The sequence below is a fragment of the Eucalyptus grandis genome, chromosome 7 (assembly GCF_016545825.1).
Source record: "Eucalyptus grandis isolate ANBG69807.140 chromosome 7, ASM1654582v1, whole genome shotgun sequence".
In the NCBI taxonomy this organism is placed as follows: domain Eukaryota; kingdom Viridiplantae; phylum Streptophyta; class Magnoliopsida; order Myrtales; family Myrtaceae; genus Eucalyptus; species Eucalyptus grandis.
This window is the reverse complement of record NC_052618.1, coordinates 42,714,058-42,784,828: the sequence shown is the minus strand read 5'-3', so window position 1 is coordinate 42,784,828 and position 70,771 is coordinate 42,714,058. Positions and strand designations below refer to the sequence as shown.

Sequence of the window (70,771 nt, the reverse complement as noted above, 5' to 3'; positions counted from 1 at the left end):
TACTATAAATTACTGAACATGTATGTTTGATCAGAATCTTCTTCTTTCATTTTTTTTTTAATTTTCTTTCGAAAGAATATACAGCCATATTTACAATTGTTATCTAGTATTTTCATTTGAGACTTTATTGTATCATTGAAGAAAAATTAATATCACGCCTCAAAATCTAACTTGATTGTTTTAAAGATCCAATTTCATTGTTTTACTCAATTCAAAACTATATTTTCCCAACAGTATCTATCTATCCTCATGCCGATGACATAGTACACGTGAATAAATTCCCAAATCTATTACATCTCCTTAGCTTTCCGTACGAAATTAGTTGAATCTGTGAGCTTGTTAACCACTTTTTAAAGGCTTTATTGACCTTTTATTAAAGTGAGATTCCTATCGCATTTCGTTTTCCATATGGATTTATGTAATGACGGCCCACGCATCTCGCACAATAACGCATCTCGCACAATAACAATTATATATTTCAACATTTTATATAAGAATATATTAACCCGGCCGAATGTTCTAAATGCACTTATTGCATATGATCGTGCAAGGAGAGCTTGAAACAATGTTCGTGCACAATTTTTAACCCATATTGTAGTACGAAATCAATCAAAATGTAGAAAATGATTTGTGACTGTATAATTAATCGCAATAGAACTTAAAAGCAAAGTGAGAAAACCACACTCAACCGCGTAACGTGTGGATTAAATTTACTTTCCTAAAACACACTATGAATAGAATTTTGAAAGTCCATAAATACTATAACTTGTTATGGAGAATAATTAAGAGACAACAAGAGTTACTCAATCAATTCTCTTTTTACCAACAATATTTACGCCATCAAACAAGTAGGTTGGGTCGGATTAAAAATGGTTCAATTCATATTGACCCATTTAACTCATTTTGACTTATTTCCAAATAATACAATTCTAAAGACTCATACCCAATCCAACTCATACCTGGCCTAATCCATATTGTTAAAAGACTCAATATTAAACCCAATTTAGAAAAACTTGTTTCTTATAAAAAAAAAAATTAAAATATATATTACTAAAAACCATGGACAATTTTTTTAATTTTTTTTAAATTTTTTTGCTTCTACATTTGGCAACTAGCGACTAGCAATTGGCAACAGTTTGTGATCGACGACCGGCTACCTGGTGGCAACCATTGACCTGGAGATTGACGACCGGTAGTGGCAAAACGTCTCGATTGTTTAGTTGGTGTCTAGGAGCATGAATGATAACCATTCTAGCCACAAAAATAGATTTTTCTATTTTTATACTTAGATGAGTTTCCGAGCGAAAATACGCATTTGATAACAACACAAAAATTGTCTCCCTTCCAAGCGATGGCAGGGACCGATGGCAATGGTGAACAACGGTTGGTGGATGTGGACGATGACTGTTGGGGGATGGATAGCGGTGATTGGCTAGGGGGACTGGTGACAACTAATGTTAGGCAGTCATGGCGGGTGGGCGGCCGTTTAGTAGCAAGGACGAACGATGATAATAGTTTTTATTGCTCATTTTTGTTCTAGAAATAGAGAAGTATAAATTTTTACTTCTCATTTTTGTTCCAAATCAATTTTTAGACTAAAAATTTACCTTGAAATAAAAAATAAAATTGCATTGCCAAATGATTTTCTATTTCAAACACAAGTTTGGAATTGAAAATAGTTCTAGAATAGAAATAGAATAGTTATTATGCATGCTTTAGATAGCAACCCACTTTGTTGAGAATTTGGCAAATGAGGAGAAAGCGTCTCTAACTATGCACAATTTTAAGTGTTGAGATTTCAGATGATCCTTTAAATGAGTTTTCAATGATGTATCAATACAGATGCTTGACTAATTTTACGCTCCGTTTGTTTGGCGAAAAATAAATGATTTGAAAATATTTTTCTAAAAATAATCATTTGAAATAATTGATTAATGAAAAATATTTTCATTATCAACAACAATTTATATTTAAATATTTTCGCTAACGACGAAAAATGTTTTCCATTCATCCATTTTTGTTAGTGATATAAATAATTATTTTAAAATATATATTTTTTCGAAAAACATCCACATTTTACGTAATACACCAAGCCTTAGTATCTAGGGGTGAGCAGTTCCCGATTCCTTACAGGTTCCACTTGGAACCTGAAACCTACTCTCAGGTACAAGTTCCTCATTTTTTGGAACCTAGAACCTACCCTATTAGAGGTTCCGGGGTCGGTTCCAAGTTCTAATAGGTTCCAACAATTTTTTTTTTTCATTTTTAGTTTAGAAAAATGAAAATGAATGTAGCAATAATAAACAAACTTGTCATTCATCAAAGAGAATATAACACAAACATCAAACAGCATTTTAGAAGCAATAATAAACAAATTGTTTTTACACTCATGAACAATCTAGTAGTTCGAGCACATGATGGATGAAACGTGCTCTGATAGTGACCATAGTTGCACTGCAGGCATGAGAGCCAGACTTAGCTTCATCTGCTTATAATGAACACAGAGTTCATAAAATCATAAAGGTAAGTTCACCCGCATGTCTCTATCAAATGATGTCGTGGGAAAAATTGTGCATTCCCTGCTATCCTACTAACTTTATGTAGGTGGCATACCTGGGAAAACTTGTTCAAATCAGCAAAAGACTCATAGCTCATGCTTTGATGCAGCTTCTGATAAAGCGTCTTTTAAGTTCCCAAAGATTTTGCCAAAGTCAGCACTCCTCTGCTGGAATGGCTGGATGATCCCTCCACTGAGAACAAAGAGGAGGTGCTGCTACTAGAGGTGGAATACCTGCCATTTCTGCGCGTAGTCTGTTTGTGGCTATGCTGCCATTTTTCAAGACGTCGCCAGTTAAGAACTCCAACACTAAAAGCTTTCTCCGGGACATTTTTCCCCCTTCTCAAGAAAAGCTGGCAACTTCGACATGTACTTAACTAGTTCATCATCCTCAGTTGTATTTCTTCTGGCTCTGGCACTTTGTTTATTCTCCAAAGGATAAGTTGGTTCATCTTCTACAGCATTCGTGATTTCATGATCGAAATCGGCATATGACAAATTAGCATCTACTTGGAACCTTTCGTGCAGGTTCATACCGCGATAAGCATGAGTCTTCCCATTTTCTTTCTTGGGTGCTTTCTCAACTCCTAAACTCTTGTTGAGCTCTGAGCATTCCATACTCTTAAGGATTTACTTATCTAAGACAGCATGGTATTTTAGCGCCTCAGTCGCATGCTACCTATCCCTTTCACCAAGCCACCGCTGTATTTTTCAATCTTTTAAACCTCAATGCCCAGAACAACGTAACTCACAAATGTCTCTGGTGACATTAACTGCAAACCATAGGTTAGATTTAACTCAGTAAACTGAGAGTCTACAATCTGATAAATGATAACAGATCAGCAGCTAGCATATTATGTGAGACAAGGCGCATGGCTATGCAAGTTTATTGTTTCGTAAAAGATATGGCATTCCATGCATGAAACAAACAACTGAAAGTGGCAAAGAGAAATATCTGACAAGATAACAAACAAGTGTTCAAGGAAGAGATAAGGGGCATATCCAGACACTATTAAGGCAACGGAGCAGCCATTCCACAAACAAAGTAGATGCAAGTACAAGCATGCAATGAATTCCAAATAAGAATAGTTCAGGAACTTTTTCCTCGGAACCACAAGGAGATGTGTTGGTGCATAGCTAGTTAATTTCTCCAGACTGACCGAATTTTCTATCTCCAACTTTGACCAAACTTCCCAATATATTGGGGTGGAAATAGAGACTGCCAATTTTCGCTCAACCCAAAGTTGCTTCATCGATTTCAACCTAATCATAAACAGATTTTGACTAGGAGAAACTGGACAGCTTGACAGAGGGTACGCAGAATAAATTGCAGAAAACAGGCATCTCTTTTGGAGATCGAATTCCTCAGTCTGTTATGACTTTCTTAATTATTTGAAAATCAGATTGCAAATCCTAAAGTGGCTCTTGTTCTTCAAACAAAATCCACAACGTCGGACACTCCGTACCTTAAATAGTTTGTCACACGACAGAACACTGGCCAGAGACGGCAAATATCTAAACCTCGACTTTCGACGACATTCATGTATATATCAAATCATCACTTTGCACACACCCTACTCGACCTCGCAATCGCGGACATGGAGACCGGAAGTCTCAATCAGACGTGGGTATGGGGAGACGAATGGGATAGGCGCAAGATAACAATAGCGACAGAGCATATACAAGAAAATGCAACCAATGAGACAAGTTGGAACAGCATCACCAGAAACCGGGTGGTCCAAGAACACCGACTCTTGAAGAGCTTGAGATAAGGAGGAAACGAGCCGTCGCGATCGAAGCACGGAGGATGTTAGAAAAAGGACAAGAGGGCTTCTGGTGTCGGCGCGAGCGAGCAGGGGTCACTCAGAGACGCGGTAGTCGGCAGAAGTGCAGAGCAGGGATGCGCCGAGGGAATCTCAGGTGGCGTCGAGCAGACTCAGCAGAGGACGAAGAGAGAACACAGGTAGCATATGGCGAAGAGAGAACATAGGTATCAGAGACTGAAAGTGTCGTGAAAATCAAATTGGGGCTTTTTTTTTAGCCATAATAAGATAAGTTCCGGTTCCCAATGTCAGTTCTGGTTCTAAAAAAAAAAGGGAACTGAGAATCGAAACCGATTCCTTTAAAATCGAGAATCGAACTAGAGCCAGTTCGGTTCTCCGATTCCTGGGGTTCCCGGTTCTACCTTCCCGGTTCTACCCGGGAAACCCCAGGAACCGCGCTCATAGTATCCACTTGACATGGTATAGTTTGGGACTGAAAACAATGGACAAGGCCTAGTACGCGTAGAAAGCATAGGTTGCAGGAAATCAAAATGCGGAAAAGCGGGGAAAAGCTTATGCCATTATGATAAAGAAAGTCATCAGACAGCGTTGGAAGACGAGAGGACGACTTTTTTGACTTTCGTAGACCTCGAATGGTTGGATGACAGAGGCCTGAGGACAAGGTGTCTCTAGCTCTCTATTATTTCAAGTGTTGAGTGTTCCGGCGATCCTTTGGAAGAGTTTCAATAATATATTAATATAGACGCTCAAAAAATAAAAGCGAGGTGATTGAATAATCTTCATCAAAAATAGAACATTCGATTCGTCTATTTTTTCATCTACTATTATTTCAGTATCAATAAATAATTTTATGCTTAATTTGTTTGGCGAAAAATAAATAAGTTGAGAATTATTTATTTATTTATTTATATCACTTGAAATAATTAATTATATTCAAATATTTTTTTGAATGATTAAAAAAATTCGTTCATTCTTATTACAAGCGAAATAAATGTTTATTTACAAAAAAAAAAATTATAATTTTTTATTTTATTTTTTACAATAATAACCAGTCATTCATGTCCTAAAATATAACTTCGTGATACGTTTTGGGACTGAAAACAGTGGACAGGTCTAGTACGTGTGGAAAGCTTGACATGCATTTATGCACTAAAGAAAGTCATCAGACTGTACGGAAGACAAGAGGACGACCGACCCCCGTCTTTGCACCTTTCGTGGACCCCGGGATGGCTGACGAAGACCTCGGGTTGCTTCTTTTCACCTTCCCCCTCTGAGGCTTCTTCGTCGTTAAGAATGCTTGCACCTTTCGTGGAACCAGGGATGGTTGACGAAGACCTCGAGTTGCTTCTTTTCACCTTCCCCCTGTCGGAGTTCAAAAGGGGACTGATGATGAGGGTACACGCTTTGCCCAATTTTCGCCTCGATAGTTTCTTGAAACCTTAAGAGTGATCTTTCCTTGGTGCTTTGATCGGCAAGGAAAGGGGAGAAGGAAACAAGGAGAAGATTCTGGTACGTGGGTTCAGGTGGATTTGAGAGGGAGCACGAACGGAGTGTTGGGTATGGACATAGCAGAGGGTGGGTCGAGCAGCAGGAGGAGAAGAGACAGTGACCTGACGGATATCGTCTTCTCTTGGTCTCTTCACGACATTCTCAACGAAAACTTCTACCATGACCAGGTTTCTCTTTACTCTTCTCATCTTTGCTTTTTAATTTTTATTATGCCCTTCTGGTTTTGTTCTCGTGTAAGTTAAACGACAATGTGTTGTTTACTTGAGAATTTTCCAGATGATGTTAGTTCGTTCCTTTTCTTTTCTTTTCTTTTCTTTTTTCCTGCTTTTAGTAAGCCTGGCCTTATAAGAACCTCGCATTCGACTTAGTGAGATAGAACCCTTTATGCTTTTACTTTGTCTGGCAAACTCATTAGGTATTTTAGGATTATATGTTATGATTTACGGAATTTGGTCGAATTATTTTTTGAATGTGAAGGTTGGTTGGTCATATTTGACATTTGGCGGAGCTGTTTTTGTAGGTGGGGACAATACCGGAGACATTTCAGTCGGTCCAGCATTATCTGGGATCTTATGTCTATCCTTTACTGGAAGAAACACGGGCGAGTCTGTGCTCGAGTTTGGAAAATATTTCTTCGCTGCCTTTCACCGAGGTTTATGACTTTGTGGAATGCAAGAGAAGTGGGAACTCATATGCTATTAAGGCTGGTCGGTGGAGCAATGAATCCAACACTCGTGGCAAGGAAAGTTACAAAACTTTGCCTGGAGATATCTTGATTCTAACTGATGCTAAGCCAGCAACTGTTGCTGACTTGGAGAGGTTTGGAAGAAGATGGGCGTTTGCATCGGTAAGGATGATTGGAGGGGACGGTGAAGAGGATGAGACATTGTCATCCACGTACTTTAAAGTGGAGGCATTATTGGACCATGAAGTAAAAAATTCCTGGAAGCCAATGTATGCAATTTTCCTGATAAATATAACCACTAACAGAAGGATATGGAATGCGTTGCATATGTCTCTGAACTTGGATATCGTGAAGGAACTTCTCTGCAAAGATTTGGTGGTATGAATTTCCTTTTTGTTCCTTTGGTCCATTTAGACTTAAAATTGCTATTATATTCCTCTAAGCTTCTAACTTTCACCAGAAAATAAGATAAATGTTACTTTAAGCCATTCTATTGCATTAATAGATTAGGATGATTCTTTCTTTTAGTTGGCCCATTTCATGATATGGAGATGAATGAAGATATGGGAAATTAGTGAAGTTACGTCTTAAACAGGGCAAATTATTTCCTTGGAGGCGACTTACTTGTTAGTACTAGGACCTTAAAATTTTCTAAACTATACTTTTCACGGGATTTGAGTTTGTGCTGGGCAGTGCTCTTTATATCATATGAACACCAATTAAGTTTCAGGGTCTCTAACCTTCTATCATATTTAAATGGAATGGATTATCACAAGAAATTTGTTTCTTTTGCAGGCTGATAAAGTTTCTAATCTCTGTATTACAAAAGGTAATGGTTCTGGGAGTGAGAGCCTTGACGAGAAATTGTGCCATAATCTGAATGAATCCCAAAAAGAAGCAGTTGGAGCCTGTCTCAGTAAACTCCAATGTGAGAACAAGCCATCTGTTGAACTGATATGGGGTCCTCCTGGAACTGGGAAAACTAAAACCGTCGCCACACTGCTATTTACTCTCTTGAAAAGGAAACATAGAACCATTGTTTGTGCACCTACAAATGTTGCCATCAAGGAAGTGGCATCGCGTGTTCTAAAGCTGCTAAAGGAATCAGATAGTGGTATAAGCACTGAAATGGAAAGTTTGCTCTGTTACTTTGGAGACATGGTTATTTTTGGGAACAAGGAGCGTCTGAAAGTTGATTCCGACATTGAACAAATATTTTTAGAACACCGTGTAGATTGTGTTGCTGAGTGCTTTTCTAAATTCACCGGTTGGCATCAGTGTCTAACTTCCATGATAGATACTCTTGCCGACTGTGTGCATCAATACCACATATTTTTGGAAAACGAACACACAAAAAGAGCGAAACCAGAAAGTGATGAGGATGGGAGCAAATGCAGAAGCAGTGAAAAAGATGGTAACTGTGAGCTTAAATCATTTCTTGAGTTTTTCAGGGACCGATTCAAGGCATCTGTCCAGCCCCTGCGGAGATGCCTCTTTATTTTCTGTACTCATATATCAAGAACTAATTTCCAGAATATTACATCCCTCATTAACTTACTTGATTCTTTTGAAACTTTATTATGTGGAGAGAAGTTGGATTCAGAGATGATGGAGATAACTCTTTCACGTGATGAACTTAGCCCGTTTCCATTTAAGATGTCCATGTGTCCACTATATAATTTATATATGAAGAGACAGGAATGCCTTTCCATGTTGCTAACCGTTTGTGATTCTCTGAAGGATCTAAAACTTCCAAACTTTACGAGTAAGGCCATGATAGCAGACTTCTGTTATCAACATGCTTCCCTGATTTTTTGCACTGCTTCTAGTTCATATAAGCTGTACTCTGTGGAAATGGAGCCTCTCAATTTACTGGTGATCGATGAGGCAGCCCAGTTGAAAGAATGCGAATCAGTAATTCCTCTGCAACTCCCTGGTGTCAAGCATTTGATTTTAGTAGGAGATGAGTGTCAGTTGCCTGCTATGGTCGAAAGCAAGGTAATGTTAAAATGTCTGAAAACTAACTTTTCAATTGGTTTTGAAAGATGTATAATATCCTTCTCTTAATTTGAGCTTAGATGGGCTAAATATTCTATACCTAACATCCGTTGAATTTTATATCATGTTTTATATACAGGTTTCCAATAGGGCCGGATTTGGAAGGAGTCTGTTTGAACGATTGAGTTCACTGGGTTATTCAAGGCAACTTCTCAATATACAATACCGGATGCATCCATCAATAAGTCTGTTCCCGACTTCAAACTTTTATCAAAACCAAATTTTGGATGGGCCAGATGTGAAGAGCAAAAGTTACAGGAAAAGTCATTTGCCATGGCCAATGTTTGGCCCTTACTCGTTCATAAATATTCCTGATGGACGAGAACAGTTCGGTGATGACCGCTGTAGCCTTAGAAACCTTGTTGAGGTGGAAATTATTTCAAGGATAGTGAGGAATCTGTACAGAGGTATGTCAAAAGAATTTTATACATATTGCTTCAAGCACTTGGAATTTACATGTATTACTTAATCATATAGGTGGAGATTATGATGGCCATTAATAGTTCTTCTCCTAGGATATTTCTTTTTAAGTTTTGCACCCCTGATAAAATCATATCACTGTTGTGACGGTTTTATTTCCTTTTCTTTGCAGCTTGGGATATGTCAAAAGAAGATCTGACAGTAGGTGTGATATCTCCCTACACAGCTCAGGTTGCTGCAGTACAAGCTAAACTTGGAAAAAGGTATGAAAATATCGAGGGCTTTATGGTCAAGGTGAAGTCAGTGGATGGATTCCAAGGTGGTGAAGAAGACATTGTTATAATATCCACTGTAAGATCAAACTTGTGTGGGGATATTGGTTTCTTGTCCAGTACTAAGAGAACCAATGTTGCTCTTACCAGGGCCAGGTACTCTATCCTCTTAACTTTGTCAAATTACATATTTGGAGTGATATAGCCTGTAAATCCCAGAGTTATTTCCTATCTATAGGTATTGTCTGTGGATTCTGGGAAATGGGAAAACACTGACGAAAAGCAATTCTGTATGGAAAGCTTTGGTTGACAATGCTATGAGTCGTAGATGTTTCTACAATGTTGACGATGACAAGGAACTGGCTAACGCCATCTTAGATGTGAAGAAAGAGAATAATGAGCTTGATGACCTGCTAGACAGAAACAGTGTACTTTTCAGAAATGCTAGGTGGAAGGTAAAAAACTTTGCTCAACAGTATTCTATGGCTACATTTAATTTTCAAAATAAGCATTAAGTTTTAAAGAATTTGTGACAACTTATCTTATTATCATGCTTTGGTCTTTTCAGGTTCTTTTCAGTGACAACTTCCTGAAGTCTTTCAGAAAGTTGACATCACTCGGGACAAAGATGTCAATCATTATGCTTCTGTCAAGACTATCCAGTGGCTGGAGACCAAAGAAGGGGAATGTGGATATAATTTGTGAACACTCATCTCATATCGTGAGACAATTTAAGGCTGAAGGTCTCTATGTCTTATGCACGATTGATATTGTAAAGGAACAGAGATACATCCAAATCCTGAAGATATGGGATGTAGTGCCTTTAAAGGATGTGGCAAAATTGGTCAAACGTTTGGACAGCATATTCAGGAAATACAGTGATGATTTTATCAGTCGTTGCAATGAGAAATGCATTGAAGGGGTAAGCTTGATCATTTCTTCTTAAGATAGGTAGCACAATACTTACTAAATTAGAAAGCTTCTCTTTTCCAGATAGATGACTAAAATATCTTGAATTGGTTCTAATACCCTATTTTCTTTCATTTCAATTGCCTCTTCCTGTTATAGGGGTCAGGAAGTTCCGAAGACATGGGTCTGTCCTTCTGATTTTGTCCGCTGTTGAAGTCCTGGTGAAGATCAATTTGGGAGTAGTTTTCATGCTGATGCTTCCGATCGTAGGCCGTATGCAGAGAATGCGAAAGTGAGTGGGAGTTTGCTTCTGATGAAATTCTACCCATTATCATCAGATGTTGTCAGCCATTTGCTTGATGACAGTGATGGTAACGAAGCAAGTCTTCCATTTGAAGTAAAAGAGCAAGAACAAGAGTTAATTCTTTTCCCCAGAAGCACTTTTTATACTCGGGCGATCTGGAACCTGAAAAACTACAGTCCTGACATGAAGTTTCTTAGAAATGAGAAAACACATGATAAAGCAACCAAGGGATTTCAGGAAATCTAAAGTGGTATCAGCCACAGCAAAGATGCCTCTTCAAAAATCAATGTTGAGGAATTTGGTGAAGGAGCAGAGGATTGTGTATTGCGCCAGCTTTTTGTGACCATCAGTGTAAAATTATGTTTTGTGGTCAAACATGTATCTTAACTTAGAAGGTACATAAAATGTCATGGGAAGATGTTTGAACAATTGAATAAATATTCAGCAATTTTTGCAATGAACAAACATATGCAAGGTTAATAGATTGTCAAATCTTTTTATGAATTAGTCCGGACAAGAAGTTAACCTGCTTGCTGAAACTGAAGATCAATTTGTGCGGCAATAGTCTTTATTTTGGTCTTTGTGCCACTTCTTTAGTTTGCGTGTCCATTTAATCAAAAACTTTCATATTAAATTTTGCGATTGTAGCATTCTACATATAAAGGGAAATTTGTATTTTAAATGAAAATATGCAATTATAAGCAGAACTGAGAAAGGACCATGTTCTTCAAATCTTGCTGTGGGTGAAGATTTTCATTGCCAGCTGATGTAAATGCTATCCATGTCTCCTAGTATATCATTACAATCTTGGTGCATCAGCATGTTCTAATTTCATTTTCACTGTTAGTTACATGAATGTAGAAATTATGAGATTGCATGTGTAGTGTGGGTATTCCCATCAGTTTGTTGAATATAATTTTTCAATCGTGCAGCTCTAGCATTGGGGCAAAACAGAGTAAAAAGCTCTTCAGTTGATGAGATTGTTGATGATGCAGCATTATTCAAGGATATCCCTGATTCATTTGCTTATGTATCTCCCAACTCTTATCTCCTTGTTATAACTTTTCGTAAGCTTCTGATGATGCTAGATGGAACAGTTGGGGTTTCATTCTTTGAAAGGTTTCCCAATCTGAGGGAGTTTTTTGATTGCCAATCCTACAATTCTAGACCAGTTGCCTTGCAAAGTCTTCTAAAAACAAAGGAAGTTACTAAGGAGGCTTGATCCTTCCAGAGTCTTCACTGAAATAACGTCCCACATAAAGGGTGGTCTTCAACCAGCAGATGGTTGTGAAGGCAAACTTGACAGACTAGCTTATGTTTGACTTTCAGAGGATCATTTCTTCACTCTGAGTGTTCAGAGGAGAAGAAATTTATGACGCTTTTGAGGATTATGAAAAGATGAAAATGAATAATGGTGAATCTGATTTGGCCGATCTTGTCAATGATCTTCATTGCCGTCTTCTTCGTGAGCAGTTTGCTGGAAAGGTCGTGGATTTTGAATATATTGATGAAGTGCAGGATCTCACCACGAGACAAATTTCACTGTTCAAGTATATCTGTAGAAACGTTGATGGGGGTCTTTGTGTTTTCTGGCGACACTGCATAAACTATTGCAAGGGGAATAGTCTTCAGGTCTGAAGACATAAGGTCCGTTTTCTACAAGGAGTTCTTGATAAATTCAACGGATGGACCTGATGTCACAATGGAAAAGGGTTGTCTTTCCAAAACTTTCCATTTGAACCAGAACTTCCGCACTCATGCTGGTATACTCAAAACTGGTGCAGAGCGTTGTTGATCTTCTTTACCATTTTTTCCCTTTATCCGTTGATGCTTTGAGGCCTGAAACTAGCTTTATATGTGGAGAAGCCGCAATTTTACTAGAATCAGAGAATGATGAGTGCCATACTATTACTTTTTGGCAACAATAATGTTGGTAGTAATTTGGTTGGCTTTGGGGCAGAGCAGGTTATTTTGGTTCAAGATGATCATTCTCGAAATGAAGTTTCAAACCTTGTGAGAGGGTAAGCCCTAGTTCTGACAATAGTGGAGTGCAAGGTGTTGGAATTTCAGGTAGGTGTGCGTCAGGTTGGATTGTTTGCTATGTGATTTTAATGTTAGCAGCAGTAGAGATTTCAAGATCATTCTTTTATGGCCAATTTATTTTTTTGATGGGTCATGACCAATTTGCTGCTAGCTGTTACTCTGTAAAATGCTTGGATTTGCGTTTTCATTCTACTGTACCCTCTTTTTGTATGTGGACAATATCATCTAGATACACATACTGTAGAATTTGTTTGGGCTGATGTCAACATCATCCTCTAGGTTAATGGACAATGTTAAAGATTTTGCAACTTTACTGATCTTGATTGGCTGGTGTGTAGAACTTAGTCCAAATATTCTCTTCCTAAATGTTTGAGATCTGTTCATTTATTCATAAAACTCGAAATCTGTCCTTTTGGTCTTAAATCAGATGTCTTTACCCGAAACTTTTTTCCCGGTAACATTTTGTAGGACATCTTATTGTACAACGTTTTTGGCACGTCACCTCTTAAAAGTCAATGGAGGGTCATTTATGGATCCATGAAGGAGCGAGCTTTGCTCAATAACAGCTCTCAATGGTCTTCCCCAAGTTTCGATGATGCGAAGCACAATATATTATGCTCTGAATTGAAGCAATTGTATGTCGCAATTACTCAGACAAGGTTAAGATTGTGGATTGGTGAGAATACCCTGGAGTTCTCCAAACCAATGTTCGACTACTGGAAGAAGAAGTGGCTCATTCAAGTTAGGGTGGTAGATCATGCCCTTGGAGAAGCAATGCAGGTCACGAGCACGCCAGAGGAGTGGAAGTCACAAGGTTTTAGGGTCAGCTGTTTTTCTGTTTTTTTCTTTATTAATTGTTTCCACTTCACGGAATTCTTATTTTCGCCTCATTTGGAGTCAACATGATCTGTGGATGCTAGGGATTTTGCAATGACAATGTGATTGTAAAAGTGTGATTGATCCTGAACAAACTGTGTATAACGGGGACGTTCCGTGGTACAAAATATGGTGATCGAATTCCGACATTATTGGTTTTTTAATACTTTGGTCGAATACTTTATTTAGACAAAATGGATAAGCCATATGATATGAATTTTCCTTGAATGTTTCTCCTCTTTTGAAGTTATCAGGTCAGTGGCAGTGCCTTTTTTCAGTTTAAGGCTACACCATTGATTTTTCCAATAATGGTGGATGTTACGTTACTTTAATTGAGTTATTTTTTATTTTCAAAGTTTTACTTATTTTTTACTTATATAAGGGTATTATGGTCATATACAATTTATATTTAATATAAACGCACTAGTGTAGGGTTTTTGTTACATAGAAACCTACAGCCCCTCTTTGTTTCTTTTACGTTTTCCTTCTTCTCCTCCTCTTTATTCCTTCTCTCTTTCTTCTTTCTCTCTTGCTACTTGATGTGGGTTCTTTAATCAGCTTTGTGATACGGTATTAGAGCAGATCTGACTACCCGATTCCTTGATCCTATTGCTGGTTTGAGAGTCCCCTAGTAACCCTACTTCTTCTCTGGTGCGCAGCCACCTAAAGCTGCAATTTTTATATTTTTTCTCTTCAAGTCTCTATACATATAAGATAAGAAGATATAAGATTCATCAGGTTCGATTTGTGAACATGGATTACAACACTTATTGATCAGTGGATTTAAGAATCAAAGTACTTTCTTGATTATGGTTAACTGATCTTGTTGGATTTCCATCAAACATATAATTATTTGAATCGAGATTTCTGGTAAGATATTTTCTTCTATATAGCAGCCTATATTTATGAGATTTTAGCATCCCTTTGGTTAATTGATGGAGCCAATTACATCTGATTATACATTAGTATTGTTATTATGTTGCCTTCTTGATTAGTGGTATATATATTTATATTGAGATTATGATGATACTAAGGCTTCTACAGATAGTGTCGATATTCGGATTACCACTATTAAATTAAATGGATCCTCCAATTACTTGTTATGGGCTCAAGCTGTGAAGGTCTATATTAATGCCAAAGGGAAACTCAATTATCTTACTCTAGACCCTCCTGCTGAAAATTCTAAAGACTATAGTGATTGGATGAGAGAGATTGATACACTTTTTGTGTGGTTATGGAATAGCATGGAACCATCCATCGCTACTAATGTCATGTTCCACACAACTGCTAAGGGAGTGTGGGATGATCTTATGGAGAGTTACTCACAAGACAAAAATATGTCTAGAGTTTATGAATTATATAAGATCTTTAATTTTAAACATGAGGACAAGTCTCTTGGAGAGTGTTATAGTACTTTGAAAGGTATGTGGGAAGAACTTAATATCAGTCCATCAGTATTGATGTTGAGAGACTTAAGACATAGCCAGCTGAATTTCAAATGGCCAAGTTTTTATTTGGCTTGAATGCTAACTTGTAGCATGTAAAGAGTCAGCTTCTTGCTGGAGAGAGTTTCTTCTATGAATGAAGTATTTTTCGAATTCAGCGCATTGTCCTCCGTCTTCTACATTATCTAAAGACAATTCACCATTTGTGGCTAGTGGTGGTGGTGGTCATGGTCATGGTTGTGGTGGTGGACGTAGTGGACAAAGTTGTGATCGAGATAGCTATTAGTGTATATACTATGGCAAATTCGGTCATATTGTTGACACTTGTTGGGCCAAGCATGGCAAGCCTAAGTGAGCTCAATGATTAATTACTATAAATGCTACTGTGTCTAAAGGGAGTGCTGGAAATGTGTCTTACAGCAACATGAACCCATCTATCCCACCTGGGGGTAATTCTTCTGAGTCTATAGGTCGGGATGATATGGTTGCACAATTCATCAAGCATGTCCAACAATTAGAGACTTCCAATTTCTCATCCACTGCCACTCTTGCACATACAAGTAACATGGCATTTTTCTCTACTTTGTTTCCTAGCACCTCTTGGATCATATGACAAATAAGCAAGAACTATTTTCTTCCCACCACAACTCCGGTCCTTCATTGGAAGTTATTTTAGCTAATGGTTCATTGACTTAAGTGGTTGGATCAGGGACTATTTCACTTACACCTTCCTTATCTTTGTTCTTTGTTTTACATATTCCCCAACTTCCTTTGAATTTGTTATCTATTAGTCAATTAACTAAAGCTCTTAGTTGTTCAGTTAAATTTTACCCATTTTATTGCGTTTTTCAGGACCTTCAAACAAAAGATGATTAGTGGAGGGTATGAACGTGATGGACTCTACTATCTAAATGGTGTCTCCATTGTTGACACCAATGGTCTAGCTACTAGTTCTATTAACCCCCTATTATGGCATTCTCGTTTAGGGCATTTATCTTTATTTAAGTTACAACAAATAATTTGCGAGTATAAATCAATTTCTACTCTTGAGTGTGAGGTTTGTGAACTTAGGAAATATCATCATAGTTCTTTTCCTAGTCGTAATGATTCTCATGCATCTACTTTACTTAAACTTATTTATTCAAACATCTGGGGACCTTCCCGTGTTACTAATAGAAATGGTTTTAAGTGCTTTGTTACTTTTGTGGATGATTATTCTCGTTTAACATGGCTTTTATGCTTCATGACCACTCTAAATTTTTACATGTTTTTCAATCATTTCATCATGAGGTTACTAATTAATTTGATACAACTCTTAAAACTTTTTGCGAACAAATAATGCTCTAGAATATACACATAAATCAATTTCTTTGTTTTCTTCTAATCTTGGCATTATACATTGTCGCAACCAATTTTCGAGTGTGAACCACCGAAGGTTTGGCTAATGGATTGTTAAGTCTAGACTTAACTCGAGCTCTCCCAAGCCCATACCAATTCGCAACTTAAGTTCAAATTTCTTAATAAGTAAATGGATTTTATTTAGGAGTCGCTACTAATCTATTATTTGGTGGGTCGATTAGAAACCAAGCAAAGTAACGGAAAATTTACTTTACTCCTATGAACCAGAGATTTATAAGTTCGATGATTTAGTTATGCTAGATTTTTCTAACGCCTTTTCGATACTTTTCTTTTTTATTTCGAAAAATGTTTGGCAGGCAGCTTGAATTGATTTTAAATCTATTTCCCTAATATGTGAGGCGATCATGCAGGTGCGCAAACCACCAATTTAACATCTAAGAAAGTAATGAATAAATTGCAAGACTTTACCGCATAGCAACAAAAGCATTTGCGTTGTTAGATTAGAACTCATAGCAACAACCCTAGATATGATTTCAAATTAACACGCAATTTTTTTTATTTATTTAATGAGAATCATGCAATGCAATATAACTAAATGACCGAATTCTAATGATAGGCAATTTCTAATTAAATGGACCTAGCAATAATTACTAAATGACGTGTATTTCATGAATCTAATCCTATATGACATACACATGACATTTTTTTATTTTTTTCTAAATGAGCATGCGATCTATCCTAATATGCAATGATGTGCAAATAATGCCCTAATTTTTTTTTTTCTTTTTCTTTTATGAAATTCGAAATTAAAATTGCCAAATAATTAAATGTGCAATTCAAATTTAAAAAAAAAAAACTAAGATACTAAGTTAATGCATATTTTTTGATTTTTTTATTTTTCTAAATTCGAAATAAAATCCCTATCCTAAATATGCATTTATTTTTAAAAAAAAAAATATCTAACTAACCTATCATGTAATCAGTTCTAATTTACATGGGATGCAAATGCAATTTTTTTTTTTTTTAATTTTCGGGATAAATAGAACAATTAAAAGATAAACACTAAATCTCCATGGCCATCAAAGATGTTATCCACCACTTGAATTGAAATTCAAATTTGATTATTTCGCTAATGAAATCGATAAATCAATCTTAAGCCTTAAAGATCCAAATATCAATTAATAATTATTCCATCTAAAACCTTATAGATAGAATAAAAATTTGTATGTGGTTGCAAATTAGGAAATAAATCCCAATTGGGAGTGCACTTATCGCTCAAATTTAGGAATCATGTAATATTCTCAATCAAATTGAATCACAAAATATTCAAATTGATGGCAAACAAGATAATTACTTAATTCAAATTATTGGCGGATAAATTTCCCAAATTGGAATCCGCAAACAAGAAGCTCGGATGATGATGGGCGTTGGTGCCAACGGCGCTTGACAAACGTCCATAAATCTGCAAGAAAGAACAAAGCGGACTGCAAGGCACGAACAAATCAAAACTTTGAAGTTAACGGACTTTCTTTGATGGTCCCTAAATTCCACGAGAATAGACCAAAGATTCTCCTTTCCTCAATGTGCACGGGACAGGGAAATTTTAGCTGAATCACCCTTCGCCCCTCTCTTCTTTTTTTCAAATTTCCACCAAGGCTCTTTGACCACCGCTTGGATTTTTCTTTGACTAAAGATCTGACCTTCCTCGTGGCCTTCGACAGCTACGCACGATGATGCTTGGGACTGGAAAACCGTATCGCGTTTCAGCGGTGGATCGTCACAATAGGCCCTAATATTTCCAAATTCAGACGGATGGTGGATGGCGAGAATTGCTATGGGTGATTGGCGATGGCCTGATGGTGACTTGCAGCATGGTGATTCACGGGTGAGGGGTTGCTCACGAACGGTCTTGATCACGGCAGTGCAAGGAACTCACGTTAGCCATCGTGTGATTATCATCGAGAGCTCACGATGAGGAGGCAACAGCAAAATGACGAGAAATTCTGCAAGGGTATCAGCAAGTTGGACTTCGGTTGGCTACTCGCGAAGCGATATAGTGATGCTTGGTGAAGATAGCAAGCTGGTCAAACCTGAGAGGCAGCGCCAACACCGTGGGAGTCTCGGACACCAGGGTGGTCGCACAACCGAGGGTGTTCGGCCATGAGGCTCCTCTCTCTCTTTCTCGACGTATTTTCTCTCAATACGCTTTGAGATTTCTGATTTTGCCGACCCTCACCTGGAGAACGTGCGTTCTCTCTCTCTCTCTCTCTCTTTTTTTTTTTTTTTTGGCCGTGTGTTTCTATTGTGTGGCCCCCGAACCCTTATATATTTTAAACTATTTATAGGCCGCGAATTAGGGTTTTTAATCTTTCCAAATCGGTATCCACAAAGATTCTTCTTTCCAAATGCAATATTCGTTTTGCCGAACACAATTTGTTTTTCCACTTGCTCTATCAGAAAAATTTCATTATATTTCAGAAAATTTCAAATTCTTATTTTCACAAGATAATTTTCGATCATAAAAAAAATGGGTTTGAGCCAATTTGCTCGCTTGTGAGTTTAGTCCAACCTGTTAATTTAAAACTTAGAACCACAAATTCAAATCCATCCACCACCGGTCCAATAAATGCAAAAAATGCAAAAAATGCAAATGCACTTAAATCTATATGCTATGCAATTAATTAATTAACTAATACTTTTTTTAGGGGTTAAAATTAATCCTTAATTTTTTTAACGCAATAAATGAATAAAGGGGTCGCTAAAATTTAGGTGTCAACATACATCAAACAAGTTGTACTTATACCTCTTAGCAAATGGTGTGGCTAGAAGAAAGTACCGTCACCTTCTAGAAGTTGCTTGTTCACTCTTATTTCATATGCATGTGACAAAATCATTTTGGAGTGATGTTGTCCTTACGGCATATTCTCTCATAAATCATATGCCTTCCATTGTCGGTCACCAATCAATGTTATATTTCCTGACAAGCCATTATTCCCCTTACCCTGTGAGTCTTTGGGTGTGTCTGTTTTGTTCATAACTTATGTTCCGATGCTGATTAACTATCTCCTCGTGCCACTAAATGTGTTTTTCTCGGGAATTCACATACACAAAAGCGAAGTTGTGGAAGCGCAAAAAACCAGTGAAGTGAAGAAGGATGAGCAGGCTTCTTCATCATCTTCATTTTCCCAGACTGGTGGTGCGGAAAACAGAAACCAGAACAAGGGCAATTACAAGTGCAAAAGTAGGAATAATAAGAAAGGAAGAGGCAAGAAGAAATGAATCCTCACTTCATTGTCCTAGATACAGTTTGAGTGAAAATTGTATGTTGTTATAATCTACAGGTAGTCCACATTCTTGTTAATACATGTGGAACTTTTTGGTAAAATAGTTCTTAGAACGAAGAAAAAAAGATCTCTTGACATGAAGCTCATTACATATTCTGTAAGTTCTAGCAGAGAATAGTCATGAAAATCTACTATTCCTTGGTTGCAGATTATTGTTCCTTCTTTTTTACCTCTCTGAACCTTTAACACTCTCATGCCTTGCGATAGCTCGTGGAATGAGAAAGGAAGTACAACTTTCTCTGCATATCTTTTTTACTTACAGATCATCTTGATGGATCGAAGGTTGCTTGATTGGAGTGAAAACCCATTATGAGATCCAGCCTGTGAGAGCATATGTCCATATGGGAGTGTACATAATTGATCTGTTTGTATCCTCACCGGACGAATGACGACTCTATCACCGGAAAACTCCCCTGGACAAGCACAACATTGAGCCAAATCTGGCTCTTGATGGAGGAGAAACGATGATATTACTACAAGATTTGAACCCTTAAGCAACTCTTGCAATGAGTCACCTCCTGAACAGCTTTTGTGGTGATTTATGATTTCAAGCCTCGTGATTGTTTGAGTGATGTCGATGTTGTAATTTACTGTGGAAGTTATCAAATATTGCAGCTAAATCTACGCGTAATCATCAAAGAAATAAACGAGGAACAATAAAGAACACAAGAATTACATGATTCGGTTCAAGTATAGGTATTTACTCTTTGGACAGAGTCAGCCGTCACTAATAAATCAGAGAATTATAGAGTCACAATTGCTCACATGCTGAAGCATTTCTCAGCCCTAGATTACACCTAAACCACGGTGTTTACAAGGAAAAACAACTCAATTCAAATGTAGAACTCACAACATAGAATCACCTATGTGTTCAACGCTTCTTTTTTGCACGATCCATGCTGCAAGAATACAATGTTATACGGCCAATCCAAGCAAGGCTAAAGAGACGTGAATTGGAATTCTTGACCGAATACTTTTGTGTTGGAGTCCCCATGGATGTGGAGTTCAACCGAGGACTTATTTAATTTTCTTTAAATAGGTTTGACACCAATTGTTGTAATATAATGCGGAAATTATTGGATCTTGCAATTGCAATTGAATCAACGAGGATCTGAGCCATTAAACAAAATAGAGAAAGCCTTGGCTGAACTCCGACAGCCATGAAGATTCCTACACATAAGTATTTGGTTAAGAATTCAAATCCACATATCTAGTTCAGCTACATAGACTCAAATTCAAGACGTAATTTAATAGTTAAGTAGCGAAACTGCTCGCCTATTACACCAGTGAGAATCCTCAAAAAGTAAGTAGCAATGCCCCTACTTTGATTTGGAAGAAAGAAGGCAACATCGTGAGTACCTTGAAGTAGAATGAAGGTATGATGTCTTGAACTTGCTCAAGAAAAGCTTTCTCATATACTATAAGGTTTTACCTTGTTTTTACGTCGAGCACACTCAATGTTACTAGCTAAATTGATGCTCCGTTTACTTTGTGAAAATGAATGATTGAGAATATATTCCAAAAAAATAATCACTTGTATCATTTAAATAATTAATCGATGAAAAATGTTTCATTATTGATAATAATATATGTCTAAATAATTTCATAAATGATAAAAAAAATTATTCGTTTATTTTTTCTAAGGGATACGAACGATTATTTTTCAAAAAATGTTTTCTCAATTGTTTATTTTTCGCAAAATAAACATACCCTCTAAGGATGGCTCGAGTCAATACAGAATCAAGGCCATTTGCAATAAAAGGACTTAATTGTCAAAATGTTGAGAACCATGGGTCAAAAACTAAGAAATTTAACATGTGACGTACTCCAATCTTAACTCCAGGGATTTCATTGGACTAACGGCTGAAAAGTGACGACCTCATTAAATTGGGGTCTTAAAGAAACGAATATTTAGAGGAGATGTGGTACCCAACTGATTTGATTGCCCTTCAATGAACTGTCACTATCTAGTATCTTTATAAAAAGTGGCACGGGAAGATTGAAAGATTGGCAATGATAATTATCGTAAAAAATTTTAATTTATTAATACGGAAAATAATTCAGTAATAATTTTTTTCAATTTGATCAAATCTTCTTTTTGTTTGAAAATTTTGCACAATTTTCCTGAAATTGTGACATGAGCTTTGAGCTCTAGAAAGTGTGAAATTATACGTATAACTTAAAATTAACATATGCAAAAAGAGTCCTAGATTCTTTTCCTTGCTATGGAAAGACCAAATGTTGATTAAATAAGTAATTGTGTACCGTGACTGATTATTGAGTAATTTAAGGCCTTGCCCCATTTCATAAGCAATTAAAAAGTTGGAGAATTACATTTTCGATCCGATACGATTGGGGGTATCCACTTTGCATCTCAATGATAATAAGCTTATTCGCATACTAGGGAGGCTATTAATATTAGGCATCAATCTCAACTCTCGATTATTAAGTTACTTGTCATGGAAATGTAAAAGTCATATTTCAAATCTCATCATTTGTCTACCATAGGGACCGAAATCTAAGGGACCAAATTTGAGCATTACAAAATGTATAGGGATTAAAATTGTAACTTTTGTTTAGATGCTTTTACGTGTAGGAGCCACGTCTCAAAAATTGGTGTGGGTGCCTCAACAATTCTCGACTAATTTTAACAGGAAATTTGATGGAAGGATTTAAATTGTTGTAAAAAAAAACATGACTATCATGGGAAGATTTTTCATAAACCATCCATATCAATTCGCCTATCAAATAGTGAGTTAGAATTGTGATCATAAAAATTTAAAAGTAATGTAGGTTTCTATGAAACTAGTCCTAAATATGTTTACATGACTTTGAATTGAAAATCAGGATGCCGTTGTCGTATATAGAGAACTTAATTGTAACGGGCTGTCAATCTAATCAGGTGTACTAGCAAACATGGGAATTACTAATTTACACTTAGGGTGCCTTTGTTTTAAAGTAAACTCAAGATTTTGAAAACATGTTACGAAAAATGATCGTTTGTATCATTTATAAATATGAATGAATACAAAATATTGTCATTACTCACGAAAATAATTAGACATGAATTGTTATTTATAATGAAAATATTTTTCGTTAACTAAATTTTCTAAACGATATAATTAATTCTAAATTTGAGTTTTCCGTGAAACAAACATACCCCTTCTTGATTTGACGTTTTCATAGGGTTTTAGACAAAAACATGAGAACAATCAAGTTCTCATTGAAAAATAAATTCGAGATTAGTTTTGTCCATAAAATAAAGTACATCAAGTAAATTTGACCGACCGTTGACGATACGAAAACCTATGTAGCACCGACATGGACACGTGACACGACACGACACGTCGACACTTCATTTCTTAAAAATAGAGAATTTCGACATGTTCCGACACGTTATATATTAAATATATTTTTATATATAAATACATAAATAAATAATAATAATAATAGCCTAGAATTAATTTACACAAAAAATATTAAATAATATCATTCATTATTTTAATTTGTTACAATAATACACAAAACTTAGAGGAAAAAAACATTGTTTAAAGAAAAATGCTGAAACGATATTTTTAAATTTATTTATTTATCATATATAGCATTTTTTTTATTACTTCTTTCAAAGTAAAAGACTTTTAAAAAAATAAAACTGAAAAAAAAAAAAATTGACTCCGTGTGTGTATATTTATAGCAATTTTATTATTTCTTTTGTGTATATTTATATTTTGACCTCTCAAGTATTAGAAATTTTTAAAATTGACCCTGTGCATATCGGAGCGTGTCGGAAAGAGTCGACCACGTGTCGGATTTTTCGACACTCGTTGACCGCGTGTCGGGAGGTGTCGGAGCGTGTCGGACACGTGTCGGAGTGTCGGACACGACATGAAGACTTCTGGAGAGTGTCGGTGCTACATAGACGAAAACCACAATCGAAAGAGTGTTGCAAAGGTTCGTACACGTGAGGCCCACATGTCAACGTAGGAGGTGGCGACTCAGCACTTTCCAGTTAATTCCGAATGGAAATTCGACCGGTGGGACTTAAAATTGTTGCCTCGGAGTAGCGTTAGATTCCAATTTGTAGCCAAATGAAGTATAAGATCAAGGTCGAGTTCCACCAGTACTGTACATGGACCAAGATGCAAATCTACCCGGAAGAATTTGCCAATGGAGGAGCTATTTGTTGATTCTTCGCATAATTCGGGACAACATTATGCCAAATTAGCGAGAATCTGCAGCCAGCCACCTGCCATCGAATTATTGATGCTCGATGGCTTTTTGCGATGGGTCGCATCCGTCGAAAGTTTATTTCTTTTGGACTACCAAAAGGGTCTATTTGTACTGTTGAAAAATCAACCCTCTAAAGAATATCGTTTATATAAACGAGTGAAGAATAAATATTTCTGTCATCCAACAATTAGTTTTCTGAGCGGTTTCTCTGAGCTACGTAAAAAATTAGTTTTCGAAATTGACATTTTTCAATGCGATTTTTCTCAGCTACGACTTCGAAAAAGCTTTTTTGGGTTATTTAATTTTTCATCGAATAATCCAACGCTACTGCCATCCTTAGTTTTGTGGAACTGGGTATCGATGCAAATTGTTTTGAGGAATTAGTTTTTTTTTTTTTCACACATTTTAAAATAGATTTCTGGGGGAAAAAACAATTAAAAAAAAAAAAAGAGGAGGAAAAATAAGTACCCGCGATATTCCATTATTCCCCTCCTCCTTACTCAAGAAGGAATCCTACGCTTCAAATTACTTCTTTAGGGTTCCCCCATCAACAAAAAAGAACCAAAAAAATCGTTCAGTTTTTCCATCGATTCGGAGAGAAGGGCTGCATCTTCTTCTTCTCCTTCCGATCGGAGCACCCGTTTCGATCGCTCTCGCTCGCTCGCTTCCGCGTGCATTGGCGGTTCCCGATTCCGGCGACCTGCCCGGATCTTTCTCAGGTACCGCGCTCGTCCGGGTTTTTCTCCGAATTCTCTCTCTCTCTCTCTCTCTTCTTTTGCGGTCGGCGAGAATCGCGAGACGGGCGGCGTAACGGCGCGGCCGCGGCGGGGATGCGGAGGCGGAGGCGGTCGGGGGTGGGGGTGGGGTTCCGCGCCGTGGAGGGGTCGGGATTGGGGCGGAAGGAATCTTGGGTCGCCGGGGGTTGGGGCGGCGCGGCCGTTTCCGAGTCCTTCGACGGCCGATTGTTTGTTGATTGAAGAAGATGGTTCTTGGACGCCCCGGGAGTGAAAAAAAAAAAGTAATCTTTTGAGGCGGGTCGAGGTTCAATCGCGCTGCCCGCTTGTCTCCCTTTGCATGGCTATGCGATGAATGTGAATTAAGGCTTGGATTTGGTTGAGATGTGTTTTTGTGTCGATGAGAAGAGATGATGATGTTTCCGGACCGTTAAAGGCATGGTCTTTGACGCGGGAAGATGGTTAACTTGAGGCGGAAGTTTTGATCTCTCTCGGATTACGCCTCGCTAGAGTTACCTCCTTTCCATGGCGCTGCCATGATTATAAATGAATCCTTGCCTTTGGTTTTAATGTATTCTGTGTTTACCAAAAAAGATGTCGATATTTCCGGTCCTAAAAAGATGGTCTTGGGCACCGGAAAGGAGTGGATTTGAGGTGGTTTAGGCATTAATCACACGGATTGTGCCTTGCTAGAGTTGTCTCCTTTCTATAGCTATGCGATGGATATTAATTAAACCTTAGCTTTGATTGTAATGTATTTTGTGTTTACCAAAAAGGTGCTGATATTTCCAGACTGAAAAAAGAGGATCTTGGATGCCGGGAAAAAGTAAAGTTGAGGCGGATTTGGCATCAATCGCTTGGATTGTGCCTTACTAGAGTTATTTCCTTTCCATAGCTATTGATGGATATTAATTAAACCTCAGTTTTGATTGAGATGCATTTTGTGTTGAATTAGATAGCGAAATTGATGGCGAACCCGCAAGGGAACCATCAAGAACCCGCTCATGCTTCATCGACTTTTAATGGCAATGGAAATATCGCTGCGGCGGCGGCAGTGACGGCAGCGCCGGAGAGTTCAAGCACAACGTCTGCAATGAAGCACAATCCTGGAATCTCAATGGACTGGACTCCAGATGAGCAGGTTGCACTTGAAGAAGGCCTTGCTAAGTAAGACCCTATTTTTATTCTTTTTTCTTTTGGTTTGGTGATGATTGTGTCACTTTATTTCAGGTTATAGACAGATGTGTTTGGACTACAGAATTTGACTTCTTCCTCAGGGGTAGTTATATAATGTAGCAAGTTCATTTGATACACACTTTGTATAGTAGTTGTGAGTGCTCATTGTAGTACTTAAAGGAAGTTGTTACGTTGTTCACTTCTCTTGCCCCATTTTTTGAGCAAACAAAATTTATGTTCATTTATGGTAGCACGGGTAATAGAAAGGCTGATGATACTTTCTAAGTTTGTTCTACAGCTTTTTTCCATTTTTTTGTCGGGATGTGTACCTCATTATGTTTCTAAAAAGTTTTTTTGGGACTTGACGATTTTTTTAAATTTGTTATTACCTGATCGGTACCCTTTAGAGTACTTTTTGCTGATAGTTTACTAAAAGTAACAGATTTACTTATTGAGAGGCTTCCATAGGGAGGAGATAGGGGAGATAAATTCCCAAGAAAAACTGTAGGTGCAGGCTTGAATAAGCCACCGGTTCAGTTCATTCCTTAGACCAGGGAAAGAGAGACACAGCATAGGTTTCTTAGGCAAGGAGTCTTTAGAATTAAGAAGTGTTATTTCTGCTTTAAGTGAGCCATCATATCTCCCATCTGCATTTGTTCTCCATAGAAAACAAGTGGGCAATAGACAGCTTAGAAAATTTTATCTGATCTAAATTATGCTTCCTATTTTAAGAAGAAAAATATTTGAAGCTTCAGGAGACTTAGAAGCTCTTGATACCAAGTTACTGCCCGTAGTTTTGATCTAGCCGAGTTAAGTCATAGTAAAATCAAATTCAGCCGTAGAGCCTGTAATTTTAATCTTTGTTTGGGGAACCTTGCTCTTGTCACAAGCATATGAGGAATGTTTACACTATTATTGTGATAATGACAACTTCATTTCTTCAACTATTATATTTCTTCGCACTAGGTTTGGCGGCATTAAACTGGATGAGTTGCTTGATCTTGTGTCTCATGTCCTATGGCTGTTATGCATGAATAACATAAGCAATGTGGTGTCATGTCTTCAGATTTGTCTCAGAAAATAAGGTGATTAGCTATGCAAAGATAGCTTTACAGCTGCAAAACAAAACAGTCAGGGATGTGGCATTGCGTTGCCGTTGGATGTCGGTAAGCTTTCACTTCTTTTGCTTCTGCAGCCTTTCTTTTCCATAGGGTAAATGCTCTTCCTACTAGTAGTTATCTTGAGGCCAACAACAGATTAGTTAGTTATTTTTTCTATCTTTTCTTCCATGCATAGTTACATTGTTGAATAAAACTGGCCTAGTGAAGGCCATAATATGCTTTTGTGATTTAAATAGATATGAAAAAGATAATATATTGCTTACTCTTACCAAAAAAAAAAAAAAAAAAAGATGCCTTAGGCCTATTTTCCCTATTTGTCCATGCTTTCTTCGCCTAAATGTGAAAAGGACGACATAGTCTTTCCCTTTTCTTCAGAAAGGCCTTGAGGAATCTGACTTGAGTGGATCATTGCTTCTCTGATATCTTGTCATCTCAGTCAGCATATCTACTTGCAGTACAGAACTAAACCTTTTGATTTTGCCAGGCAATTCGATCAGATGTGAACTATGTTTCATTCAAAGGTTTCTCTCCCGATAATTAGTTTCCTTTGGGTTAAATAAAAAGGTATATTTGCAGATGAAACCTGCAAGTAAATAAGTTGACTGGAACATAATAATTAGTCAATAATTTCATTACTGGGTTGGATTTTTCAATGTTCTCCTAAACAGAAAGGTAAATTAGGTTAAATATGATGCGCATATTGAAGTTATGCCTCTTTCTGCTATGAATTAAAGTATGAAGAGTTGGAAACTAGACTTGAGTACATCCGATTTTGTATTGACCTACTTTTATCATGATATGATGTTTTGGTTTGTGAGGTGACATTTTAATTTTAGTCTTGCTGGTGAATGTGTTGTGACTCTGAGATAAATTGTTAATTTATATTATGCTATGTCTCAGAAGAAATCCATGGCTGATTTTAACCTTTTGCATATGTTGAGCACTTGTCTCTTTTTTCCTGATTTCAAGAGAGCATGCAGTAAACTGGATTATTGAAAGAATAAGTTGGATGGTACAAGGGTTTTTAGATTTGCTGATAGCGGCTTTGACAGCATTTTTGCTTTTACTATGTTTTACCTTTTTTTGTGTCCTAAATTCTCTTTGTTTCCTTTTTTCCTGTCTAGAAAAAGGAGAACAGCAAGAGAAGGAAAGAGGATTATAATCTCAATAGGAAAAGCAAAGATAAAAAGGTTTGTTTCATTGCATTATCTCATTTCAAATTTGATGTTTTAGTTTTGTTATTATGGAAGACCTTTTCCTTAGCTACAATTTTGCAAGGTGGTGTAGTTATGTATTTTCTAAACACCCCCCCTTCCCGCGTGTGCGGGGCTCTCTGTATTTTCCACTAAAAATTATACCAAGTGTATGCTGTCCTTTGAAACATGACACAAAGATTAGAATCTATTCTTCTGTCTCCTGAAATGGCAGAAGTTCGATTATGATGATCAGTTGTTGTAAGATTATGTGGTAGCTGTAATCTGCACTGTGAAATTTTTGTTCTCAGTTTTTGAATTCAAATCAGACATTTCGTGTACTCTATAGTGATTCATGGTCTTGAAACAGAAATACTAGTGATCATTGATGTTTTTATGTCGAGGAACTATGCTGTGCTAGTAGCCCATAGTTGGCACGGTTATCTACTCGCTGTTCCAAGTACATGCATGTGGAACAGTCAAGTCTATAAGTGCTCCATGGGCACTTGTTATACTTATAATTAATGAGGAATATTCGAATTTCAAAGCTCTGATTATGCATATCAGAAATAAGTGGGATTATTAAAAATCGAGACATTTCCTTACTTGGGTAAGTCTTGAGAGGGAGAAAGGGTGCTTTTATTGTCTCTATATTTCATGCCTTTTGTATTTGGTTTGAGATCTTGCATATAGTGGTGAATTGAGATGCTTTGAGCAGGTTGATTGGACCCACTCCTTATGGCTTGTCTGTTAGTTTGGTGGGAGTGAGGGAGGGTGCTTTTATTGTCTCTATATTTCATGCCTTTTGTATTTGGTTTGGAATCTTGCATGTAGTGGTGAATTGAGATGCTTTGAGCAGGTTGATTGGACCCACTCCTGATGACTTGTCTGTTAGTTTGGTGGGAGTGGGGGAGGGAGCTTATATTTTCTCTAAATTTCATGCCTTTTGTATTTGGTTTGAGATCTTGCATATAGTGGTGAATTGAGATGCTTTGAGCAGGTTGATTGGACCCACTCCTGATGGCTTGTCTGTTAGTTTGGTGGGAGTGGGGGAGGGAGCTTATATTTTCTCTAAATTTCATGCCTTTTGTATTTGGTTTGAGATCTTGCATATAGCGGTGAATTGAGATGCTTTGAGCTGGTTGATTGGACCCACTCCTGATGGCTTGTCTGTTAGTTTGGTGGTTTTGTATCATGATGAAAGAGAGAATCATGTGGAGGATGATTTGACGAGATGCCTTTTCAATAATAAAATGTATTATTTGATTGGAGAACCAGTTTTAACGCCCATTATATTGGTGAAATGAATTCCGTGTAGGGGAGCTTATAGACAAAAGTACTTTATACTGGGTTGTGTGAACTGTGTTTCAACCTTCTCCTGCAGCCAACTGAAATTTTGGAAAGAATTTAGGCTAAACCTTGAGTTTTTCCTTTCCTTTTTTTTTTCAGTTCATTCAATTATGGTTTAAGGGTTATAATAGAATATGGTACTAACATCTATACTCAGAAACTTCTTTGCTGTGACATTTTAGGGCAACTTTTCCTGGAGTTGTACACTCTTATCTATCTCTTGAGTCGTAGGCTAACGTGCTTCTTGTGCATCATTACTTTTAATTGATGTTGTTGTCTCTGCTGTAGTTTTACACCACCTTATTGACAAGCTTCTCTGGGATATCATGTTTGTTTTCTCTACAGGAAAAGGTAGCTGATCCTTCACCGAAGTCTTCTCAGTTTGCTGCCCGGCCTAATGTTGCTCCCTACATGCCACCAGTGATTCCTCTGGACAATGATGATGGCATTTCTTTTAAAGGTATTGGCTTTTGACTCGAAGAAGTCTCTAGTTATATTTTGGAGCTTAGATTTTTGCTTTTGTGTTAGATGTTCACCAAACTTGAATGTACATTAACAGTACTCTGCGGGTTTTTCTAGATTTTATCTGCGATAGGGAGGCTTTGGGTCTTCCTTATTGAAATTGATGTTTGTGCGAGGACTAATCTGATTTGGCTTCTTGATCTGAAAAGTTTGTTTTGACGGGTAGAATTTCTTGACAAACATTTATATCATTTACCTGATATGGTGGTGCTTATATTCTAATATGAGTGGGACATTTTATAGTTTTCAGCTAATTCCAGAGTTTGTAAAGTACTTGAGCTTAAGTTGAAACCAACCCCCCTCCCCAAACACGAAGAAGAAAAAAGAGTAATTGAGCTTAGGGAGTTTTGACTTTGAATACCTTGATGTCACAGGATTTTGTATACCTTTTGGCTAGTACAGAAAACGAAGCAGCTTCAGAAGTTCACTTGAATGTCGAATAACTGTCCAGAAAGATCCTTAGCTATTGAAGTTTCACTTCCCATCTTTTTCCATTGTAGGTTAAATTTGAAGTATGAAATAAACTTAATTACCAACTGATATCTCCACATTTCTTTTCCTAATTTGAATAAGGGCCTCTATTGTCTGCTGCTTTCTGCAAGCATATGACAATGGACTTTACTTGTCTGGAAATTAATCAGCTTCAAAATGCATTATTTTATCATGCTGTGTGCATTTAGTTGTTTGGTAGGTGCTAATGAATTTTCTTCAGTTGTCTCTATGATTGTGTTGATTATGGAATTGTATCAGTCTCTGTGCATTCATTGAATTGAAGAAACTTTTATCTGTAAATTTTGTCTTTGACGCAATTTTTATGCTGAAATTGTTCCATGCTGTGCAGCAATTGGTGGTCCTACTGGAGACATTCTTGAGCAGAATGCACAAGCCTTTACTCAGATACAAGCAAATTTCACAACATTAAAGGTGAAGCACTTTTGTCATAGTTGGTTCAGACAATTCTTGGATATGAAAGTGTATAACAGTTTGGACCAAACTTCACAGCGACACTCCCATTTGCAGTTTTATTTCTCTTTTCAGTTTAGGCTTAGTAATCACTCTTGATTTACATTTTGATATTTCACACGGTGTCTATTAAATATTGTGTCAATTTTGGCAGTGTTTAGCATGCATATTACTTTTAAGCCTATGGATAATGTGCGCTCATGTCCATTTAATATTCCTCTCCTTTTCTTTTCTTCCGTGCGCATGTGTGAACATAGTCAAGTAACCAGATGGTTTATGTCCAGTTCTAATTGATGACCGTGCAATGTCCAGATTCTGGTTGAATTAAAGCAAATTGTTTTTCTAATGCTCTTTTATTTTGTTTTTTGTATCGGAAACACTTACATGAGCTGGTTTGTGATGATTCTTGCACCCCAGGATAAGAATAAATTAACTTCCAACGAATCGCTCGTGTCGCTTCATAGTCATGCACAATATATTGGGGAGGATCATCGATGCATGGATCTTGCTTCTGTTATCTGAAAAGCAATATTGCATCAGCTTTGTGCTGTCGCTTAATGTTTTATAATTTTTATTCTGCATTATCTTTTAGCACCAACTCCAATTACTACATTTCATAATGTTTGTTAGACGTAATGCAAAATTGAAGTGTGAATTATGATATAGAGTGCACGTAAGATGCCAATCTGGTCTGCAATTATGGCTTTTTTATGCTGTTCTTTTTATCAAGGCATCAGTTGAATGTTGAACTAACTTATGGAATTATTTTCTTTCAGATTCATGACAACATCGGTCTTTTCTGCCAAGCTCGTGATAACATAGAAAAAGTCATAAACGGGTGAGTTTTGATTGTTTTGTCTTTTCTTTTGTGGTATTCGATGCTTCTTCCATGACGTATATCAAGTGGCAATATAAATAGCTATGGCTGTCACTAGCTTATGTCAGTGATGGTGCCTTATAGAATGCTGTGTAATTATTGTTGATTAATCAGTATGATGTTGAGAGATGTCTCTTTATTCAACAGCATTAATTTGTTGATGATAAATGGTGCTTTCTTTCCTTTCCGCCTTGAGATGATCTCTCTGTGATGTCACTGGATTCAACTGTCATTCTTAATTCATGCTAGGCTGATTATGTCCATTTCTAGACAGATGCTGTGATTGTGCTTAATTGACTTGTTTTTATGAGACCACCTACATTTTATGTTTCAATCACAGAGTCTTAACGAAGTAAAGGAAAGAGTACTCCATATCATTTGCATATTTTTACCCCCTGTTAAAATTGACAAATCTCGTATTTTATGAATTGCAGTTTGGGTAACCAGGTGGACATAATGAGGCAGATGCCGCCACTCCCTGTTAAGGTGAACGAAGAGCTAGTCAATACGATTCTACCCCGAACAGCACTTCCACCGCAGTCCTGATCCTTTGTTTGCCTCTTATAGCTTTGGAACATTGCCGACAGATACCAACTTCAAGGGTGATTTGTTAATCGATATCAACCATATGGGAGGAGGCAAATTGTCAACTAAGTGAAGCCGTCTTTCCCGAATTGTTAGATGACATTAGTAACTCCATTGCTTCAGTTTTTGCAGAGTCTTTTTTTTTTTTTCCTTTTTTCCTGCTTTTAATTGGATAGTTGATGCTGTACATGTCAAAATAGAGGTGGTTTAGGGTTTAGGAATGGCTGGAACAATAAGCAGTTAACTAGTTAGTTCTTTTCATTTGAATTTCGGGAATTTGTCCTTGAAACAAACGTAGTACTCTCTAGAATTGCGTTGTCAAACGTCGCCCTGAGTAGGTGGTATAGTCCAGCTCTTTTCATCAGATGTAGGACTACAGGAATTGAATAAATTTCAATCGATAGTTCTTCCTATGATCTCACTTAGCATCTCCCTCTGAAGGCTTACCGAGGCATGATCAGGGAGCAGCAAGCTTCATCTTTCCCAAATTTCCCTACCTGAGGCCTCACCATCTGTTGGTGATTTAGCAGCACTGCCTAGCCCAAAGAGGCGAGGTCCCGTCGCTTCTTTCCCGAGTAAACTTCTCAAGTGTAAAGTTTTATGTATTTGCTATGCCGTATCGAAGCCAAGCCTTAATGCAGCCTGGTGAAGGGGCTCGCCGGCGCCTAATCCAACATCGCATACCTTGAGGCCTTGGGAAACAATCTGAAAATTCTGGGCAAATCCTACCGAAATTGGGATTTTAATCAAGTGCAGGATGAGGCACGGTGTCTTTCTCGGTATACCGGGCCAAGCAGAAGAACCGGAGTTTCAACGGACTGTCGCCAAAATAGAGCTACAAAACAGGCCCTAAATAGGTATCCCACGACGGTACTGACGTTGCAAAGCTAGATTGGCACGATAATGTCTCTCTGATGTTAGATTTGAAGAGAACTGTTACAACCTTCCACACGTGCTCATGTTTTGCACCGATGACGTGCCTCAGTGCATCGTCCATGGTACTCAAAGAACTTTGGCGCTTTAAAAGGAAATCAAAATGCACCTTCCATAATTCAGAAGAACCATGAAGGCGTCCTCCAAACTTAATGGAACTTGCACCTTTTGTTATGGTAGTATATAACAACTCAGAATGCAAGCAGACTAGTCTCAAATAAAATGGATTTGCCATCTAATGGTACCTCTTTGTCAAAATCAACCTCAAAGTAAACAAAAAAGTAGCTACAATCCAAAAGAAGTTTCGGGATTATATTGATTTCATTCGACATATGGCGTCAGGTATGTATGTGCATTTACAACAAGTGAACAAAAGAATCCATGTGCATATGAGAGAGAGAGAGAGAGAGAGGACAATTGAAAGCCATTTTCGCTCATGAGGGACTGCCTACAGAAATACCACCTGAACAGAGCATTATGCACATCGAAACAAGAAAAGAGCATGCCCTGCTCCACGTTGAAAGGCCTTGCGTCTTCCTATATGTCGGTGCACATTGAACATGGTGAAAATTGCTCACTTCAACATCACAATCTATTTTCTCTTCCCTCCGACTGATTGCACTACTCCATCACAATCTACTTGTATATCCATTCCCTGGCACGGCCACCAGACTCGTCCATATCTATGAAAATGCTAACTGCCTGCGACAAAAGCATCAGTGGTTGCAATCAATCAATATATATTCGACAGTCCTAATCATACCGTACGCTCTCTATGCCTTGAAGTAAAAACTAGAATGAACTTTGCATTGAGTGCATGCAAGTTCGCAAATGCGAACTTTTGTGGACATTTGCCAAGTATTGAATCATATCTTTACCTTTCCTATTCTCGGACGCTCTTTTGACTTTGCTAGGCTGTTTCTAACATGTGAGACAGCTCCCCAGCATTTTAATGTGTTCGCCACATCATCGAGCCTCAGTAAATACTCCTCTTCAGTTAGCGGAAAGGATCTCTTGGGGGAAAAAAGAAGAAAGGCACATCGAACAGAAGATTCAGAGAAGATTTTCATCCCAAAACTGATATAACAATATTCTTAAATTTCATCATTTCTGTCTAAAAGCATCGCTGGAGATACTACCAGGAAACTGTAAGATTTGGGTCGACCATCCACTGACCTGTTCAAGGTACTTCCACATGACATTGAGCGCCAGAAGATTTCTTCCCAAAAATTCCTGTAATGTATAGCATTTATAATCACAACCGAAATACCGGAATTTCAACAAAGACAACCCAGTTAATCCAGTGTGAAGAGATATTGCAAGACAAGAGTACCTTAAGAAAATGTCCCAGCAAATTATACTTTCAGTTGACACATTCTCAGACATATAAACAGTGATTCTGTGGCAGATAATTCTTTTCTAAGTAAAAGCTCTGAAATACCAGTCTTCCAAACTACTAAAGCCCTTGACAGAGGTGGGTGTCCAGAATCAAGTAAGAGATGTAAGATATAATCTCTAAGAAATCGAGGGTTGAATCAACCATGTAATTGACTGCTCATTGGAGTAAGAACAAAAAGACTGGAAACCTTAAGCACGATATATAAAAGTCTCAAACAGATTCTACCTCATGTTTGAAGTTCTACAGTTAAAGAAAAAGGTCCTTCCACTCTGAACCGCTCAGAAAGGCATGAATACAGAAGGCCTAGGAAGTTATGTTCGAGTCAAAGGACACTGAAGTTGGAATAATAGAGCAACTGGAGCTCGAGAATATACCTTCTTTATAAGCTGAAGGTCATATGACCTCCCATATTTGTTTCTAATAAGAGTGGCAAGATCTATGCCACTAAAGGCGGAATCATCCATGCCAACAATCCTTTCAAGCTTCTCTCTAAGCGATTCATCACTTACCTGAAAATTTAAAAACAGTAACACAGATGCAAAGCATAAATGTCTTGCAGCACAACTCTGAAATTGCAGGGTTGAGGCATATTTGTTCCGTGACAAGAGGATCCAGCTTCAAACATTTAAATTCTACCAAATTGTATGGCACTTGAACCTTTCTTCTTTATTCAAAAAGCAATAAAACAAATCCAGACAAGTGGACAAAAGAAAAGAGGAGATGAGATGTTCTTTTCCTAGATTGAGAGCCAACAGTCTCTGAAAGCAGGCTCTTAGGGAGGCAAGGCGTGACGGCAAGAGAAGTGAAATCTTAAACATCATTAAGATGAATCTATATGTTACCCATATGAGGAGCGTGAAAGGCTCATAATTGAAGATGAATAAACTTTTATTGCTTTTCAGTAAGCACAGTCAATTTCTTTTGTTTACCAGTTCACTCCATAGATAATGATATAGAATTAAATTAATGATGATTGAAGCAATTTTCAAAATGCAGACTTGCAGTCCTTGAAGATATTCAGAACACAAGAAAGAAAACAGCTTAATAAGCCGAAAGTCCAAATAAAGAGACGAAGACAAACTAATTGCTCTTTCATCTTTCATTCCTCTGTCAGTAGCCAAACATAACTTAAATGTGTGAAAATTGCGGCACTTGATGCTTCTTTTGCGACATCACTCAAATTCTCAAAAAATGTTGAATCACCAGAGTACCAAATCCTTAAGAATTAATGTTGTATAACTTTTACTAAACCAATAACACTAATAGTCTCACACAATGCTCCACCAAAATATTGAATCAGAAAACTAGCATCACTGTCTAAAAGATGGTCTAGCGATTGATGAAATGTACATAATTAAGTACAGATAAATAAGATTAACAATTACCTCTCCTTTGTCATCATTAGTAGAACTCTCATCGTTAGGCTCATCTTCAGAATTCTCTGAGTCCATCCCGTCACCCACTGAACTGGAATAGACTGGCCCATGTCTTCTTGAGCATGGACTGGGTTCTATTGAAGGCTGTTGAGCAAGGAAAAACATGCTTCCATCTGGGGAAAAATATGTGCCGGAATATCCTAAACGTGGAACCTTCTTGCATTTTCCTTTGAAAGAAAACTCTGGGATCCTCTGAGACCAATTACAATGATGGCTTGGGAAGAGACTTGTCATATCCTCTATATCACAAAAAACATGGATTAAGAATTTCCACGTAGCTCATGGAATCACTTTTTCCTTTTATCTTGGTCTAATATAATGAAAAATTCGGCACATCAACAAACCATATCTAATGTTTTTCAAGAGGAAAAGATTTATCAATTTTTTGGGAGAAAACGTGAAGAATCTGCACTAAGAGTCTAGAATCTAGAAACCAACTTTTCAACATACAAAATGAAGAGGGAAATAACATTCTGCTAAATAGATGCATTTCCATAGTCTACTGAAGTTGACATATTTTCTTCATTGGCCATCTCTCCTGAAGTTGATGCAGCTGCAAAGGGACTAACAGAAGTAGAACTAGAGCACAAGCAGACAGGTTCAACACACACGAAGTGAAGCAGAGAAAAAACTCTCAAAGTCTGTACTTTTCTAAATAGAGGCAAATGTCTAAACAAATTGAACATGACGAATAAATAGACTAATGTCCCTAGAATCCTGATATTACCCAACAAATTTAAGTGTAAAACTGTCCCATTTAAATTCCAAATGCAATTTATTTATCCAATTGGGATGTAAATCTGCATTTAAGCTCAGTATTATCGTCAGATACTCAAATGACATGCTCCTTTGGATGGACAAAACACAACCATGAGTTTAAAACAGTTGAAGATTTCCTTTGATTGCTAGGAACTCTAGAACCACATTACTGAAGCTTTCTTACTTAAGCACGGTTTATGCCTTTTATCCTAGAATCTTCTTTCTTTCAGAAACATACACGAACTTAGTACAAACTCCTCTCTCCCTTCTTTCTCAGCTAAGAATTAACCTACAGATCTTGTTACTGGTCATGTGTATGTGAGCTTTGTACTTCAGAATTGCATCCAAAGATGATAACAACGCGTGCTGTCCTATAGTGAAATTCTGTCCTCTTTACCAGTCATTCATGTCAAAGAAAGTAAAACCAAGCATCATGAAAGGACGATGACCAACTGTGGTCATTGCCTAAGTAAATTATTACAGCGGATCAAAGTAATCAAGATGGACACAGCCAAGATTACTTCAAATGGCGAAAAGGCTGACTCGAAGACAGCCCTCTGCAATCACGACAAACTAAATCGAGCAGGGCATGGACATACACTTCCCAACAGTGGGTATTCACCCGGCGACTGATCCAAGCAACATGGATGCATCTTGCACTAGCAAAGCAGCTGAGAAAGCACATAAACTATGAAGCCTCCGATCCATATGGGTTTCGAGTGCTGAAACTTGCTTTATGAGCCAATTAAGGATGAAAGGTATGCAAGTCTCGTTAACTTAAAGCAAGCTCTGGATCGAGAGAGAATTCAATCAAACGTTCCACTTTATCTTCCCTTTAGCTTTGATCCACTCATTTCATAATCTAAAACCGCTATGCGGGTTGAAACAGAGGCCACCATGCACTCTCTGTTCACTTCAGAGTCCCGACAGACGAACAGGGAAAAAAACAGAGGAAAACGTCATTGTACCACAAAGATATTCCCACTCGGGCATTCGTTTGTCAAAAGCCTTTCAAGTTTCTCCAGGTTGCACGATCGAATCCACAACGAACCCAGTTCCAAAAAGATGCTAGAGAGAGAGAGAGAGAAAGAGAGAGAGCTTACGAAGTGGATGTCGTTCGTCAAGAGTCAGCTGGCTAGTGGTTGGCCACCGATAGCTTTATGAAGCTTCTGCTTGGGAAGAAGCCGAAACAAAGAGAGAGAGAGAGAGAGAGAGAGAGAGACGTGGAAGGGAGAGAAGGAGAGATGTGTGGAGCAGTTTCTTCTCTGCAAGTGGACACTCGAGAGTCCAGAGAGAGAGAGAGAGCGCGACTATTCTCCTCTATTTACGTATGATATGGTTTTCTTTTATCCCTTTTATTTTGAGAAAATTACAAATAAGAATATGTAGTGACCTATCAATCTATAAAAAGAGCATAAATATGATTGTCTCAAATAAGGGCCTAACTTTGCCGGCTGCGGCTGATAAAAAATTCCGAGCAGAAATATTTTCATCCAAAGACAATTTAAATTTAAACTAAATTTGATTAAAAATTAAAAAAGAAAGGAAAAGAAAAGCAAAAACACAAGCGAGAGGGAGGCTATGCTTGCCCTAACGACAATGATCGATAGGGTCGTTGGCGCCTTGGATGAGGGCTTAGCCCTTGTAAAAAACGGGAGAGGGTGGTGACCCTCTCCTTTACCTTAGTGAGTATCGCCCACCCTCGCCTTGGTCCAGGCGAGGGTTGCTAGCCCTCATGTAGGCCTAGTGGCCCTCGCCCAACACTCCCAAACTTGGGCAATGAGGTTCGAGGGCCTTGGGCAAGGGTTGATGACCCTTACCAGAAACGAAAGAGGGCCCAGGCGCCAGCGACCATGCTGCCCATCGTTGCCCCCCCACCAGTGATGGAGCGATAGCCACAAGCAAGAGGGAGCCATTCCTCCCGTGAGTGTTTTTTTTTTTTTTTTTTTTTTGTGAAAAAGAAACAATAGAAAAAAGAAGGAAATAATTTAAAAATTAACAAATGAAATTGCCATTTATCAAACCATGATTTCATATCCATTTTTGTGATTTATATAGTCATTTCATACCCTTATTTGAAATAATATTTACTTTAAACCATTTTTTAAGAAATCGAGGGCATTTCAAATTCTTATTTGGAATATCTTTTATGTCCTTTTCCTTTGTTCTTTACCTATTTCTTTATTTTTAATCTTTGAAATAGCTCAAAAAAGAATTAATTTGCAAAACCAATTCATTAATTAACGTCACTGATTGCTATTAGTTATCGAATACGGCCTACTAGTTGCATAATCATATGTAGTCTAGCACTGCACTCAATAAGACGATTTTATAGAGGAGCTAGCTTTTCAAAGTCAGGGCGCGGGATTATTTGAGTATGCTTTTGTTTTTTTTTTCATCAAAGAGCTTTGCTAGAACCGAACACTATTTTAAAATTGGAGAATATACATAAACTTTTGAATAAAAGAATATAAATAAATATCAATTACTAATTTACAGGGGCTTAACGGGGAAAGTGACACTAGAGCGTTATCTTATGGTATTCACTTTGTTATCAAAACTTTTCGTTGAATTATTTAAGTGTCATTTAAAAATAAATAAATTCATTGCTTAAGTGTCATTATCAATTTGGGATGTTGGAAATCCAATGTGATAATATTTTATCAATTTTTATGGCCGACGTGGTTTGCTAGTACTCCAAGTTAGCATTGAGAGATCTAAATGATGTAGTTCGACATTTTTTTTCCTAAATATAAACTCTAATTCAAACAAATCAAGCAATTTCCCTGAATTCTTCAACCCCTGATTCGGAACGCATTTTGGTCTGAATACAGAGAGCATAATTCAGCCAGCAAACGACCATCCTTGGCGATGTCGATACAGCCGCGGTGGGGAGAATAAATGTGATTATTGCCCAAGTCAAAAAGCTTGCGTAGGAGGGAAGGAAAGGTGAGGGAGATTAAGCAGCAATGGAGAGAGATTTGTTTATTATGAGGCAGAGTTTTAACTCGAAGAGGATACGGATTCTTTTAGGTATAGAAAGACCACGTCATAGTCCACGTTGGACTTGCTTTTCTATAGATATAAGCCATGTATGAATTAACATTTTATTAAATAGTTATATATGGTATTTTACTAGAATTTATTATCGAAGCTATTTAAGTGATTGCTTTTTCTTTAATTTGTCATTTAAGTGATTTAGAGAAAAATTTTGACAGCACGATAAGCACTCTACAAAAGTTCTAGTACTTCTAATATATTTTTCCTAACTTAGAGGATGTTTAATGAGTTTCAATCTAAACGGTCACTGTTTTACCATTAAAATTAAAAGCCCTAGTGAGCATCAAACTAAATAAAAAGTATATCTTCTTAGGCCACTTAAAGTAAACGCAAGATGCTCTTCCATAATGGAGATTCGATTGAGTTCTAAAGTAAAAAAGCGAAGGAACGAAAGCTGATTTAGAAGATGAACATGACAATACTACTTTAAGAGAGGTTTTGCCCCTAAAATACGAAAAGTTCCAAATAAGGACCTGAATTGCCTTCATTTCTCAAATAAAAATCTGAAATGGACATTATTTCAAATAAGAATCGAAAGTAGTCATATTAGTCTCTTGAAGTTGATATGGTTGTTTTTGTCCAAACACAATTTAAATTAAATTAGATTAAAAATTAAAAATTAAAAATTAAAAAGATACAAATGGGAGAGAGTGGCATCCTCCATCGCTGGTGGGGTGGCAGCGATGGCCAACCGTCGACCGGGTGGCGACCACAAGCAGGTGGGAGCCCTCCTTCCTGTACTCATTCTTTTATTTTTAAGTTCTGATTTTTTTAGTACTTTTGAAAGGAAAAAGGAAAAAAATTTAAAAAGTTCAAAAGACAAAATTGTTCAGACTATTTTTTAATATTGATATGGTCACTTCAGCCTTTATTTGACACAATATTTTTAAAATCTTATTTGAGAAATAATGACACTTTGAGCTCTTAATTAAAACAATGTTCACTTGAAATTCTTATTTAAGAAAATGAAAACATTTCATACTCTTATTTGGAATTTCGCTCCCAAAATATGACATAAATTGCTTTTGTTAAGCCTAAGTATTTTATGGTCATACGCTTATGTTTAAATCTTGATTATTATTCACGTAAGTTGGCTGCCTGCTTGCCCGCCCACCATGGCAGTCGCCACCGACATCCCTGCTCATTAAAAAGTAGCACCGACACTAATATGTGATATGTGACACAACACGCCAACATGTCGTTTTTCAAAAAATAAAGAATTCCGCCATATTAAAATACGTTATATATTAAATATATATTTTTATATATACATAATAAGTTATCATTTTTATGATTATTTCAATCAAATTAATTTGAATCAAATTCACAAATAAATAAATAAATAAATAATTAAAAAAGCTTAGAATTAATATACACTAAAAACATTAATCCGCCATTTATTAATATCATTTATTATTTCAATTTGATAAATTCAACTTTATTTCAATAATTCATAAAATTTGGAGAAAAAATAAGCGATCTATATTATAGACTCGCATGTTAGATATGTTGGAAAAGGAGAAAAAAACTTAAGAGGTGAATTGCAAATCATAGGAAGTGGGAGTCAAAAAAGAAGAAAAGACTAGATTTTTCTTATTTCTCAATTTTTTTTTTATTATTGTGTTTTATTTTTTCACACACACACACACATATATATATATTGACATTTCATTTATTGAAATTTTAAAATTGACATCGATATTGGAATTACCCGTCGGAAACTCATATATAAGAATTCCAATTCGAGTATCAGAAAGTGTCAAGAAAGTTGACTAGGTATCGGATTTTTTGACACGTATTGACCGAGTGTTGGAGAGTATCTAAGAGTGCCAGAAATATGTTGAAGTGTCCGACACGACACGAACACTTGGTGATCCATAACATGCTTAGAGCTAGTAGAGAAGACGTGACACAGCCCCAAAATCTCTGCGGCTGGCCTGAGCGGATGAGAAAGAAGTGGTGGGTGCAGACTGCTCTGACCCTCCAGATCGTCGCCGTCTGTCGACGACGCGACGCCTACCGTTGTTAGTTGCCCCTTGCTCCGTTCCTGTGTAACCCGTTGACTTCGCTGAACATGGGTTGGTCAACCTCCATTATAATCATGCCAGCCATGGGGGTTGGGAGGAGGAAGGAGAAGAGTTGCGAGACCAACCCTTCAACTCCAGTTCGTTCGTGGCCACCCATCAATTCTCCCCCCTCCCCTCCCTGTTTCTGGAGATTCTGGTTGACGACCCGACGACGCCGTGCCGAATGCTGAGAACAATAAAATGATCGGTTTGCTTCTCGATGGACATGACAGGATCGTCGCGTGATCTTTCTACAGCTGATTCTGTCCATCGTTGTCATGTTAAATCTGAGTTGGTGTCACGACTCAGTATATTTGGAACCCCTCCCTCTCTCTCTCTCTCTCTCTCTTGCTCGCTTGACAAGTTCGCTTTTTTTTAAAAGAACTTTTATTGAGACGACCGAGTTCAATACATGTATTCTATGTGCCAACACGCTTCAGTTGATTCCCCAAGTGGTGGCACGTATGTAGGATGGAGGGACATCAAATTTGAGGGACTCATGATGATGACCATTTCAATAGAACTCCCAGATCATGCAACTTTGCAACATCGAAAGTCAAAAGATGGGACATCTAAGGAAAGTGTATCGAGTTAAATCACTATAATCCATGTTTGTGTTAGACTACTAACTTAGCTAGATATGGCATTGATTACAAGCGTGGCATTCTTTGTTCCTACAGGACGGCAACTTTTGTGTTCTTCCTCTTGATGCCCGGTCTCACTGTTTTTTCTCTCCGGATCTATTCGTGGCAATGAGAACGTAGTGCACAGCTTCAGGGAAGTACAAGACATGTGGAGGAGGAGTGGAAAAATGCTCTCCCCACCCAAAACTCCAAAAGAGAGAGATGCCGGTGCTGCAGAATTCTCGTTCTCTGGTACTGCCTTCTAATCAAATGCCGCTGCTTTGCCAATCTGCCTGCTTTTGTCTTCACTGTTCTGCTTCAAGAGTTTTTCCTGAGATCCATATTAGTAAAGTGCTGGCTTGCTGGTCTGCTTTTGGGTGATACTGCATGGTGTGGTCTGAGTCCGCGAAAAGGGTAATCAAGGTGACTCATAGTTTCTTTTATGGCGTTCTTCATGAAACTGGCCATAATGTTGGCGCTCCGCACAGCCGCAAATTAGAGGGCGGCACAACAATCTTAGGACTTGTTTGATCCTACATCAATGCAGTTGGCTAATGCAGAAAAAAGTGCAAATGCCGTGCTATCTCTGATTGGATTCTTTTGGGATGTTGTCGAATTTGGGAGGGTATGTGGTTTCAAGCCGCTTACTTCTAGTGCTAGCGGTTCTCTTCATTTCACGGGTTAATCTGGTTCGATCAGGTGATGCAGAAGCGCTTCTTGCTCTAAAATCAGAAATCGATCCCCTAAATTCCTTGAATTGGCTAGGAAGTGGGGTGTGCCGATGGCAAGGAGTCAAAGAGTGCATCAATGGGAGAGTCAGCAAGCTCGTGCTTGAGCATTTGAATTTGAGCGGCACTATAAATGACGGCATTCTGAGCCAGTTAGACCAATTGCGCGTGCTTAGCTTCAAAGGCAACCTTATATCAGGCCGAATCCCTGGTCTCTCCGGCCTCGTTAATCTCAGATCTCTCTATCTCAACGACAACAGTTTTGCTGGCGAGATCCCGAGCTCCTTTTTGGAGCTGAACCACTTGAAAGTGATAGCCTTGGCCGGTAATCGACTTTCAGGGACTATACCCGAGTCTTTTCTCCGATTGGGTCGGCTCTATGCTCTCTATTTGCAGGACAACTCATTTACCGGGACCATCCCTCCATTCGACCAAGCCAGTCTCACGTTCTTCAATGTGTCTAACAATCGACTATCCGGTCCAATTCCCACGACTCCTACCCTGATGAGATTCAATGCATCATCATTCTCGGGCAATATAAATCTCTGCGGTGAACAAGTCCATGTGCTGTGCAGCAGCAGCGGCATGCCCTTGGGGCCTTCAATTAGTCCTGCGTACCCTCCTATTCTACCTAGCTCTAAGGGGTCGGAAAGAAAAGCGAAGCTCATTAACATCATTTTAGAGACGGTAGGTGGACTAGTGTTGTTCATAATAGTTTTCGGCTCATGGATGGTCTGGAAAAGTCGTGACAAGAGCAAAGCTTTGGGGGAGGCAAGAGCGGAAGAGGGGGAGGCAAGAGGCGAAGAGAGTAAGAGCGCAGCAGCAGAAGGCGAAGAAGAGTCGAGTAGAAACAGAGGCGCTAATGCTGGGAAACAAGGTGGTCCTTTGTTAAGAGGCGAACAGCAGGAGGCCGGGGGTCTGGTGTTCTTAGGAGCAGGTGATCAGAGGATGAGCTACGGCATAAAGGACTTGCTGGACGCATCGGCAGACATGCTCGGAAGAGGCACCGTGGGGAGTACTTTCAAGGTGGAGATCACCACGGAGTATAAAGCAGCCGTCAAGAGGCTGAGGGACACTAACTATCCGAGCATAGACGACTTCAGGAGAAAGATGGACGTGCTCGGGCAATTAAGGCACCCGAACCTGGTGCCGCTCCGGGCCTATTTCCAGTCCGATGAGGAACGCCTTCTTGTCTACGATTACTTTCCTTATGGCAGTCTCTTCGCACTGATTCACGGTACGCTTGGTTTCTCTCTTCTTTCTTGTCTTCGTTCCCATAAATGAAACAGTGACAAGATTCATATACAGTTCTTGCCTTCTGCATCCTGTTCTTGCAGGGTCATCAGGGACTTCAGGAGGGACTTCAGGGGGTGAAAAGCCGCTTCACTGGACGGCGTGCCTCAAAATAGCCGAAGATGTGGCCGCTGGGCTTCTTTACATCCACCAGGACCGCGGTTTAACCCATGGAAACCTGAAATCTTCCAATGTGTTGCTTGGTCCCGACTTCGAGGCATGCCTGACGGATTACGGTCTCTTCTCATTCCCTGATATGAACACTCCTGAAGAGTCGAGCAGCTTTTTGCTATTCTATAGAGCTCCCGAGTGCCGAGACAATCATGAGCCAATCACACAGGAAGCTGACGTCTACAGCTTTGGCGCCCTGCTGCTGGAGCTCTTGACTGGCAAAATGCCGTTCCAGGATCACGTCCAGGAACACGGGTCCGATTTGCCAGGGTGGGTTTGGTCAGTCCGCGAAGAAGAGACGGAGAGCACGGGCGATTCTGCTCTAGGCAGGGACGTGTACGAGGAAAAGCTCGAGACGCTCTTGAGCATCATGATGGCCTGCCTCTCTCCCGATCCGAACAACCGGCCTTCGATGAGGGAAGTCCTGAAGATGATCCGAGACTCGAGGACGGGATCCCATGCGTCCTCCAACCACAGCGAACATCTGTAGATCCGTTGGTTCGATATGCTCCAATATTTCCCTAGAGACTGGCATTTTCCGACAAGCTTCGTCAATCGAACTTTACCTTCATGAAGACGTGGTTCTCGCTTATGCGGCTCACTCGAGACTTCATTGCGAAGAATTTACAAGATTTGCAACCTCAACACGATCGAATTTAGCGGCCGAGATCGTGCACTTGAAGTTACATCACGCGACATGCTAGCTAGCAAAACTGTTGAACGTAGCTCTGATACTAGATGGGATGATTTTTTGATGTGGAACACTCACAACTCATACAACACAAAGAAGAGAGAAGGCAAATAAACATTTGGTTTTCTTTGTTTCACCTTATCACCCTATCTTAGAAACAATTTCAAGGGTCGCCTTTTATGGGGTTGATGCATGACTCTTACACTTAATGAGTCATTAAATATTTGTAACATTGTAAGGAGATAATTTACTTGGAATTTACAAAACACTAACTATACATAGAAACACGAATAGTCAATACATAGAAATAGAACATTCTTCTTAAAAGCAACGTTACAATAATAACTTTTCTTCAATTCATGCACCAGTTTTAGAAGTCGAATGGTCACCAACAATAATAACCTCTTGGCATCATTAGCATCTTCAACTTATTAAATTAAACCACTGGGATTTGCTCCAATAACCACCCTTCCAACATGGTAGGGGGAGGTGGGAAATTTGAATCCCCACCTTCTTAAGGAGTTGGGAGTGTGGACGATATAGTTTTAAGAATGAGTTTCGACTCCCACGTCCTTCATTGAGGCATGGCAAAAGTTTTAGAATGAGCATTAGAGTAGGAATAGAATAGGACCGACAAAAAAAAAAACTTATTAAATTATAGCTGAAATTTAGTTTAATTACTAATACTCCCTCTTTAACCAAATTATCTTCCATCGATTTCAAGCAGACTCTTAAACTTCCAAAAAGCATTGATATTGAGAGGTTTATTAAAATATTTGCTACTTGATTTCTCGTTTTCACATGTGACACTTAAATTTCTTTCTTTCAATTTTTCTCAAATGAAGTGATATCGAACATCAATGTTTTTGCTTTGCTCATAAAAACTAGATTTTTTGCCAAAATAATGATAGAAAAATTATCGAGAAAAATCTCAATTACTATTTTATGCTCCGCATAAATGTCTTTGAGTAGTTTTGTTAACCATATTGCATGATAAACATATGGAGATGTTGCTACATATTCAGCTTCACATGTCGAGAGAGTAATATTAAATTGTTTTTTTGATAAGCATGTGAAAGCAATGTTGCATAAGAAAAATACAAAGTCTATTGTGCTTTTTTCATCATCATGTCTCCACCATAATCACTATATGAATAGGCTCTAAGATGAAAAGGTTGAGAATGATAATAATGTAAGCCATGAGCAACAGTATCTTTGATGTAGCAAAGTATCCTCTTTGTAGCTTTAAGATGAGATGACTTTGGTTTCTCTTCCAACACTGCACATGATATTTGGTCTAATGCATGTCAAATATCTCAAACTTACAATCAAGCTTCTATAGTATGTTGAATCAACACTGACACCATCATCAATCTTTGAGATTTTGGTTTGTACTCCATTGGTGTATTAACCGGTATATAGTTTTTCATATTGAATTTTTTAAGGATATTTTATGCATATCCTTTTTGGGAATAAAAATCCCACATGCACTTAGTTTCACTTATATGCATATCTTTGTTGGATTATTTTTTTGTAAAAACAAGGTCATCGACATAAAGACAAGTCAAGAAAACATCACATTTTTCTTGCTTCAAATAAAGTGCATGTTCGTATGGACATTGAGAGAATTCATTCGCCTTGAAATGAGCATCAATTCTTGAATTCCATGCTCTAGATGCTTGTTTAAACCCATATAAGGCTTTCTTCAACCTCAACACCTTGTTTTCATGACCTTTCACAATAACCATTTGAGTTGTTCAACATAAATTTCTTCATTGAGGATGCCATTGAAAAATGCCGATATGACATCCATTTGATAAATTTGTCATCCATTTTGAGCTGCAACATAAATGATCAATCTAATCATTTCCATGTAGATGAAAAGGGCAAAAATTCCATCATAATTGATTCCGGCTTTTTGCTTATACCCCTTCCACAATTATTCTAACCTTATACCTTGTCACTTCATCTTTCTTGTTCTTTTTGACCTTGCACACCTATTTGACACCTTTTGCTTTCTTATCTTTTAGAAGATTAGTAAGCTCCCATGTTTGATTCTTCTCAATGGTTTCTATTTCTTCATTCATGGCTTTTCTCCGATTTTCTTCTTTAGTAGCATGATCATAGACAAGTAGTCCATAATTTGCAAGAATTTATACAAGGTGAAGCTCATTGGTGACTTCATAAATTTCAAACTATCTCCTCGATGTTGATACTGATGGTTCATTGACACCATTTGAAGAAGTTAGCAGTGATGAACTTGAAGAAGATATTGGAGAAGAATGTGAAGAGTAATCCTTTAATGCCATTTGGTTGGAATCACCACAAGTATTCGTTTCATTTTTCGGATTTTCTGCTCATGTGCCTTCTTTATCAAACTCAACATCTTTGCTTATATATACTTTCAAAGTGTTAGGATCAAATAATTTACAGGTTTTGAATGAGGAGTCATACCCAATAAAAATGAGCTTTTTGCTTGTCTTCTAATTTTGATCTTTTTGGTTTGAGCATGAGCATAAGTAATGCTCCAAAAATTCTCAAGCATGAAACACTTGGTGGTCTTCCACTCCATGCTTTTTGTGGAGTTACACCTTTAAGTCCATATGTCGGACATCAATTTTGTACGTAGACTGCATATAACAGCTTCACTGCAAAAACTCATTGGGCAAATTTTTGCTTTCCAACATGCTTTGAACCATGCCAAGAATGGTTTTGTTTCTTTGTTCAACCACACCATTTTTGTTGAGGAGAATATGGAGCCATCCAGAAATGCTGAATACCATGATCCTCATAGAATTTGTTGAATATGGTCGAGGTGATTTTTCCCCCACAATTAGTTCTCATAACTTTCATAAAGTAACCACTCTCCTTTTCAACTAAGTTCTTGAATTATTTGAAAGTATCAAACAATTTTGTCTTTTCTTTCAAAAAATGCATCCAAAATTTTCAAGTAACTCATCATTAAAAGCAACAAAATATCGATAATTACCAAACGATTGAGGAGTGATTGAGCTGTACACATCAAAATGAATCAAGTCCAGTGGGTTTTTTGCTAGGTTAGTTACTTCCTTTAGAAAGCTAGTTTTGGAATGCTTGTCGATGACACACCTTTTTGCATAATTGATAAGGATGATCAATATGTGGTAAGCTATATACCATCTTCTTCTAGGAAAGCAAATTGAGTCCACCAAAATTAAGATGGATGAACCTTAAATGCCACAACCATATGATCATCCAAGCACGCCTTTAAGCATCAAGACATCTCATTTTTTATATTGAGAGTAAACATCTTGTTTTTCGACATCTTGACATTTGCAATCAAATTTGTTATTTTGCTCTCTTAGCACAATATTAAAATCTTTTATGTGGACAATATAGCTTTTCTCCATAAGTTGTTCCAAACTCAGGAGTTTGCTGACATTCGTGGAGCACAATAAATATTAGTAATAAATTGATGTGCATCATTCTTTAAATGAATTAGAATTGTACCTTTACATTCGGCAAGAATTTTGGAATTATCGTCAAACGAGACTTTCCCTTTGATTGTTTCATCTAATTCAGTAAACATATCTTTTCTCTAGCACATTTGATTACTTGCACCAATGTCCAAGTATTATGAATCATTTTGTCTACCTTCATCTTCTTAAAATGCCAATAAAATAATTTGTTTGTTCAGCATCATTTACCAAGTTTGCCTTTTCGTCCGTTGCACTTCTTTCTTTGCACCAACAATTAAAAGTATGAGGGCCAAGTTTATTGTAATGATAACATCGAATTTTACATTATCATACCATTGGCCTGTTGAGTTATTTCTTCTTTCATGAACACCTCTTTGATTATGGTATCTATTGTCATGTTGAGCAATATCTCCTTTACTTCGTCCATGGCCTCTACCTTGAATGTGACCTTGGCCTTGCCCACAATATTGATTAATCCTAGTTTGCACGGGATCTTGACTTTGCTATTTCTCATCTCAAATGGTCAATCGAGTTTGGAGTACTTCCTCCATAGGCTCTTGCTTGTTTCTTTTGAATCGTTCTTCATAGGCATGCAATGAACCCATAAGCTCATCGATTGTCATGGTATTAGAATCTTTTGACTCTTCAATTGCAATGATGATGTGGTCATACTTCTTGTCTAGAAAACTAAAGAATCTTCTCAACAACTCAAATGTCTGAAACATCTTCACCATTTCTTTTCATCTAGTTGACAATTGCCAAAATTCTTGTGAAATAATTAGTAATGATTTAGATTCTTTCATATGGATTACCTCAAATTTGCCTCTCAAAGTTTGAAGGCAAATCTTTGATTTTTTTTTTCCTTGGTGTGTGTTGTATAGGATTTCCCATGCCTCCTTAGTAGTGGTGGCATTTCGAATATTGAATCATCCAAAGCTTGATAGATGATTGACAAGGCATATTGATCTTTTGTTCAAACTTTCTCCAGGGCATCCCTTTGCTTTTGATTCAAGGTGGCACATCTTCTAACTTGTCATAGTTGGTGTTGATAAGTTCCCATAACAATTTGTTGAACATCAGAGGCATAGTTGTGATAACAATTTGATAAGATAATTTTTGGATGTGAAACACTCAAAACTCACACAATTCAAAGAAGAGAAAGGGGCAAATAGACTTTGGTTTTCTTTGTTTCACCTCATCTCACCTGTATCACCCCATATTAGAAACAATTACAAGGATCACCTTTTATAGGCTCGATACATTATTTTTACACTTAGTGACTCATTAAATATCTCTAAAATTTTGAGGAGATAATTTCCAAATAATTTACAAAGCACTAACTAGACATAGAAACATGAACAATCAAGATATAAAAATAAGAATAGACTTCTAAAAGAAAAATGCTATAATAATGATTTTTCCTTGATTCGTTCACCGGTTTTGAGAGTCGAACAATCATCAACATTAAATCGACCACATATTCAATGCATCGATAACAACCTTGTATTATCGGCATCTTCAACCTATTAAATTACTAACAAAAGCATCTTTTGATTGATCGAGCGTTCTTGGTTCTGTAAAGCGAATTTCTCATGTCCACAAGAACATAATTAAATTCTAACGCTGAGAATGAGAAAGAAAAAGAAAAACTTTTGACTTTGTTTTGAACTTCAGTGTGAATGCATATGAGTCCAAAATAGGAAAAAGTGCGCATTAAAAGAAATAGAAAAATGGGAAGAAAAGAAAAAGAGAGAAAAAGGAAACCAAAGGTGGAGAGTCCACGATAATCGGCATCAAATGCTCCCTCATGGGGATTCGCACTGTTGCTGAATTCCAAGATGAGAGAAGAGAACCACTCCATCTCCCTCCTCCAATTATATTATTTCTTTTTGCTCCAAAATCGAATAAATTATCTTAAAATTGCCCCCAAAAAAATCAAAAAATTCCCTCTTTCTCTCTCTTCTTTTCTTTGGAATCATCCTCCTATTTATCTAATTCGTCAAAATTCGATGTATATCCCACAAAAAAAAAAAAAAACAGCCGGTGGTATGCAATACCCTTTTTTAAGACCGTGTGCAAAAAAAAAAAAAAAAAAAAAAAAAAGAAAGAAAGGAAAATATCGAGTAAAAAACGAGAGTAGAAAATTGATTAAAAAATTAAAATAAAGAATGAAAAAAGCCCATCCCAACAGCAGTAAATACGGCGGGCACCACATGAGTTTGGTTGATTTTTCTTACTTTTTATTTTATTTTATTATCACCATGTATTATATATACATACATACTAGGAAAAATGATGCAATGATCCACCTACGAACTTTTAATTTAATCGATGTGATCCTTCAATTTTAATTTAATGTATAATGTCATTCTTAAAATTTTAATTTGTTCGATGTAATCTTAAAATTTTTGATATATATCTAATTCAATTTTTAAATTTTTAATATTTTCCATAAACTTGAATTAGTAAAATGGCAATACTACATTGAATACATATTGAAAGTTTAGGGATCGTATAAATTAAAAGCGTTCAACTAAAATTTATAAACCACAAAGAATAAATTATATGTTCATGGATCACATTATAAATCAAGTAAGAGTTTAATGGTTGTTCGTGTCATGATCCCTTTATACATCGTAGCACCAGGCAGAAAAAGTTATAAGAGAAATACATTATTCGGGAATAAAATTTATCTTATTCTAAATCCATCTTGGGGTTGCAAATACTACCATATAAAAAAAAAAAGGTGGGAGATAAAGGGGTGGTTTTAATTAATTATATTCTATTTGATTTTTTAAGTGAGAGAAAAAGGATGAGCAGCCAATTAGGGCTCTGTCGGAAAGTTGAGCCCCAAAAAGTTAACGTTCTCTTATTGCCCCTCTATCTCTCTCCTCTCTCTCCGGCTCTGATTCTGTGCGCTCCGATTTTTCTCTCTCTCTCTCTCGCTGCTGCAATTCCGCATCCTCGATCGAAGATGGCGTGAAGAGGAGCGGACCCAGTTGGGAAAGCTTCCCTTTTGACTACTCCCCTCCCGCAGCCGAGCAGCTGCTGCAGCTTGCTGCAAAGATCGGTTCTTGATTTTTGCCGGGAATTCCTGCCGGGCAGGTTCAAGTTCCCGCCTTGAGCACGGGGGGCGTCCGAAGAGTCCGTGAGGAATCGTGGGTTCTTCTTCTTCTTCGCGCCGGAATCGCGATCGGGGATGGTGGTGGTTTCCGGGGCCGTCTCGGTGGCGGACCGGCTTCAGTGAGTGGGGCGGTGATGGAATCTGAAGTCCTGTCGCGGGGCTGAAGTCGAGGAATTTCGGTGCTGAATTCTCTTTTGAGCCTGTCGTGGTCGGCTGAGTTACGCGGGGCGGAGGTGGGTTCACGAGGTGCGTTGGTTTCGAGAATCTGCGGGGGAAGGGAATTTTTTTTGTGTGGTTGGGGGAGGTTCGGTGGTGGTTGTGACGATAAAGTAGATGGCTTTGAGGTGGTATTAGAGGCAGGAGGGAGAGGCGAGGGAATGGCGATGGAGTCGAACATGCCGAGGTCGTCGGCCCTGAGCAGGCACGCGATTTCGTTTCAGACCGGCGCGTTGAACACCACCTCGGAGATGGTGCCGATGATGGGGAGCGGTTACTTCGGGGTCAACAGCACGGGCGGGATGGTTTTCTCTGCCGGGAGTTCCGCCGTCCTGAGCAACAATCTGGGGTTGGCTCAAGCGGGCAATTCTTCGAGCTCGCTCCTCGTGGACTACGTTCCGGGGCTTAAGCACGATGCGGATTTGGCTGTGGAGTGGTCTGCTGATGAGCAGGATAAATTGAACGAAGGCCTCAGGAGGTAAATTTATTGTGCTCTATCTCTTTTCGAAACGTATGTGATTTTTCTCCGTTGCTTTGCTTATCTTCCGCTCGGGTTTTATTAGTCAGGAAGCTTTTTGAGCTTGGTCTATCAGCCATGTAGTTCTTTCACTCTTCTGCGCGATTGAAAGAGAAGAAAGAGGAGAGACATATTATAGAGCTGCCTCGTAGGCTTGTGGCTAATAACATCATGCTTGAGCTTGTTATTCTGAATATTAAGCGGAGTTATGAGGAAGAGAGCACGCACTCTTTGCTGTTCCACAGACGCAAATCATTTTAAACCTGATATTTGAATTCTCTTGCTAGGTAAAAGTCCATCTTTTGCTGCTCAGCGGAGACTCCTGTTTAAGCTACATATATTTAATTTCTGATTTAGCTGCTGCAGCTCTTCTGCTTCTGAACATTTTGTCTTCGATAACTCTTTTGGTCGCTGATAATGAGTTTGATAAGCTTTTATAGGATCTCATGAATAATCTGCTGTCTAGACTTTTATTCTAGGGTGTAATTTCCATAACTGTGCCTGTTTGTACCACCTCAAAGTGTATCCTTCATTTCCTTTGTTGGCTCTCATGTTTCCACTTATGGTATATGTACTTTAACTGAAGTCTTGGTGCATGTGACATTAAGCAGTTTCTACATCAATCATGAGATTATCTTCTTTTCCGCTTTGGAAATCATGTGCCTTTCTCCCTTCAATTATAGATACGCTGATGAGCCTAATATAATGAAGTACATCAAGATAGCGGCCATGCTGCAGGACAAAACTGTGCGGGATGTGGCTTTGAGATGTAGATGGATGACGGTAAGTTCATCAGGAATGTCCTCAGAGAGTAGTAACCTTTTCAACTTCAGTGGTTGCTTATGATGTGCTTGGATGTTGTCAGTGTTTGGACTTGGTGTCTTTGCTGGCATAATCTTGTTGATGCACTTATGTACTTGTCAAAGCAAAATGTTAGATTATTTGCGTTTCATGTGTGGGGAATCAAGCCTATGTCATGCACCTAAACCCCACTCATTACCCAAATTTTCCCTAAGAGCAAGGCAGACTTTTATAATCAAGTAATAAAAAATTCAGCTGATATTATGTTCTTCTTGTGCATGCACTCGGAGGCTTGGATTGTCTCAGTGCATAATGTTTCTTCAAATACCTTCTTAGAGTCCACTATTGTTTTTCCTACTTTTGTTACTGTCACTGGGACATACATGCAACTTCTGTCATGGGATGATCTCTCCTTCTTTATGTCAAATTCAATGGAGTGTTGTTTTAGTCAGTTAAGCAGTAAAACATATAAAACTTGGCCTGATGTTGAGGTCATTTGCTTCGGTTAAAGAGTGAATCCAATCATGCTCCTTTGCCTAACTTTTATGACTTTCATTACTAGGAAGTCAATGCAATATTTCTGCAAATTCATACTTGGCTTAGCTTCTGATGTAATTTTCTCCTGCATGATATGCAAGGACAGTCCATAACAATAAAATTTGTGCGTGTTTATTGGGCTAAGTTTGGAAACTAAACCACACTCATTACTGAAATTTTCCCTAACAACAAGTCAGACTTCTATGATCAAGTCATCAGAATTTAGCTGATTTAGATGTTCTTGTGCATGAACTTGGAGGCTTGGATTGTCTCAGCAGATTAATGTTTCTTGAAATGCCTCCTTGGAGTCCACAATCGATTTCCAATTCATACTCATGTCATTGTAACTGGGATATATATGTGACTTCTGTCATGTGATGGTCTTGCCTTCTTTACTTCCAATTTAATGAGTGTTGTTCTTAGTCAACTGAAGAGTAAGAAAAATAATGCTTGGGCTGATGTTGAGGTCAGTTGCTTAGGTTGAGGAGTCAATCCACTTGTGCTCCTTTATCTAACTTTGATAACTTTCCCTAGGAGGTCAATAAAATATTTCTGCAAATTCAAATGCTTAGCTTCTGATGTAATCTCATCCGGCACAATATGCAAGGAGAGTCCATTACAATTGTGGAAACTAGTGGTGGCAAGCTTACTTGTTATCTTGATGGTCATTCCTTGTTTAAATTGATTGTGATGACAAATTTTATATGTTCTATTCTCATACTGAATGAATGAAAGTAGTATGGTGTCGTTAAAATCCATTAGATTTATCTTTTAAAGGAAAAAAAGGAAATCATTGAAAATATTGTTAAGGATTGAGATGACTTGATAGCTCATTGGGAGTTGTAAACATGGTTGCTTCTCATACCAAAAAGTCCTTGAGCTGCCTCCTGTTTGATCGGGGTTTTTGCTCCTTGCTTTTATAATATGATCTCTTTCCTGGACCTTCTGGTAACATGCTAATCAATAGAAGAGCTGACCATAGTATTGGAGAAAATGTTTCTGAATTTTAAGGCCATCTGGAATCTCATAATGATCTAGTGTTACATGAATGAAACTTCATCTTGATAATATGATAGATGGAAATTGCTTTGCCTGATTATGCTGGTGCTTTTAGTTCATGAAACTCACTTTGTCTCCTTTTCTTTTTTGAGAAATTTTCTTTTCTTTACTAATCTTCCTTGATATCTTGAAGCCACAGAATCTTGTAGGAGAATTTGCACTACTTGGAGCAATAGATGTAAACTTGAATAATTGCTTCAGCATTTTATTACTGGGTTTTTACGAGAAAAGCATCAGTTGTATTTGTTATTTTTTTTGCTACTAAACCAGTCTTGCTTCCTGAAATGTGTCCATACCATTTTATATTCTATCAGAAGGAAAATTACACTGAAAGGGTACTGAGGCATGCCAACATGTGTATGAAATCACTTAACTAGCTACAAGATAATAGAAGAACCGTGGAAACTGCAATCCATACATGGCTTATGCTCCATTGAAGCATAAGGGTTGATGGTCACTCTTTCATGGTTATTGCCAAGAGCTTCTATTTCTTCTCTCCTGCTTAAGTTGAACCCAGAAAAGGAAACGAGGAACGAAAAGTAACTTCTCTCATTAAAGAGAATGTGAAATTTTCTGTGCTCCGTCATCTTGACAATCACGTTTGTGTCCCACATGTTCATGAAGTTGTTGCTACCTCTGCTCGCATTCAATGTAATAACAAATAATAGAAAATTAGGTGTTGTCTAGCTACCCCTGACTAGGTTGAGTTAGAAGGATATATTTTACAAATTACAAGTGCTCTATCACATTGTTGGAGTGTCAGTTGGTAGATGCCAAGCCTCTTTTGGCCAAGGTAGTATGTTGGAAGACTTAGTTATTCTCCATACTTCAGCCAAAGCAAAGAATAAAGTGTTACAGACTTCATTTTCGCATTGCTTCTATTGACTGATTAACCTACAAATTTTTTTAGCCATTTTGAGAATTCACTTTGTCATATCTAAGATGGCATATTCCTATTTAAACCTTCTATAGATGTTTGTTCATAGTTATAAGCATGTATATATATTTACCCTGTCTTTGACTATTATACGTATTTGGGAATTATTAGCCTATCCAATTTCTGTTTGGTTGATATATAAATCTTCTCCTCTCAAGATTGTGAGAGTAACATCATTAGTTGCTTAGATTTACTTTTTGGCTCTGAATGTTTGGTAACACAATTATTCCGGTCATATGTTTCATCAATTTATTTGAAAACATTTGAAACTTTGTTCAATGATCAACAGAAGTTTTATAATTGAAAGAGTAATCATTAGGAAAAAAAAAAAAAAAAACGGAAACTGGTGCTATACACCTGAAAAAGAGGAATTTGCTGGGCAACTTTTTAAGTGAGAGGACCCTAAGATATTGTCAATCTTGCACAGAAGAATCAATTGCCAGAGTTATCTACAGAAGACTCTCAAGTCTATATCACCCCAAACTTTCATATTTGTCTTGATTAAAACTGACGTCACTCACCAACATGAGGATAAAGATGTGCACCCCCTTGGTACCTTTTCAATTTAATTTTGTTTTTGTTGACCAACATGGCAAGAAAGGGGGTGGGGGTAGGAAGGCCTATGTTACAATTTTTCAATGGGCACAAGCTGAGATGTCTCTTATAGCCCCTATTAGTTTAAAAAGCTAATTGATGACACAGTCTGAGAAATTCCAGTTTGTACTAGGGCAGTGGACAGACTGTTGTACTGCTTCTCTTGCAGGTGATATTATAATATTCTGATTGCTTAAATTGACTGGCACTCCCTCCTATGTCCTCTTATGTTTTGAAATCTTGTGCTTGAAAGTGCACTTGTTAAGAAAGTAAGTTGATTGTGTTGGAGTAGGTGGTGAGGTTGCACATATGGGCTGAGAACTAGGTCTATTTATTACTTACCCATTTTTCTCCCTAGTCGATCGAAGTTCTGAAGATAAATCAACAGAAGGTTGGGGATTTTTCCAAGCAAGCTTTATATATGTTATTTTATTATCGAACCTTTTCTGAACAAAGTTGGCTGATAATATATGAAATGGTGGCCACAGTGTGGGATTGTTGGAGGAGGTAATGGTTGTTAGATTAAGGAAACATGGGATGTTCTTACGAAAATACTTCCTCATGTTAAGCTTGGGCTACAAGACCTTCTTGGCTCTTTTGACTTGCTTTGCAGCTTGAACTAACTGGTTTGATGAACTGACCGGTAATATGACCTTTGGCATGCTGAAGCATACTCAATTATTTCATACTAATTATAAGACTTGTATATTTATATCCTTTCATGAGGATAAATCAGAAGATTCATTGATCTGACTTATGCTGTGGAATTGCTGCAGAGGAAGCGAAGGAAACCTGAAGAACACAATCTAGGAAAAAAGGTGAACAGCCGGAAGGTGTGTCCCCCTTTACATTTTTGTTGACTGAAAAGTTTTTTTTTGAATACTTCCAAGTTATTTAAAATTTAAACTCAGAAACATTATCTAGAACAGATGATCTTACTGATGATGGCAACCAATAGCTATTCTTTTCTTGTTTGGGATTCCTGTGTCCTTATATGATGCTACACGATTACTGTAGGTTTCCTTGTGTCCCTGTATATCTGTACCTTTGGAACCTTTTGGTAACTTCTATCATAAAAATTGCAGCAAAATAATTTTGTAGTTAAAAACCGGTCCTGGGATTCTAGAAGTGAAAGTTATACTTTGTGAAGTTTCTATCTTGTGCTTTTTTCTTACAGAGTGTATATCATGTTCTACTGGTGTAATTTGATTAGTCAAAACATTTTTTGCGTATAAATTGATTGCCTTGCTTACTACCTTTGCAAAACAAGTTATTTTGGATGTGATGATTTCATGACCATGCCTCTTCAGGATAAGCTGGTGGAATTGTCTGCAACTAATTCTTCATGTCTACCACAAAATGTGGCTGCCTATACTCCTATGATTCAACATATGGACCACAATGAGCTTCTATCTTGTGAGGGTCAGTAGCTCTGTTTGATTTTAGTGAACAGAATCAGATAATCCTGTTTCTGTCACAACTTTGTTCATTATTTCAGCTGTTTTGTTTCTATGATGGCAAATTAAAGGTCATATTATATTTTCATATTATGTATGCCACTGAAATCAATTTGCTTCATTTGTCCTTTCATTTTTCCCCTTTTCCTTTTTTCAGTTGTAGGAAGCATGAATTGACATGAGTTGGTCTACTACTCATTTTGCAGATAAATGTCTCAAGTGCATGTCATCAGTTGTAGGTGAAAGTTTAAGTTTGTTGCACATATTTTTCTGAAGCTGCATGAATATTTCATTAGCTAAGGAAAACATTGCTTGTTCTGATGGCACTTTGAACGGTTATTTAGCTTCACCAATCAATCTTTTATGCCATGCCTGCTGCAAAGGTCATAAAGAAGACTGATATTGGACTAATCATTGAATTCTGCCATGTCTAATTTGTTTGCAGAAGTTTCTTGCTATTAGTGTAGAAGGAGATAAATTTTTCTGTTAAATCTCCTTTGCATCATTACATTTTCCACTCAACTTCCTTTTAGCCCTTTCTAATTAAAGGGGTACACTATGTGTATCTTTTTGGTGCCCTCATATTCTATAGGAGATTAAATTGAGCACTCCATTTAACACCCATGGCATTATACCTCAATGTCTCATGGCTCCAGGTCACAGTATACCAAAGCTGCTTCTCATTCCCTGACCTTGTAGTCGACTGTTTTTCCCATCTTTGACAGATGGCCTGGTTATATTAGAATTCACAAGAAGCCATGAGTCAAATATCCTTTGGATGTGTTTGTCTTATAATATATGGGATGCCAATTATCTTGAGTTGCTTTCTCAGGGATTGATGGTGCTTCTAGGCTGCTCTTAAAGCAAAATTTGCAAGCGTTCAGCCAAATCTCTACGAATCTTCCTATGCTCAAGGTACAGCGCAAGAGGCCTCTTTGCGCAATAATTTTGCATGTTCTACCTGAAGAAAGTGTGCAAAACTCTCTGTCTTTTTTGTCTTATATGAACAAAAAGCTTGTATATTTGGTCTAGTCAGCTATCTTTATCATATTTGTTGGAATTTTGCTGGTAAGGTTGGAGAGTACATCTTCATTCATGCTGACTTTTCTTAATTTTTTTTTTATTTGTCTTCAACCGTCAGTTTTGTGGTAGAGCTCTCTCTCTCTCTCTCTCTCTCTCTCTCTATGTGTGGCAAGAAATCAGATGTATCCACAGATACATGCTCACATATGCACGAGTTTGTGTGGATGATGATTGTTAAGAGAAAATTGCATGGAGAATCTGGTCAATGGAAAACTGATGTGTAGCATTTTTCTTTGTTTTATGAAAACACGGGGGTTTGTCTGTTCACATGATGTCACTATGTTGGTCTTCATAATATCAGACTATAAGTTCTCTCAATGGCGACAATGCAGTGCATATTGTTCCATAAGTTGTTTATTGATTCTTGTCTGGTTAATAACTTATTCCTTTGTTGTGAACACATGTACTTAATTGATGGCTGTTAAGCAGTCACCTTTCTTAGGTACTTGTCGTACCCAATGATTCTGTCGATATGGAGCTAATTTTTTCTTTTGAAGAGAGAACAATCCAGTGTATCTTAAATAAAAACTAAGAGAACTGCTATGGATGGGCCTACTTGATGTCCGTTTGTATGGTCTCTACTATAATTTCCAGGTTCTATCAGTCATAGACATATTGCTGGGTCGCTTTTCTGGACATAAGAATTTTGCTGTTTACTTCAACTTTCTTTATTGCACAATTTGGTAAATTGTATGTGGAGGAATTCTACTGGCTTACTTTCTATCTAATGATTATGAGTAACAGTTACAGGAGAACCTTGACCTCTTCTATCGTGCGAGGAACAATATAACTTCTGTCCTGAAAAAGTATGTTGATCTTCATTGTTTCTCCTTTTTAATAGTTTATTGATGGTAGTGGCCACATTGGGTAAATGGTTTCTCCCAATGATTTCCATTGCATTGTGCAGCATGAGAGATATGCCTGGTATAATGAGCCAGATGCCACCACTACCTGTTTCCATTGATGAAGATCTCGCAAGTACTATATTGCCCAATATTAGTCAGGTAATACAGAATCAATTTCTCTATGCAGTTTATACAAATTTGAAGTGTTAACCCTATGAATATATTCCAGTTCTATGGGAACGCAGTTTGAATTGAAGTCTCTTATTCTTCTCTGTTCAATTTATTCCAGTTCCTCCATCCCAATTTTTCTTGCATCTGCTTCATTCTATAGATATGCACTTATTTAACTTATCAGGTCAACTAGGTCAATTATTCATCTTCGCTAATATTTTGGATATTTTCCTCAGAAGTGTCAAAAACATGGTTTGTTTTCAGAACCAACAAATTTGGTAATCTTTGGTATAATCTATTGCGGAGTAGTGGATTCTCGGGACGAATTTGGTTAGTTATTTGACATATTCCATTCTAAGGCTTATGTGAATTTGTGAAATAAAAGGGTAGCAGCGCTCAGCCGTTGCTCCATATACTAGTAATGAGTCTAGGCAGTTAGTGAACTGATTGTGTTGTCAGGTTAGTCTAAACTGGTTTTATGTGAGGCGGGTGGTTCACTTTTGTTGTGCAATAGCCTATAGGTATATTCTTACATAGGTCCTTGCATGCTCAATGCTGCCTAAAATTGTGTTATTGCTACCTAATATGTCCTGCCTGTTTGCTTCTTTCAGCAAATCATGTTTGGTTCGCATGGAAGGATCCAATTGAAGCAGGAGCCAAGGTGCTAAGGGGAACTGACTGAAATTCAATTGCATATAAGATTTGTGAAGTACAGAACAGTTCTGCTGTATAACACAAGATGCTGTTGCTGAACATTCTTCCTTTCGTGGAAATGAGCGTCTAGCGATTGCCAAAAAGTTCAGAGATCGCATTTTTGGAATCAGAACCTCCACCTCTCAAACTAGCGAAAGTGAAAACTTGACGATAGAAGCGCAGAACATGCGTTATCTACTCATCTTGAAAAAAGAGGTTTCTTGACAAAACTTCCTTTTCCTTGGTGAAGCTCTAGTTTAAGTGCATTGTGTATAGAGATCATAGACATCTACTCTGTATTACTTTTTCAGTGCCTGATGTGTAACTTATATCTAAGTCAATATTCAGGTTAAGCCACTGATCTTATACATTGTCAGCATCCACGTTTTGATTCTTCGATGTACTTTTGGAGCATTTGTGTTTTATCATTCTCGTTTGGGTCAGCCGGAGCTCTTTTCACTTTGTAATAATGTACCAAAAGTCATTTTGACAACCTCTGAGCTCCGTGAAAATAAATTCTTTTAGAGGGACAGTGATGCGGGTCCTTGTTTTTATGTCTGTAACTAAATTCTTCTGTATGATTCCCCAACTGTTTTTCGCAACATTCTGCAGTAACATTGACATTCGATGTTGGTTTCTTTAGTTATTGTAATTTTGATTCATTTCTGTGATAGCAGCTGATGAGAACCTTTTAGCTGAGTGAGGCAAAGATTTATCAGCGTCTATGCTCTGACCTACTCTTGGTTACGTTCTGATATTCAGTAGCTGGGCAAGGTAATAGATTCCAGGGGAAGCTAAATGCCAAACGTTCTAAACATATTGTTGGTTAGGATATGAATTTTTCCAGCCATAATACCGGTTTAACCGAGGCTGATTCGTTCAATTAGTGGAGTTGTTTCCTTCAAGATATCAGACTTTCAAGTTGCTCGTTGATTTCGGTTGTGTTTTTGGTTTTTTGTTTTTCCTTATTTCTTCTCTTCCGATCTAGATTTGGGGGTCATCTTCTCCCACTCTAATTTTAGATACGAGTTTGAACTCTGCTGATTTAGTTTTAAATTTGAAAGCTATCTTCTCCTGATCTAAGTATGAGAGAGTTTTGGGGATTCGACGCCCTAGTGCTTTGTTCTCCACCTCTAGATTTGATCGCAAGAGTTTGGGCGTCTTGTTGAACCATGAAGATATGCTCTCCTAAATATTAGATTTGTGATCGTTTAACTTATTTTGGTTATTTCCATATGGTAATGATGTAGAGAAAGACAAATCTAGCTGAGTATACTGTCAATTGGCAATGTCATAGTTACTAGAGAATACCAAATACCAAATTTAGTAATCCATCGTTAATTATTTTGCTCGACAAATCTGTTATCGTGGAACGAATGTGAACTTAACTTTGCTTGTGTTCTGTTGATCCTTTTTGTTTTCTGGATCTAGGTTAGTTTTGCAATATTCTAGACTTTGCTATGCTTTTATTTGCTTTGCTATAACGTTTATGTAATTCGCATGCATTTTTTTGTTCAATGAGTTCAATTTTCTTTTGATAAAAAAGAAGAGTGCCGAACATTATTTCGCCGTCCACGTATTGTTCCTCACTGCCGTCGGGGATTGCGACATAGGTGGCAAAAATTCAAATGGTTCCTCAATGCCGTCGGCGATTGCGACATAGGTGGCAAAAATTCAAGAAGACTGTATAAAAGAGATTCCTATTTGGAGAGCCTAACTTCATTTACTTCCTAATTCAAAAGATCTTGGTTTTGCATGGCCCCCGACTACTTTCTATCTAATCCATCCATATGATTAATCCCTATTCCTACAACAGTAAATAAAATGATTTCAGCCCATCTTAAATATAAAAACAGAAAAAGAAAACATGTGGCCAGGAGAGGAAAGAACCAAGGTAGCTTTCAATGTTCCTAGACACAAGCTTCCAATTGGAGCAACGACACATTCCACTAATTCAAAATTAAATTGACAAAAAAGGGCTACCTAAAATCCAAAAATTCATTAACTTTTTCGATTCAAGAAAAAGACAAAAATTGCCTAATCAGCTCAAGAAAAAGTATGCTTTGTCTTTTCATTAATTCCAAGTGTGCTAATTAATTAAATTAATTGATTAATTAATTATCCCCCTTGGTTATTACTGGTGAATCACACCTTCGGTTGGCATCTAAATTCCCCTTCAAGAGAGGCCAACAAAATGGCACTTTCTTCCAAACGGAAAATAGCCACGTAGCTTTACAATAGAAAGAAATTGTACATACCCGTATGTTCTCATTCAATCAAATTTGGAAGATTATGCAGAATATCGTCATCGATCCCGTTTTGAAGTTCCGGTCAAACTTCCAAACGTCGCTTATTTCAATTGAAAAGCATCTGATCTCTGTCTTAATCGCTGCCTAATCAATTTCGATTAATTTTAACGCTTTTGAATTGAAAAAAAAGGCAATGTCATTGGTTACTAAAAAACACAATTAGTTCAGTCCTCAAGGGTGCATGGACTTTTGTAATCGATCGATGAGGACATTGTCCCCGTCTTCGGACGGCATCTCATTTTCAAAGAGGTCTATTGTCAATGTGGCTTCTTTGACTTTTCTAATTTTGTTTGTTGGTTTGTGTTGGGAGTGCAATATATTATCTATCTAGTATTGAGTGCAATAGATGATCTACCTAGTACTCTTCCTATGTTCCTTATGCGGTTTCATAAATGAACTATTTTGAGCCACTTATTTATTTATTTGTTTTTTTTTTTTTTTTGGGTGCTTAATGAAGCGAATCTTCGTGGTTTAATTGCATCATAGAAGAAGGCCGACTAAAATAAAAATAAAAATGGAACATCTATTAAAGCAAAGATTTCTGATAATAGTATACATAGAAAAATCAATGTTTGGTACCTTTTGCTCAATAAGAAAATGGGTTAGATTAGACGGGTTGAAACTTTTGGGACTTAAGGAATGATGGAAGCGAATGAAAAAAAAAAAACAAAACAAGAATAGCAATAAGAAAAGAGAGGGAAAAAATGTAAAGAAAAATAAAAATAAAAACAAAGTAGAAGAACCTAGAATTTAAATGAACAAGTTCAAACTTGAAAATTGACAGAAATTCAAGAAGAGATGACAAAAATTGAAAAGGAGTTGTGGATGTAATTGTATCTTTTTAATAGTACTTGTACATGTACATAATGATATTTATAACACAAGAAAATACAAATAGGAAAAAATATACAAGATAATATTTTCCTATTTTACCGATTGAATATCTAATTTTACAGATTGATTGAATCAATTAGTCCATAATCTAAGGAATCAGAATCAGATCAAATCCTATCTTCAATGCTCTCCCTTAAGATGTAGCTTGTATATGTCAAAGGTGCCTAGCTTACCTAGTAGATATGTGTGTTATCTTTGGCAAAATGGTTTCATGAAAATGTTTGCAGGTTGTTCCATAGTTCCAATCCCACTTGTTATAACCATCACTTATTGGATTTTATGTCAAGCAAAATGACAATAGATCTCTATATGTTTTGTTCTTTCATGAAAGAATTTGAGTGCAGCGTCATTGTCACAAAACAATTTGCTTGGTCCATCGACTTGCACGCCAAGGTTCAAAAGTAAACCCTGTATTTAACTTGTATTTAACCTATTCACAAACAATCTTTGCCATAACTCGATATTCTGACTCGGCTGACAATAATGACACAACCGATTGTTTCTTTGTCTTCCATGAAATCAAAGATCTTCCCAATTTAATGCAAAAAATAGCGATAGATCTTTGGGTAAGTGGACAAGCAGCATAGTTCGTATCGCAATAGGCTGTCTTTTTCATCACGCAATCATGAGATAAAAATATTCCAAGTCTAGGGGATCTCTTTGAATATATTACAACCTTTAGTATTGCATTCATATGGGATTGCTCGGGGTTGTGAATGAATTGACTGAGTATTTGCATTAAATAACATATATTAGGTTTGGTCATACTAAGATAAATCAACTTTCTGATGAGTTGCTAATAGCCTGACGGATCTTTAAGTAGTGGGTCTTCCTTAGATGATGATGAACCCACATCATAGTCAAGTGTTGTTATTTTGCTTTGTCGATATGATAGCTAGCTTGCATCTGGATAGTCTTGCTTTTAAAATGATTTTGAAAATGAATTTCTGTTAGCTAAGACAGATTCCCTTATCAGACTAAGCAATCTCAGTATCAAGAAAATATTTAGGAGGCCCCAAAATTTGATGCGGAAAGTAGAGTGCATATATTCTTCAAATTTTCTGACAGCTGGTCGTCATTTCTCATAACAAAGTATATCATCAATATATATTGGATAAATAGATTGATGATTTACCTTTAGTCCCTATAAATAGGGTATATTCATGTTTATAGTGCTAAAATTTGACATACTATTGCCGAGAAGCCTACTTAAGCCAATATAGAAATTTACAGAGACAACATACTTGAGACTTCCCCTATCTTCGTAAACCCTGTGAAAGCTCTATGTAATTTTTTTTTCTAGATTGCCACAGAGAAAAGCATTTTGGATGCACATTTGATGCAGTTGCTGATTGTGAAATGCAACAATAGATAAAAAGAGAATAAATAATTACCTCGTCGGTGACTAGAGAAGAAGTCTCATGATAATTGAAACCTTCTCATTGCATGAACCCCTAATTGGGCCTTGTAGTGTACACCAAAACCATCTACCTTGTACTGGATTTTTTTATCCATATGCAATCAATTGCCTTCAATGTGAAGGTAAGGAAACAATGTCTTGAGTATGATTTTCTAGGTGGGCATTTAATTTTACCTCCATAGCCTATTATTAGCATGGGTCCAAGTTGCTTCGTCATAAGAAAAAGGTTCATGTTTCTCGAATATGCAACTAATACAATGCATGGTCTAGTGATAGTCGACTAAATGAGACATGAAAGGATACATGATAATGTATACATGGAGAAACCAATGAGGGGCATTTGTAATCTTTGGTCCACGTAGGGGGCGAATATGACGACCAAAGGTCAAGGTTGCTCAATAGTTGTTTGTTGAGGAATTGGTGAGGAAGATCCATCAATAAACAATATTACTGATGAAGTAGGTGAAATAGCTCAAAAGAAAATCCTTGTGTATTTGATTTTTTGAGTGGTCTCTAACCCCTTTTTCTTTGTCTCATTTAGAATATATTTGGACTCCTTATTCTTGATCTAGTTGTTGAGACAATAAAAAAAAAAGATATTTCCTTGTTCCAAATTATTTTATCTTTGCCTTGAATCATTGGGTTTAGACATTACTTCGGTGTTTTAATCGTTTCAAAATGGCAGCGACACGACTCTTTTTCTGATTTATTTCTATCAAAGAATCATAAACGGTTGATTCCCGCAAGATACACTTTTGATCAAAGAGTTTCACTAATTCCAACAAATTTTCCTTTTTTGGATTTGAAACTTGCTTGAATTGGATCCTTTCAAGTTAGAAATTGAAAATAGGCTACACTTACGAAGTTGTCCCAACTTATTAATTGGCACTAACTCTAGATCCTTGCCCTAAGAAATGAATCAATACTTTCTACTCGAGCTACATCACATACTGCTTACACTACAACCCAAGAAAAAAAATGAGGTTTCGAGTGGAACAGAACAAAGGATGTTGAGCCAAGAGCACCTTCATTCCTATATAATAAAAAGGGTGGGTGTAAGAATCCACAACTGACATGTCCTTCAAGTCACACGTTGCTTTCTACCACATTGTTTCAAACGAAGTTTTACCATAACATTCCTCTAGTTTGGAATTGATATGTAATTGATTCAATTAGGGAATCATGAATAGTCATTTGTTTGGTCGTTCCATTGGTTTCTAAAGAAGTCTTAGAAAGAATTCACTTTAATCCTCGATTTTCTTTTTATTGGATGAATGCAATATTTTTATTTTATTTATTAATTATTAATTTCTAAATATTAGGAAGAAAAATGTTCTTTGTATTGAATCTACATTGCATCTTCAAGTAACTTGAGAGGATATATTCAACAATCTTAGACTTCTTCGAATATCAAATACTCATAAGAAATCATTCAATTCAAATAGTTTTTCTCTTCAAATGATAATATTGGAGACTTGATTGCTTGATTCGAGGTATTAGGATTGGCTGGCACAGAAGATATGGGATTTCATGCAATGAAGACGTTGTGGAGTCACTAATAAATCTTCTTCTAATAAGAATTGATGATGATTTGATGTTGAGATAGAGAATTGGGATGAAAATGTCATATCTTAAAATGGGCACATCTTTGTGCAAAACAACATCTTGACTTACAAAGAAACAACCTGTAGATTAAAAAGATCATTTTTTTTTTATTTTATTGAAGATAGGATTTGATTTGATTTTGATTTCATTAGATTATGGATAATTGATTCAATCAAGCTGTAAGATTGGAGCAACATTTTCTTAAAACCAAAAAGAAACCTGTTTTTATATACCTTTGTATGTATGTATGTATGTATGTATGTATGTATGTATGTTGATAATGCTAATACAAACATCTAGAGGGGGGATGAATAGGTGTTTATAAGAAACTTTGATAAATAAAATAAAATTTGAACAACATCTGATAAATAAGTCACCAGATTTCTGATGAATGTTTTGAATCAGATAAGAGATGAAGCTGATTTTTGCAATATCTAAAAGAATGCAACATATTTAAATAAAGAGAGTGAAGGGAAGAGAAATTGCACACGAAATTTATAGTGGTTTGGCTTAGATCAAGCCTACGTCCATTCTCTCATACTAACAGCCTTTTGGATGGAATTCACTATAGCATCAACAGAAAAGTACAATTTTTGAGTGCAAACACTCAGTGAAAGATCCCTCCTCACTCACTAGGCCACTCTTTTTGTGATTTTTTTTTCTCTTGAATACAATTTATAAAGATCGCTGATGAGAACAAGTAGTTGGAAAGATTTTAGATTTTGGAATTTCAATTTCACGTCTTTACCTCAAATAGATTGAATGACCACTTTAAATGCTCCTTCACGCCTCACTAGCCGTTAGCATTTTCTAGAGGAATTTCTTCCAATCAATCCGTTGAATAGAATTGATTAAGAAGATCTTGTAGCCATTTAAAAATTGAGATGAGAATCCGCTAATTTTGATTGCCCATACAATTAAAATCTAGATTTCCATAATTAGATACTTCTTAAAAAGGAACTTGTCTTCAAGATTGATTCCATTAACGTATTTATAGAAGGTAAGTGAGGTTCTTTGCCATAGAGCTGGATGTTGTAGAATAAATTCCTAATGTGTTCATTCTGAATTCTTGTTGCAAGATCAATAAATCTAAGTTTGATTTCATCATCGTTCTTGACAAAATTTCAGTATGGATTGCATCAGAGTGAGATATACTTCTGGAATGAATAGACTTTGGCAAGAGTTTGCAGTATAATTTTAGAAGTATTCTATTATTCAAAATAAGAATAATAACTAGAAAGTTCTGTCAACTTTAAAACTTGATAGGACTTTTCGCAACAATCTGTCCCTTTTTTTTATGGTGACAAAACCTTCATGTAGATTTAAGTGTAATGGAAATGTTATCATGCAAAACATTACTTTAACAATACAAGATAATACATTGAGATAATATACAGTAAGCATTATACGAATAACATTTTCTAAGGTCTGGTTTGCACAATAAAGTCAGCATAAAAACACACCATACCGGTAAAGCACAGAAAACACAAACTGCAAACACAACCAGTAAGTCAAAACTTCAAATCTGCAAAAGTCTCTCTCTTTTTGTCAACAGCAAAAAAGGAGAAAAACAAACAAGTATAAAGAAAATAGAAAAGAGATAAGGGGTTCCTTGGATCACGGACGAGTTGAAAATCCTCCAAAGTCGGCACGTTCTCCTCAAGCTTGGTTAGGAATTGATGGAAGACAGTCTCAACCTTAGCCAAATTTCGAGTGGCTTGCTAATTCATGTTTTGGACTTTGTTATCAAGAGACTGTACCTTTCAAGATAGAGATTTTGAAGTAGTACCGAGAGCAGCATGCAATTTTTGCATTTCAACCTTCATCCCATACTGCTGTGCCTTAATCTCCAAAAAGAGTGCCACTATTCGGGGATATTTTGAATCTAGTTCGGTTTGGGCATTAGCCACTGCAAGTTGAATTGGAGGGGTATCCAAAATTGAAGGAATATTGACCTGAACATTTGAGGTATCTTACTCCCCCTAAACATTATCCTTTTTGTCCTGACCTCTAGGAGATTCTTCAGGGAAATGAGATGCATAAATGTCCTTTGCATTTGGAGGAGATTGACTAACACCATCACTTATAGCTAGTTCTACAATCTGGTCATAAAAATGAGTTTTCTCACCTACCCTCCCTATCTCAGTGGCTTCAGTTTGAGGAAGAACTCCTTATCCTTCTTGGATTCTTTCTCTTCCAGTATTGGTTTGTTGACCAGTTTCCTTGTTCTTCTCTCTAGCATCTCTTTCATCAAGTTCTCTTGTATCATCTCATTCCTTATCAGAATACTCCTACTCCTTATTCAAAGTTGCATCTCCTTTCCTTCATATGAGTCATCTTCCTCACTTTCTTTCTCTTCAATGTCCTCTCATTCACTTTCCTCTTCTGGATCTTTCTCACTCTCGTCTTCTTCTTCTTCTTTAGAATCAACTATACCAGCAATAGGGTCTCTCATGGCAATATTTGCCACAATATCAGAAATAGTCTCGTCTTCATCATCTTCCTCTTTTTCATCTTGTAGAAGAAGAAGAAATCTTTTCCTCTTCGTCATTGATCTACTCTACTTCGTACAATTGAAGAGTGCTTATTAGCTCATCAATAGAGAGGGGCAAAATTCTTTGTGTCTCCCGGATTGATGTTTTCACATGGTTCCAATTCTTTGAAAGTTCTTGCAGAAGTTTGTTAACCTTATTGGGGCAGAAATTGGTTCACCTTGATATGCCAATCCATTGACAATTTCTGTAAATTGACCTAACATATCTCCAATAGACTCTCTAAGCTTTATCTTGAAGGATTCATATTGGCCAAGCATGATATTTATTTTTGTCTCCTTTAAACGATATGTTGCTTCATAGGTGACACAAAGTCTATCCCAAACTTCTTTAACTGTTTCACATGAAGAAATTATGTTATATTCAGTAGGGGACAAAGCATAGTATAAAGAATAGATGCGCCTTTGCAAGAGCCAGTCTCTTCGTAATTTCTGCTTGATTGATTTCCTCAGCATCCTTGTCTAAGACTTCTTTTCCTTTGTCAGATGCAAAAGTTGCCCTTGGGTTAATTCCTTGTTCCACAATATCCCATTCTAGAGGATCTCTAGATTTTAGGAATGCTTTCATTTTATTCTTCTATAAACTGTATTCTTTTTAATCAAAATAATGTGGCCTAATGTTGCTCTGCCCTTCCGTGAGTCTTGGTGCTAAACGACTAGCCATAGAAGATCTTTAGTTCAGAAGTAAAAATACTTCAACATATGAGCATATGGCTCTAATACCAATTGATAATGCTAGTACAAACACATGGGGAGGGGGTGAATAGGTGTTTAAAAGAGACTTTGATAAATAAAATAAATTTCGAACAAAGTTTGAGTATCGAACAAAGTCTGATAAATAAGTCACTGAACTTCTGATGAATGTTCAGAATCAGATAAGAGATGGAACTGATTTTTACGATATCTAAAAGAATGCAACATATTTAAAGAAAGAGAGTTAAGGGAAGAAAAGATTGCACATGAAATTTATAATAGTTCGGCTTAGATCAAGCATATGTCCACTATCTCACGCTGATAGTCTTTTG

General features: G+C 37.3%; 5 protein-coding genes across 11 annotated transcripts; 4 read left to right on the top strand and 1 right to left on the bottom strand.

Annotated features, from left to right (window-relative positions):
* The first annotated feature begins 5,599 nt into the window (after positions 1–5,599).
* On the top strand, positions 5,600–13,552 carry LOC104453590. Of its 4 annotated transcripts, none has more exons than XR_005553301.1 (10): positions 5,600–6,017; positions 6,371–6,913; positions 7,331–8,533; positions 8,673–9,000; positions 9,186–9,441; positions 9,524–9,740; positions 9,854–10,207; positions 10,355–10,893; positions 11,431–12,261; positions 13,010–13,552. XR_005553301.1 is itself a non-coding variant. In XM_039318244.1 (9 exons), the coding sequence occupies exons 2-9, from the start codon at positions 5,901–5,903 to the stop codon at positions 10,406–10,408; spliced, it is 3,072 nt and encodes a 1,023-aa protein (XP_039174178.1). In that variant the 5' UTR covers positions 5,607–5,736; positions 5,818–5,900; the 3' UTR covers positions 10,409–10,963. The 4 variants fall into 4 exon arrangements, 2 of the variants coding, with proteins under 2 accessions (XP_018732968.2, XP_039174178.1); XR_005553300.1 differs by having other exon boundaries at positions 11,431–12,568; XM_039318244.1 differs by lacking the exons at positions 11,431–12,261; positions 13,010–13,552 and having other exon boundaries at positions 5,607–5,736; positions 5,818–6,017; positions 10,355–10,963.
* Positions 13,553–24,289: 10,737 nt separating this feature from the next.
* LOC104453589 lies at positions 24,290–32,680 on the top strand. The gene is made up of 9 exons (XM_039317098.1): positions 24,290–24,514; positions 25,485–25,696; positions 26,772–26,871; positions 27,951–28,016; positions 29,715–29,829; positions 30,733–30,815; positions 31,631–31,692; positions 32,166–32,217; positions 32,299–32,680. The coding sequence occupies exons 2-9, from the start codon at positions 25,497–25,499 to the stop codon at positions 32,335–32,337; spliced, it is 717 nt and encodes a 238-aa protein (XP_039173032.1). The 5' UTR covers positions 24,290–24,514; positions 25,485–25,496; the 3' UTR covers positions 32,338–32,680.
* An 851-nt stretch (positions 32,681–33,531) lies between these two features.
* LOC104453588 lies at positions 33,532–38,140 on the bottom strand. 3 transcript variants are annotated; one of them, XM_010068191.3, is made up of 6 exons: positions 37,947–38,140; positions 36,034–36,323; positions 35,023–35,157; positions 34,426–34,482; positions 34,128–34,262; positions 33,532–33,951 (listed from the first exon to the last, which is right to left on the bottom strand). In XM_010068191.3, the coding sequence occupies exons 2-6, from the start codon at positions 36,316–36,318 to the stop codon at positions 33,886–33,888; spliced, it is 678 nt and encodes a 225-aa protein (XP_010066493.2). In that variant the 5' UTR covers positions 36,319–36,323; positions 37,947–38,140; the 3' UTR covers positions 33,532–33,885. The 3 variants fall into 3 exon arrangements, with proteins under 3 accessions (XP_010066493.2, XP_018733259.2, XP_039173033.1); XM_018877714.2 differs by lacking the exon at positions 37,947–38,140 and adding an exon at positions 37,812–37,921; XM_039317099.1 differs by lacking the exon at positions 37,947–38,140 and adding an exon at positions 37,443–37,690.
* A 4,828-nt stretch (positions 38,141–42,968) lies between these two features.
* Positions 42,969–45,571, top strand: LOC104453587 (inactive leucine-rich repeat receptor-like serine/threonine-protein kinase At1g60630). The gene is made up of 2 exons (XM_039317096.1): positions 42,969–44,557; positions 44,679–45,571. The coding sequence occupies exons 1-2, from the start codon at positions 43,198–43,200 to the stop codon at positions 45,272–45,274; spliced, it is 1,956 nt and encodes a 651-aa protein (XP_039173030.1). The 5' UTR covers positions 42,969–43,197; the 3' UTR covers positions 45,275–45,571.
* Positions 45,572–51,777: 6,206 nt separating this feature from the next.
* On the top strand, positions 51,778–61,605 carry LOC104453585. Of its 2 annotated transcripts, XM_010068188.3 has the most exons (9): positions 51,778–52,751; positions 53,474–53,573; positions 57,495–57,551; positions 58,029–58,140; positions 58,382–58,414; positions 59,008–59,090; positions 60,003–60,064; positions 60,166–60,262; positions 60,886–61,605. In XM_010068188.3, the coding sequence occupies exons 1-9, from the start codon at positions 52,435–52,437 to the stop codon at positions 60,940–60,942; spliced, it is 918 nt and encodes a 305-aa protein (XP_010066490.1). In that variant the 5' UTR covers positions 51,778–52,434; the 3' UTR covers positions 60,943–61,605. The 2 variants fall into 2 exon arrangements, with proteins under 2 accessions (XP_010066490.1, XP_010066491.1); XM_010068189.3 differs by lacking the exon at positions 58,382–58,414 and having other exon boundaries at positions 51,781–52,751; positions 60,886–61,592.
* Positions 61,606–70,771: the final 9,166 nt, after the last annotated feature.

Excerpts from the sequence above, each read along its gene's own strand:
- LOC104453588 (XM_018877714.2), bottom strand. The coding sequence starts at position 37,836 with ATGCCCGAGTGGGAATATCTTTGTG. Across the intron at positions 35,158-36,033 it reads CTAATGATGACAAAGGAGAG|GTAAGTGATGAATCGCTTAG; the intron begins GTAATTGTTAAT and ends TTAAATTTTCAG. Across the intron at positions 34,483-35,022 it reads ACCTTCAGCTTATAAAGAAG|GAATTTTTGGGAAGAAATCT; the intron begins GTATATTCTCGA and ends TATACATTACAG.
- LOC104453590 (XM_039318244.1), top strand. The coding sequence starts at position 5,901 with ATGGACATAGCAGAGGGTGGGTCGAGCAGCAGGAGGAGAAGAGACAGT. Across the intron at positions 8,534-8,672 it reads CTGCTATGGTCGAAAGCAAG|GTTTCCAATAGGGCCGGATT; the intron begins GTAATGTTAAAA and ends TTTTATATACAG. Across the intron at positions 9,001-9,185 it reads AGTGAGGAATCTGTACAGAG|CTTGGGATATGTCAAAAGAA; the intron begins GTATGTCAAAAG and ends TTTTCTTTGCAG.
- LOC104453585 (XM_010068188.3), top strand. The coding sequence starts at position 52,435 with ATGGCGATGGAGTCGAACATGCCGAGGTCGTCGGCCCTGAGCAGGCAC. Across the intron at positions 53,574-57,494 it reads TGAGATGTAGATGGATGACG|AGGAAGCGAAGGAAACCTGA; the intron begins GTAAGTTCATCA and ends GAATTGCTGCAG. Across the intron at positions 60,065-60,165 it reads ATAACTTCTGTCCTGAAAAA|CATGAGAGATATGCCTGGTA; the intron begins GTATGTTGATCT and ends TGCATTGTGCAG.
- LOC104453589 (XM_039317098.1), top strand. The coding sequence starts at position 25,497 with ATGGCGAACCCGCAAGGGAACCATCAAGAACCCGCTCATGCTTCATCG. Across the intron at positions 30,816-31,630 it reads CAAATTTCACAACATTAAAG|ATTCATGACAACATCGGTCT; the intron begins GTGAAGCACTTT and ends ATTTTCTTTCAG. Across the intron at positions 31,693-32,165 it reads ATAGAAAAAGTCATAAACGG|TTTGGGTAACCAGGTGGACA; the intron begins GTGAGTTTTGAT and ends TATGAATTGCAG.
- LOC104453587 (XM_039317096.1), top strand. The coding sequence starts at position 43,198 with ATGTTGTCGAATTTGGGAGGGTATGTGGTTTCAAGCCGCTTACTTCTA. Across the intron at positions 44,558-44,678 it reads TCTCTTCGCACTGATTCACG|GGACTTCAGGGGGTGAAAAG; the intron begins GTACGCTTGGTT and ends GGACTTCAGGAG.